The sequence below is a fragment of the Ruditapes philippinarum genome, unplaced genomic scaffold (assembly GCF_026571515.1).
Source record: "Ruditapes philippinarum isolate M1 unplaced genomic scaffold, ASM2657151v2 ctg4851_1_1_1_1, whole genome shotgun sequence".
NCBI lineage: Eukaryota > Metazoa > Mollusca > Bivalvia > Venerida > Veneridae > Ruditapes > Ruditapes philippinarum.
In genome coordinates, this window is record NW_026855052.1 from 1 (window position 1) to 63,388 (window position 63,388).

General features: G+C 31.2%; 3 protein-coding genes and 1 pseudogene across 3 annotated transcripts; 1 reads left to right on the forward strand and 3 right to left on the reverse strand.

Annotated features, from left to right (window-relative positions):
• Positions 1–20: 20 nt before the first annotated feature.
• Positions 21–3,911, reverse strand: LOC132741972 (carotenoid-cleaving dioxygenase, mitochondrial-like). Its single transcript, XM_060730248.1, has 5 exons — positions 3,809–3,911; positions 2,966–3,088; positions 1,831–1,966; positions 934–1,075; positions 21–177 (listed from the first exon to the last, which is right to left on the reverse strand). Exons 1-5 carry the CDS (start codon positions 3,870–3,872, stop codon positions 25–27), a joined length of 618 nt encoding a protein of 205 aa, XP_060586231.1. The 5' UTR covers positions 3,873–3,911; the 3' UTR covers positions 21–24.
• An 11,506-nt stretch (positions 3,912–15,417) lies between these two features.
• On the reverse strand, positions 15,418–23,844 carry LOC132741976 (retinoid isomerohydrolase-like; annotated as a pseudogene).
• Positions 23,845–42,615: 18,771 nt separating this feature from the next.
• Positions 42,616–58,551, forward strand: LOC132741975 (hemicentin-1-like). Its single transcript, XM_060730250.1, has 15 exons — positions 42,616–42,754; positions 43,165–43,500; positions 44,751–45,080; positions 45,922–46,209; positions 46,474–46,764; positions 46,992–47,282; positions 47,563–47,877; positions 48,540–48,818; positions 48,997–49,290; positions 49,492–49,794; positions 50,038–50,334; positions 52,836–52,965; positions 54,250–54,287; positions 54,646–54,827; positions 58,418–58,551. The coding sequence occupies exons 1-15, from the start codon at positions 42,703–42,705 to the stop codon at positions 58,481–58,483; spliced, it is 3,492 nt and encodes a 1,163-aa protein (XP_060586233.1). The 5' UTR covers positions 42,616–42,702; the 3' UTR covers positions 58,484–58,551.
• An 853-nt stretch (positions 58,552–59,404) lies between these two features.
• Positions 59,405–62,619, reverse strand: LOC132741973 (signal recognition particle receptor subunit beta-like). The gene is made up of 5 exons (XM_060730249.1): positions 62,605–62,619; positions 62,378–62,452; positions 61,680–61,762; positions 60,570–60,629; positions 59,405–59,540 (listed from the first exon to the last, which is right to left on the reverse strand). Exons 1-5 carry the CDS (start codon positions 62,617–62,619, stop codon positions 59,405–59,407), a joined length of 369 nt encoding a protein of 122 aa, XP_060586232.1.
• Between the last annotated feature and the right edge of the window lie 769 nt (positions 62,620–63,388).

Sequence of the window (63,388 nt, forward strand, 5' to 3'; positions counted from 1 at the left end):
ATAATAAGCGTGGTATTTGCTCGTTTAGCAAGACATACCTTTTTTAGGAGGAATTTTGATGATACAAATTTTGGGACCTCCTTTGAAACTGTTTCCGATATTGTGAATAGTTCCGTCTGCATCATAATGAGGATGAGCTGTAGCCGAGTGAACAGCTACATAGTCTCTTAGATTGACCTGTATAGATAATAATGATAAATAATACATACTTTGTTCCTTTTTTCCTTTTCTAAAATACTTTTAAAATGAAAAACAACATATTGTCCAATGGAAAAGAATGGACGGGTGGTGGGCATATATATGGTGTCTTCCTGTATCGATTCAGATTGGTTGTCAAAGATCAAAAGTTAAATGTCAAATTAACGGTTTGTTTGTAAAATTTTACAAATGACTGAAATAAAAAAGTGTAGGTAATATCAAAGCCTGACTTTTAAATTAAGCATTCGTTAACCTATTATTTGTTATCTAGTTTCAGGATCAATTTTAATGTTTATTTCCCGCTAAATCATCCTCTAAGCTCTCTTAAGGTTTCAGGATCAATTTTTAAATATTTTCTCTGAATAATTCTCTTAATAAGCCTTCTTAAGGTTTCAGGATCAAGTTCTAAAATATTTCTCCAATAAATTCTTTTAAGTTCTTTTAAATTCCATCCATTCTCTCATTCTACGGTTTCATGATTAATTTCATAACATTTTCTCTAACTTACTTCCTCTGTGATCTCTATTGTTTCAAGATCAGTATCAAAATTATTTTCTTTATCTTACTCTGTTTAGGGTCCGTAATGTTTCAGGTGGAAATACAAAACAATTTCCTTAGACCTAATCTCAAGTGTCTCTCTTATTTCATGACCTATTTCAAATCATTTTCTTGAGCTGTCATACTAAGGTTTTCTATGGTTTCAGGACCAATTTCAAGTATTTTTCTTCAACTTACTCTCTCTAGTGTCTCTAAGGTTTCAGGATCAACTTTCCTAATAAACTGTGTCTCTGTACTAGCATATAACTCATCTTTTAATGGATACAAATTAACATTTGTGTTGTCATTCCTCTCATCTACGACGAAATGACTCAAAAATCTGAAAGAAGCAGGTAAATAGGTCTGCTATTTATTATCTTTGAAAATATAATATCACATGGGGAAAACGCATTACTATATTTCTTATTCCGGTTCCTTTAAATAAAATTTGATAGGTGTTAAAACATCAGCTATGAGTGGCCATCGTCACAATCTGTTTGATAGGCTGACATTATATTAAGCAACATAACTGGAAACATACATGCAAAATTCTGCCTCAATTGGATACAACACTACAATACAATTTATTCCAGGTGCTCCTAACTTTTCTTGAAGCGGGCTGCGTTTCATAGAAAGTCCTTAGTGTATCCCAAGTCTTAGGACATAAAACCATCTTTAGGTCGTTTCAATAAATATTTCTATCTTCAGTCAAATACTGCTGACTATAGATAAATAGATTTACATGTGAACAGTTGAGAAAACAATGAAAGACCCTTTTATTCGTAATGTGTAAATATCCATCATCCATCATTTTATTTAGTCATAACATAGGAGTCATAAGTGAAGCGATTTTCTTTGAAACGCAAAATTGTCACATTTCTTTGGTATTAAGACTGATTTCAGACTTTTGGCTTTCTATGAAACGCAGCCCAGTATGACATAAAGTGGCCCTCTAAATTAGTTACTTATATTAAAGAAACCCTGGAGACAATTTTCCTCTGAGATTATTTGTAAATAGATCAAGCATGTCAGTGACTTTAATCACTTCATTTTACAAGGAAATCTTTAGTATTTAGAGAATATAAACAGCCATACCTTTGAAAGATATTTTTACATGGGTCAGGGACTGGTAGGGTACCGAATCCAGAGATAACGATTCTTTGTGCAGCAAGATTCTCGGTGTATGATTCACTTTTAAGGAAGCGATTTTGGTATGTTACCTTCTTGTTTTCTGTAACAAAGATTATAATAATCATCGCAAACATTGTGATAACATCGTTTCGTGAATAAAAAGTCTCAAGCATTTGCTTTATAACAAAGTATGAATTTCTTATATTCATAACAAAAAAGCAACGTTCATTATACACGTGTCGCAAAATTCAAATTACGCCGCATACGTGTTACTAAGGTTATAGAATAGCAGGCATGCAATTTTACTAAATATATGATTTCTCTAACTTATCTAATTAATTAAAAGTTTATTTCAATATATTATAAATTAAAGTTGAACCATTTTTATCTAAGCAAAAACCAAAAAAAATACGTTATTTTGGCTCATCCCTAGTAAATGGTTACATGACACACTATAAATATGTTGTAGTGTGTGTAAGAAATGCTACAATGATTTCATTATCTAACAGAAAGCTGACTACATCCTTATTGCTGGTACATGTTTAAACATCATTTTTTATGAAGCATTATGAACCGTAGTGGAAATCTCGTAAGCTCTGACTTATTCCTGATAGCTGAAATGACATTATCCCAAATTTTTAACACTACACATGATGGTACCGTGGCATTGGGATACATTTAGCATTAATTTTATAAGGCCATGCGATAGTACTAATTGTGACAAATCATAAAAATATGTCCAGGGGCCTCTCTTACTTTGACCAAAATGGACATAGGAAATCTTTTATTTACTGCGTGCGCACGCGATAGGTAAAACGCACGCATGCACAAGTCAAACATATTGCATAGCCACGTAATGGTTTTCACATCAATCGTGTGGCCACTCAATATTATTGCGTGACTGAGCATATACTATAACTATTGGGTGCACACTTAATATCTATTGCGTGGCCACTTATTCCCTTTCGCATGCGCAAGTAGTAAATAAAATATTTAAAAATTAAAATGTCTTCTTGGGTCACAGTAAGACGGGGCCCTAGGTATATGTATTTGATTTGTCAGGTAGTGTAACCTTGACATATTTAAGTTAAGTACAAACCTATATGGAACCTTGTGATCATTGCCAGGGGATCAAACCAATGATTGTACTTGTATTCTCCAACCTCGTACATTCCAGGTCCATTTCTGTACAGACTTCCGTTAACCCATTCTGGAATTTCTCCTGGTTAGATGAAATTTATGGTAAAAATTAACAGATTGTAATATATACAGGAAATGCTTTTATACTAGTAAAATTGTTATGCTTATTGCTAAAAGGAGCTCCACTGAGGTCAAATGGCCTAAAACATTAAATTTGAAGTTATTAATACATCAAGGGAATCACTTAAAAAAGGGAAAAATCCGCAAATGATTATAAGGCAATAAATTCAGAATTTATATGAATTGCGATATTGAATGCGATTTTTAGCCCAACTTGAGTGAAAAGCGTTTCAAAGCTTTTCATTTTTGGGTCATTTTGCGCAATAAAATGATAATTCTGGAGAAAAAAAGTGAGAGGAAATGATCTCAACATTTGCAAACAAATTATTGGTTCAGACCAACATCATATGGTACACAAATGTCGAAAAAATATTTACAGTCTCGTCATGCCAAAAACACCTCCGTAGAGACCTTTTAATTTTTAAAACATTGGGGATTTTGTATATATTTCAACTTCTTCTTAAATAACTCTGCACACTAAAGAGATACACCATAACCTTGTTATTAAAATTAATGCGTTACTGCAGTATAGAAAATACTTACCAATATAAGTAATTTAAAAGCGTTCAAAATTTCTACATTATATTGTAAATGTAATTTATCAAAAGTTTTTTTGAGTTTAACCGTTAATCTATTAAGATTATGTTTGCGTAACATTTACAAAGAAAACTTTCTCAAATACCTGTAATCTTTCCCTCAACAGGATTCTCGTGTTCTTCTTTGATTGTTTGAAAAAGCTTGTGCATATTCTGCTGATAAAAACAAGAGTGCTATGATAGTCAAAAATCACTCACCAGAGCCATGCATGAATGTCACTAATCACGATGTTCATATCTTTGTAAATAATAATTTATAAACACATCAAACATATCATATAAATAATTGTCAAGATAGCCATTTTATTTAAAAAGAAACACGAATGTCTGCCATTTCTGTTATTTTGACAATTGTGGCGTTCTATCTGGTTCGCGCTTTGTGTCTTAAATGAAATGAATTTGGATTTTGCTGGTGTAACCTAACTAACGGTGAAGGGTGTGGCTCTAAAAGATGTTTCTGCCCTACGGAAGAGAAGCCTTTCAACTATTGTCTTATTTTGTTCCTCGATGCGAAAAATTTTGTCCTAGGGAGAATATCTCTACGACGACAGACAGCTTGGGAAGACCTTCGTTGCGACTCTACAAAAGAAGCAAGTCTTACAGATGTCCTCTTCCCAGAAAAGAAGCAAGTCTTAGAAAGCTCCACTTCCCAGATAAGAAGCAAGTCTTAGAAAGTTCCGCTTCATAGGCGCACAGCAAGTCTAAGGAGCGCAGCATGTATAGGGAGCGCAGTAAATCTACGGAGCGTAACAAGTCTAAGGAGCGCAACAAGTCTAAGGAACTATTGGACTTGCTTCGCTCATTAGACTTGCTGCGCTCATTGAGTTTAATAGGTATTAATCTAATACTGCAGCAAGTCAAATAAGCACAGCAAGTCTAAGGAACGCAGCAAGTATATTATTGCAGCAAGTCTATTGAGCGCAGCAAGTCCAAGGATCGCAGCTATTCTTAAGCAATAGTCACAAATACTGCTCGAAATATCAAAAAAAAAAAAAAAAAAAAAAAAAAAAAAAAAAAAGACCCCCCCCAAAAAAAAAAAAAAAAAATGACACCAAAACTTGATTATAATGCATGTGTTATTTTACATTTTTTATATATATAGACTTCAAAAAACTATTATTTATTACATACATATAAATGTAAATTTTATTTACCGTGTTTTCACTGTAAAAAGTTATTTTTCACTGCAGTGAAACATATTTTCCGTATTTTCACTGGTGTCTTGTCGGACTTCTTTCTTCTTAATTTAGCCAATACACAAAATTAAAAGGGGATTCTTCCTATTCATAAGTTTAAAAAAGAGAAAAAGTATAATTATAATAAACAGAAAAAATAAGTTTTTTTTTCTATTAATACAGGATTTATTTTCATCTTGAGGAATGAAAATAATAATATTTCACTTGTGGCTTCCTCAACTCGTGAAATATTTATTTTCATACCACTCAATAAAAATAATATCCTGTATTTATAGAAGAAACTTGAATATCTTCTATATCTTTTATAAAAGAAATATATTCAGTTAAGTTTCAAGCAAAGCATATAAGTTTCCAAAATTGTTTTTAACAAATTGAATATAAAGGAAATCCTACGAAAAAAATGAAGCGGTTAGTTACGAGCTCCCGCTTAACGTAAATAGATTCCTCACAAATATGTGTATTATTAAAATACTGCCCGTAGGCCTGTGTTAAATTAACCATGTATTTTACAAATATAAACACAAGACTGACTCACGCTTACGCCTTTTTTGTACACATGGATATCATGTGTCCTTCCGAGATTCCAAACTGAGCTTTTATTAAATTTATGTATATATATTCAGACATGCAATTCTATGTCTCTAATATAATTAAAATAATATAAAAATTGATTACCTTTAATATATTAGAAGACTTTTAGTATCACTACGTGTTTAGTGACCTATACTACCCTTACAAAATAAAAAATAATGGCGTCCGGTCTCGCTCGCATGATTTTTTTATCAATGCGGAGTGAATACTACACTAGTAATTAAGGTTTTATATCTTCTACCATTGTGAAATATAAAACTTCTGTAAAAATAGACCCAACAGTTAATGTATCTTTACTTCATATGACCTGAAAAGGAGACGACAATATGTTTTTCAGTATGTGATATAAAATAACAAAATTTATTTAAGCTGTTATAAATAATACAGTTACAGTATTCTTTTCAATTTAAACAAAAGTTAAAGATTGAATTTGATTTTATCTGCATCTGGTCATCTGTGCATGTACTAAATGAAAAAAGTTTAACTGTTAAAACATGTCAGATTGACCTCATTTTATTTGTAGTATTTTGTTTATTATTTTAACCATGTCTTTTTTAACAAAAATGGAATTAAATGAAAGATAAAATGAAAAAATAAAAAACAAATATTTTAATACAAATTGTCACACAACTAGAATAACACCATTGGTCTGTTATGTCACATAATAATAAATCCCTTATTGAGCTTTGTTGTACATATTTTTTACATATTTTGGATGGTAGATTATATGATGACATTGTTGGTAATTATACATGTCTTACTTATGTTGGTTCCAATGTTTGTTTACATTTGTAACGTACTTCAATGTTGATAAGACCACCTTCCTTTAAGATCATAGTGAGGCTTTATGGAAATTCCGGGGGTCAAGTCAGACAAGAAGGTCTTTCAAATGATTTTAAGGGAGTTTCCAAATACAAATTGTGCAATTCACACAGAGATACATTTATTGAAAAATTGACCAACGCATTTAATTTAAACGCGAATAGTATCATAAATAGCATTGATATTAACATTTATTCGGTTAGTGAGATTTTAAATATATTGAATCTTCTGCAGAGAATATGAATGTTCACTATTAATGAACAAGGTAATAATACATGGTGGGACAAAATTGTAGCGAACTGAAACAAATTAAGTACGCTATGTTACGATAGACAATTGATTTACAAAATTTCAGAAATTATAAACAGTTTATAAAAACGTATTATATTAAAAAGCGCCTTTATCAGCATATTATAAGAAACGAGTTACTTAAATAAGTGTAGGTAAAATCCTAAAACGTTTGGGCAAATGTTGAAATCTAGTCAAAGTAAAGATGAAATTAAATCTCAAAATATAAAACCCGATACACAAAGATTTATTATGGAAGGATAATCTTCCAGGTTTGATTTAGATGAGTTTACCGACGAGCAAACTGCTATTTTGAATTCGGAGTTAACTACAGAACCATCAAATCATAGGGGTATATCGTTGATAAATTAATGTATAAAATATATCCTCATATATTATTTACGATAGGTTATGCACATGGGCCGAATAATTTAACTAACAAGAGGGCCAAGATGGCCATAGATCGCTCATCTGACCCATCGAACTCATCCAAACAATTACCTAGACAAGCATTCTCAGACCAAGTTTCATGGAACCTTGTGATCATTGCCAGGGGATCAAACCAATGATTATACTTGTATTCCCCAACCTCGTACATTCCTGGTCCATTCCTGTACAGACTTCCGTTAACCCATTCTGGAATCTCTCATTTTTAGATAAAAATTGTGATATCGAATTGGATTTCTTGTCAATTTTAAAACAACAGCTAAAAAGACTTTGAACATAATAAGGAACAGTCAACAACATGGAAGTATAAGATAAAGATGATCAATGTATTTTGTATCACGACACATAAATCACAATTTAAAATAGAGTGACATACATAGCATAAAAAGATATAACACTGCTGCCAAATAATAAAAAAACAAAAAACAAAATAAAAAAAAGATGGAAAGAAAGCATACAAAAAACTAAAATCTAATATCTATATAATTATGTCAAGAAAAATGTAATCTAAAACAATAAATAAACAAAATTGAAACACCAGCAAGCACATAATGGTAAACTATGCATGTAAAAATACATTGATATCAATTGACACAATTCAACACATTGTGACAACTTAAAACTACACAAGTGGTGTTACTAAACTGTAAAGGAAAGATAAGTTGTAATATAAGTTTTCATGTGGTATTATTATAAATTGTCGAGAGCAATACTGAAGTCTATGGGTGGTATTGAACGAGTTCTCAGCTATACAAACTATACATGCCGAGGCGCTGTCAACCAGTATTGTTCTCAACAATGTATAGTGACCTCACCTTTGGAGACACATTAAAAGAACTTTGAAAATTCAATGCAAGTTCAAAAATGACTTGATAAGAAATGAGGAAATCCTAAAATAAATACGAGGCAAGATGGAGTATGATATGCAATTGGTATAGTTTCGTTTACTCTGAAATTAAAAACGAGACTTAATAGGGTACGATATGCATTCGATATGGACTTTTTGGACTGAGGTTTCCTGTATGAAATCTTTTCACATGAATGAATTTAACATAGAAATATTTTTAAATGTAGGTCTACTGTACTGTTTCAGAGATATTATTTATTGGTCAATTGTTTTTAGCTCACCTGTCACACAGTGACATGGTGAGCTTTTGTGATCGCTTTTCGTCCGGCGTCCGTCCGTCCGTCGTCTGTCCGTCGTCCGTCCGTCCGTCCGTAAACTTTTACTTTAAACGAAATCTCCTCATAAACCGCTAAGACAACTTCACAGAAATGTTCCTTTGGTAGTCGTGAACTTTAAAAAATGTTCAAAGAATTTAATTCCAAGCAGAACTCTGGTTGCCATGGCAACAGAAAGAAAAAACTTAAAATATCCTCTTTTAAAAAACCGTAAGAGCTAGAGCGTAAATATTTGGCTCCGGTGGTCATTGATTTTCCTTATTTGTATATAGTAAAAACTTAAAAATCTTCTTTTAAAAAACCCAAATAGCTAGAGCTTAGCTATTAAGCATGAAACATCTTCTAGTGGGTGTCTACCAAGTTTGTTCAAATAGAAGCCCTTGGGTCAAAATTGGCCCCGCCCCAGGGGTCATTGTTTTTCCCTTTATGTATATAGTAAAAACTTAAAAATCTTCTTTTAAAAACCCCAAATAGCTAGAGCTTAGCTATTAAGCATGAAACATTTTCTAGTGGGTGTCTACGAAGTTCGTTCAAATAAAATCCCTGGGGTCAAAATTGGCCCCGCCCCAGGGGGTAATTGTTTTTCCCGTTATGTATATAATAAAAACTTTAAAAATCTTCTTTTAGAAAATCTTTAGAGCTAGAGCTAAGATATTTAGCATGAAACATCTTCTAATAGGTGTCTACCATTTTTGTTCAAATAAGGACCCTGGGGTTAAAATTGGCCCCGCCCAGGGGATCATTGATTTTTCCTTATATGTATATAGTAAAAACTTAAAAAATCTTCCGTTGAAAAACCCAAAGAGCTAGAATTTAGATATTAAGCATGAATTATCTTCTAGTGATTGTCTACCAAGTTTGTTCACATAAAAACCCTGGGGACAAAATAAGCCCGCCCAGAGGGGGGGGGGTCAATGTTTTTCCCTATATGTGTATAGTAAAAGCTTAAAAAATATTCTTAAAGCTAGAACTTAGATATTTATCATGAAACATCTTCAAATGGGTGTCTACCATGTTTGTTCAAATAAAAGCCCCTGGGTAAAAATTGGCCCCGTCCACGAGGGGCCTATATACAAGTTAGCGATTTCAGGGCCATCATGGCACTCTTGTTTAATATTTTATGAGTATTAATGTACGTGTTCATGTTTCTTTTTTTTCATGCATTTGTTCGAAACAGATACGTTACTATGATTTAATATTCGTTTTCACTTTGTGGAATACATTTAAATTGTAAAGTATATCCAAGCTAAACTGAATTAAAATATCAGTATTTTTATTGACTGAAACTGCTCTTATTTAAAAATAATGTATTTGGAATAAACGAATGAAAAGTATCAAAGTAACAATTTGCCAAGATCAATAATTCACCATTACATATAGCCTAATGTGTATGGTTAGTGGAGACTCGATGTTGTGAGGTTGATTCAGACCGTTGTGCTCTCAAACATAGGATAGCAATAAAAAAAGATGAACCTTTCCATACATATTAGAACAGCGTGAATTACATTGTTATGGATTTTTCAAAACATATTATTTCTGGCTTCCATAAATTTATATGTCGCTTCTTTGAATTTTGTCGTGGCTGACAGTACTATAAAACAGTTACTGAAGTCTCTGAAGCCATGAAAACAAAAAAGTAACATAACGTTTTATTTAATGTGCTATGTCAAATATTGTGACCTATGCATGTCATAAAGTAAATTCTTACATACCTGTAATCTTTCCCTCAACAGGATATTCGTGTTCTTCTTTGATTGTTTGAAAAAGCTTGTGCATATTTGGCTGGCACAACTATATTACTTTTCCACTTAGCTTAATTTGTAAAATACTTCAGTTATGGTAGGCTGAAAACAAAATTCATACAAGTTATCATAAAAAAATACAATGGTAAAATTTAGATTAAAATGTATAAATAGGTCTTTTTTGCCAACGACAACTTGTTCATATTGAAACTGAGCAGTAGCAAAATTATAATGTTTAACTTCTACCGCTTCCCTCCCTAAATGTTTAATAAGCTATGATTATGTCCACCTGGAAAGTACTCTTCAATCTCCGCGTCAGCCATTACGGGAGCAAAAAATGAATTCATGAATTTCAAGCTTTTTTGTCTTCCCAGGCTTCAAAGTTGTTCAGTAAAACTGAGCAATTGTGCCATTTCAACAAGTTGTTGGTAAACAATTTTGCTGTGGTTAAACTGTATCAATAACCAGAAGAAAAAAAGTACCTCTAGGAAAACTCACCACGTATTCCGCATAACGATTTAAAAGAGAAGGATACCACTAAAAGTCCAGTATTGGCAAAAACCTCGGCTAGCGTCTGTGTGAGCTAGGTGTTTAACCAATAGAATTCAGTATTGTACTGAACACTGTATAATAAACACATAATTATTCACACAAACAAAAAACAGAACATTGTTTTAAAAAATTAATCCTTCTTGTGTTATATTATGTTCCTGTCTCTATTTGATTTCAATTGATAGCTCTACATTTCAGTAATATAAAAGTGATGGGGCGGCATACGTCCCTGGAAAGTTAAATAGCTTTGATCAATACAACGTACGAAATATAACACTTCAGGACACGTAATCTTCATACATTTTTTGAAGAAACAAGAGATTAAATACCTAATTTCCGCTTAGAATTAAGTTTATCTCAAAATTTAAATACTCTAAATATGTATTGTTTAATGAACGTTTCATTTTTTTGATGTTTATTATTATGCTTAATATTCAATTCTGTGTATCTTGTTTGAATCCTAGGAGAACTTACTGAAACACAATTATGTTTTTATTTCAGAATGGCATAACACCATAGTAATACAAAAATGGTTTTATTTTCACTTTGCTTAGCCTGAGAAAATACAAAGTGCCGAAATTTCTCATCTATAGCATTTATACTCAAGTTTTTTTACTATATGTGCTAAGTTTTTCATAGTTAATTAATTCGTTTGGTTCTTTCCAATATTATCTTCATAAATGTAATCATTGTTTCACTAACTTTCTGAAGTATAAGTAATTAGCAATAAGTAGAAATGTTCGAATTGAAAATTTTAGAACTGATTTATAGTACTTGACAAGTCTATTTTATCACGTGTTAAATAAATTCTGATTGACTGTAATTTGCTGACCAATCAGATACAATACCATATGTATTATCTTATCACAGGTAGGTGATCAGTTAAGTAACCGTCTTGATGAGATTATGACACCTTTAGTATCCGATCGATACGTGCAGGTGATTGAGAAGCATGATAACATGGGCAGAATATTTGAATAAACAAACTTGGCACGGTGTAAGACCGAAACTGGAATCGTCAGATGCCGGTGCTTTGACTGAAGACGAGGGATATTGCCCTGCAAAGTAAGCAAGGACTACACGGAAGGGAACTAGAGTGTATGCGCCCTAGCACGAAATGTTATCTAGAAAGGCCCTTGGCTTGGTAACAACAGCCTTTGGCAGGCTACCTTTTATAATTACCATTTATAATTGACTTAGGTTACTGTACATTTAAGTGCCCATTGACCGCTATACAGTAAGCTACTCTCGTCTCAAAATTTATATTTTTAGCTAATACTCTGTTGAAATTGCACGGATGTAAATTCCTCACCACTTTGTGCTTCAAAATTAACACACGCTTTAATGGCATGACTGTTGACATACCCCATTCTATTAAATGTCGGACTCGGCAAACTGTCGCACTCGACGAGATGTCTTTCGGTGAAACGTCATGGAAACCTGAAGTCCGTACCCTAATAGCGAAAGATTCTTCTTCTGTCTGAACAAATAAGATGGATGAACCTTCATTCAACATATACTAACGGAACTGAATAAAACATATTTGACATTATTTTGACTATTTAATGACAAAACATATTTATTACAAAACAAAATAATTACCTTGACATTAATCCATTGAATGATAAAGAATGTTTAAAGTTGTAAAAAATCAAATTTCCAATTGCTTTTAAGTGTATGTATCATCTATCTATAAACACATCGCGAAATTATTCGGTTTCAATGAGTTATCTATATACGCACAGCGAAAACATCCTGTTTCAGTGAATTAACTTTAAATACGTATGTGCACAAACGAGTTTTTTGTTATGTATTTGTATAACTATGTTACTTACAAGTTTATAAAGTAATAAAAACAAATAAAATTCTGATTATTTTTGGCTTTTTTATTGTCTTATTATTATTTTATTTTATCCTACATAAAACAGCTAAATCAATTAGCATCATCTACATAGGTATCTATTTATCATCGCTGAAACAAACTCTCTCCATAATGTTAAGTCTTCTTCACATAAATCAAAGTGTTTTCATTACATTGTACAATAACAAGCTGTTGCATTTTTATGTTTAAATTTTATCCTATTTTTTGATCAATTCGATCCATTATTATAAAGTTTTTCTTATTGTGCATTATGTGTGTAAAAACATGTAATCCTTGCATTGCTTACACTAGCTATATATTGATAACGATCATTAATTTCGACAGAAAACAAAATTTTGAATATGGATGTTATGTAATATATTCTTTGTTTTTTGTTGTTGTTTTTTTTTTTGTTGTTGTTTTTATGTTTGATATTATTTCGGGGGTGGGTGGTGAGGTTAGGTGTTTTAATGTTGTTTGTTTTTATTTTTGATGCTGTTGTTGTTGTTGTTGTTGTTGCCTTTTTTGTACAATGTAACTTTTCAAGTATTTTCGAAGCTGCAGGGTGGAAACCATATTTAAAAAAGATGAACTTATTTATTGAAAAAATTTAATGTAGCATTTATAGAAAAAATATGTTCGTTGTTCTATTATTGTTGGCCATACCAAAATATAAAATGTAGAAATCGAAATTTATATATATAATAGCATGAAAGTTATGTCACCATTACATACAACCTAATGTGAATGTTTAGTGGAGATGTTGTGAGGCAGACCTTTGTGCCCTCAAACATACGATAGCAATAAAAAAAGATGAACCTTTTCATACATATTAGTACAGCGTGAATTACATGGAAACTGGTATCGTCAGAAGCACGAAATGTCGTCTTGAAAGGCCCTTGGCTTGGTAACTACAACCTTTGGCACGCTACCTCACCTTACTACCATTTATTATTGACTTAGGTTACTGTACATATAAGAACCCATTGACCGCTGTACAGTTAGCTTCTTTCGACTCAAAATTTATATATTTAGCTAATACTCTGTTGAAATTGCACGGATGTAAATTTATCACCACTTTGTGCTTCAAAATTAACACACTCTTTAATGGCATGACTGTTGACATACCCCATTCTATTAAATGTCGGACTCGGCAAACTGTCGCATTCGACGAGATGTCTTTCGGTGAAACGTCATGGACACCCGGAGTCCGTACTCTAATAGCGAAAGATTCTTCTCCTTACAAAACAAAATAGTTACCTTGACATTAATCCATTGAATGAGATAGAATGTTTATAGTTATAAAAAATCAAATTTCCAATAGTTTAAGTGTATGTATCATGTATCGCGAAATTATTACGTGTCAATGAGTTATCTAACTATCTATCTACGCACAATGAAAACATCCTGTTTCAGTTAATTAACATTAAATACATATGTGCACGAACGAGTTTTTTGTATGTATTTTGTATAACTATGTTACTTACAAGTTTACAAAGTAATCAAATTTCTGACTAGTTTTGGCTTTTTATTGTCTTATTATTTTATTTCATTCTTCATAAAAAAGCTATATCCAATTAGCATCATCTACATAGGTATCTATTTAACATCGCAGAAACAAAATCTCCATAATGTTGAGTCTTCTTCACATAAATCAACGTGTTTTCATTACATTGTACAATAGCAAGCTGTTGCATTTTTATGTTTAAATTTTATCCTATTTTTGATCAATATTATAAAGTTTTCTTCGGTAAAAAATGTAATCCTTGCATTGCTTACACTAGCTATATATTGATAACGATCATTAATTTCGACAGAAAAAAATGGAATTTGGATGTTATGAAATATATGCTTTGTTGTTTTTGTGTTGTCTTTGTTTGTTTGTTTTGTTTTATGTTTGATTTTTTTTTTTCGGGGGTCGGTGGTGAGGTTGAGTATTTTTATGTTGTTTGTTCTTATTTTTGATGCTGTTGTTGTTGTTGCCTTTTTCGTACAATGTAACTTTTCAAGTATGTTTGCTATATTTTGAAGCTGCGGGATGGAAACCATATTTAAAAAAATACTTTCATGCTGTCTAACATATCATTCATGTTGCCTTACTGATATCAAGTATAAAGCACTACTTTAAAATACTGTTAAATTACATTCTGTGTAAAATGAAACAGACCAGATTTTTTCATTGTAATTAGATTTAATATTGCACCATGAAATATTGATAATTTGTATAGAAATATATTATATTGCATAAAACCTATTTTATCTAACAAATCATCAGACTTTTTTTATTTTTGTTATAATCTTACAAATACACTCTTCACTCTTTATTCCCACAAATATCCAGTACATTTTCCATGGTTGGATAAACTTGAATTTAAACATTGATCAGTAACGTGTAGAAGTAAGATAAAAAAAAGTATAAGGAATAAAATTACTTCAACATAGTCCCTTATTTGTGAATATAATTTAAATGTGTACCAATATGAAAATTTGCCTACAAATATATCTGTATACTATTCACTGTAAATATTTAACAAATAACTTTTGCTGTAACTAAATCGTTATCAAAATCTATAGGTTTTTTTTTTTGCAAAATTTAGTTTATTTTTGTATTTCTACAATCTCAAATGACTTAGTGCAGAACCGAACCTTATTTATCACTTTTGATTAAAAATACGTAGACAGTGATCTCATATTTAGCATGAAAGCTTTATAAAATAATAATGTTACAAAAATTAAACATTGTGGCTTGGATATTAACATACATTAACTTTGTTTCTATTCCAAACACTTCATATACAAACATTAGTATATATGTATATACTTGGAAAAACTGTTATAATAACATTTTGTTAACTACCATCAGATATCAAAATCAAAAAGACAAGTCTTAACGCAGCTTTACTGAGATTAACTCCTGCACTAAGCAATCCGGAATTTCGTATACTATACTGATAAAAAAGGTGTAATTTTCGGTTTTTATTTCCAACAATAACACTAATGTTTGTCTTGAGACTTTACTGATTCGTTTTGAACAAGCCATGAAAATCTTTCGGAAATCGTGGTATATCAAATTCTGCCCTGGCAATTTCCTTCATAGATTTAGCATCAAGTACCAGTAAGAAGGCGTTCTTTCCTTTGTCATAATCTGAAGTGTTCACAGATGACAATACTACACCTGAAAAAGAATTTAAAAACGAGATTTGTCTTTATTCGAAATAAAGAAGTTTATACAAGTCATGTAGCATTAACTTTTGTACAGTGCCTGTTTTGCATTAGACAAAAAGTGAGGCACATTCAACTCAAAAATTTAATTAATTTACCTAAAATTAACTATCATTAACACAAAATCAATAGTGCCTCAAGTTTGTTCATTTGTTCAACCCACTGCTTAATATATATACATTCAATGCCAATAGCTTATGCATGAAATGTGCGGGTTTTGTTTTGCTGTTATCAATTTCAGTCGGCAATTAACAATTAGAGCATATAATAAAGTATAAAACTTTTGTTTTTCTTTCTGGTGCCCTTGTTATATGGCTTTCTGATAAAATATGTTACATATTGCCAATTTTGAAAAATTTCACTCAAAAAATAAATACTGATAATTGAAATTTCAAATATGAAGATAACAAAATCAAAGCTAACCGTCATCTTCATCTGAACCATTTGGATTAGGTACAAACACTGGCTCTGAGGGATAGCATTTGTCCTCACCCCATTCCTTGAATGTCTTAGTGTTGATGTCAATTTTCATTACCTATGATTTGAATTTCATGAGAAAAAATTATAACTATGGCATACTGATAAATTGTTTCAAGAGAGGTTTCTACAGCAATATCGTTATTTATTCAAAGAATGACAAATGATTAAAGATTTTGGCTATTAATGTCAAATGCTATCATTTAACTAATATTTGCTTAAGAATGGGTATTATTGCTAGATAAAGTAATTATACATGTTTAGTTATATCTGTCAAATGTTCTCTAAGTATTGCACAACTACAGTTTCCAGTTCGCTATAAAGTTTGATTTTCATAAGAGATTTACAAGTGAAGCTGAGGAGTGTTTTCATATGTATATCTTAATATCAGATGTTTCTAGCATAAAATGAATTTTAAAAGAAATCATACTTTTTGCCATTCTAGAAGGCAGCAAAATGAAGTACTTGTATATAAAATGTTGGTCAGTCTCGTGTACCTTTTGTTTGGAACTTGCAGATGAACTAGTAACATGTTAATAAGTCTAATGCCACTAATTCCACTATTGTTCTGAACATATCAAGGGGCCAATAACATATTTTCCTTTATATTTCCTTTACTACAATAATAAAATAAATACATTTAATAGGTTTCAAATGTTTAACTAAAAATACCATATTAAAAACAATGTATATAATCTATATAAATATATAATCTTTATATACAATGAGCCATACTTATTGACTTACTGTATTAAAATGTTTTCCTTTAGGATGCCAGCCTACCCCATACGTATATCTGTATTTTTTTCCATTGTAACGTTGATAGTTTATTTGTGGAAATTCCATACCTGGCATAAGAATGTGTAATATGAAGCATAACCTGCAATCCATTGTCTAATATAATGACTTACCTAGAATAATTATTTTTGTCAGCTTGTTTATACACTGTAAAAACTTTAGCATCAGGAGCTGACTGGTAATGAATTGCAACAATGCCTGTTAGATACTACAGACAACAAAGATATTAATATTTTAATAAAATAACATCCCTTTTTTGACTCAGTGTCTAAAATAGAGAAAATAAGAATCCATAAAGAAAGTCCAAAACATCAAAATTGAAAAAATTGCAGACTCGGTTTTTTATTGAGCCTGTTCATGGACAGAATTGTCAAAATAACTAAGAGAGATAGGGATTTATTGTTATATGGCACAGAGAATTATGGCTAAAGAGCAGAGGTTGTTTTTGGCTAAGAAGCAAAAGAACATAGATGATCATGGACAAACCCTCAAATTGTAGTGCAGAAAAATATGTATCAAATGAACATAGATGATTCATAAATTTGGCAGTATTTGATATATTACATAACTGTGCAATTTTTCCTTTTGTGTGTGCCTTTACTCTGTAAGAAACTCTTCAATGCTTAACTTTTTCATTAAATTATCTAAAAGTTATATTACGGAAAGCAAAGAGTTGGTTGCTTTTTATTCTCCTAACTCGTAGATTGTTTCTAGTGTTATGAAAATAATGGTGACATTTAATTAATTTATCAAAAGATAGACAACAACCTGTATTAACGAGTGCTTCCCATGTACAATATACGGTGTCGTCTGCTGTCATTTCCGCTGTTGCTGCAGCCTGTGTTATATCCACCAAGTTCTTGTTGCGTGGTGTCTGTATACAAAAATGTAGATATTTTAAAAATTATGTTAAGTCAATTAAATTGTTCTAATCAGAAAGATTTCAGTCTATTCAAGAATATAAATAAGGTTGTATTATATACAAGTTGGCCGTTGGAGAGTTAATTATACAAATTCTAATTCATTTATAATTTAACCATCTGGAGAGATAGTGATTAAGATGTATGCCTATCAACACATGAACGATCGGTTCAAACCTCTTCTTGTCATGACCATGTTTCCCTATTTGACACAAGTTAGTAAATACAGGAAGCCGATTCGAATGTGTTCTAATTTCAGTTCTAAAATGCTTTTCACAATCACAACTAAAATTATTTCACCTTTCCTTAAAGAGACAAAATCAATAGTTTTTATTGCCCACAACCTGCACGAAAGTTACTATATACGTAAATATCATACATCCAAGTTAAGAAATGATTTAGATAAAATTGGTCAAGAAAGTCAAAATTCGATTTTGCTGAGCCTTAAGAGATACAAATTATAATTTACCTAAAATCTGAAACATGTATTTTGCATTAAGTAATGTTGAAATACCTGTTGATTAACTTTTAAAGGTAAGATATATCTCCTAGGTTGAGGGTCTTCAAAGTTTCTCCATTTTTCCTCGCATTGTTCTGAGGATAGATCCTTGAGGTAGACATAGCTCAATGCTTCATTTGATCTTACAGCGCAGAGGTCAACAATTATGTGACCTTGAAAAAAAAGAATTACTCATCAATAAACCGCCTTCGAAATAAAAAGAATTATTTATGTATTCAAAACATTTGAAAAATAATTTATTTAAATACATTTTTCTATACCAGTCGACATATTTATGCATATTGTTTATACACAACCTTATTTTGTCATAATTACTTTAAATTTTATTACAATACTTCGCATGAACAACAAATAACCAAGTGGCCCAAGGAAATTTCTGTAAATATCAATTGGTATTTACCTGCAACGTTCAATTTTATAAAAAGAAGGGTGGGACAGTTTTTCATATTTTAGGCAAAATTTTATATCTATCCAACTTCACTATTAACAAAACTTTAAAACATCTTTTACCGAAATTTTTCTTAACAGACATAAAAAAACACAATTTACAATTTAAACAAAAAAACATAAAAAACACATCTCACCATTTTTTCAATGATTTTTAAAGAGGGAACACCATTAAGGTCACTTTATATTTTATTTTTGATGACTTCTACATTTCTTTTAAAAATGCAAACTTTCTAAAAAAAAACATAAATAAAAGGATTTATTGCCCCCATAAATTTTAAAAAGTTTAATTTAAAAAATAAAAAAACTTTTGCTAAAAAAAATTATTTGAAAAAATCAAAATTTAAAACTTTTTACTTGCTAGAATTTATAATAACTGTATACTTAAGTTTTAATTTTCAACTTACCCCCTCATTCAGTACTTTTAGAAATAACTTAAAAAAAAAATAGTTAACGTATGGTTTTGCACAGTGAATTTTAACATATCTTTCCATTATCGTAACCAGAAAATTCAAAACTAAAGGGCTTTTTTACAAACAACTTTCCATAGGGGAAAGGGAATTTTTCGGGTTTTCCTACAAAAAAGTTCCTGCCATGCTTTATTTAATAATTCCTGCACAAAAAAAAGGAAATTTTAAAAAAACTAGTTTTAACTTTTGATTCCCCAACCTTTCTTAAAAACTAAAAAATCCATTTTTTGTATCTAAATAATTAAATAAAAAAAACCTTAACTTTTTATTATAAAAACCCAAATTTGTACAATATAAGGAAAAACAAAACTTTTTGAGTGACAAAAAAATACTATTTTAATCCCGCTGAACAAAAAGATACGATCAATCTAAGTTTAAAAATAAAGATCCCAAATAGTGTAAAAATTATAAACCCTTTAAGTGGGGACCAGCCATAATTACTCAAGGCCCAACTCAATTTTCCGCATTATTTTTAGTAGATTCATGAACATTGGTTGTTCGACATACACGTAATAATTTCTGTCATACCAAAACTAGGATGTAGTTGATGTGACTTTGCCTGATGATTTGATGGCAGACATAACTTGACCTTGTGGGAATTCATCTGTTGGTTCTGTAGATGAAATAATAAGTAAATGTTATTACACATATTATTCATTACAATGACAAATTGATGAAGAAATAAGTTATTATAATATCATAAATAAACATAACAAAGTAATTTATATCAAAATACAGCATACGACACCAAACCGTTTAAATTTACAAATTTATCTTAAATCAAAAAATAGAATAACACATTGGGAAAACAAAACAAGAAATAAAATAATTATGCTCCATAAAATTATATATTCTACATCAAACTAATGTCTTTTTCATAAATTATCACATCTTTATTTCGAATAGCTATTCCGCAGAGAAGATGCATATTTTCTTTGAATTAAAGGCATATTATGCCTCGGAAATGAATGCATTTTCCATCTTTAAAAAAAGCAAACATGAGTTTTATTATGTTCTTAATGCATCACAGTATGGTACTATATCTGTTATAGGCTTTACATACATATATCCATATACTGCTTCATGCTGCATATTTATAAATAAATAGGTCATGTTAATGGTTTATGAGCAAATAGATGCTTATCATAATAAGAAAGTAGCGCTGAATGAGAAACGTTTCGTCATAAAAGTAGCAAAAAGTAAATAAATTAATATTTCGACTTCCATTTAAAATACTAGATCATAATAACTGTACTATTTGCCAAAGGATAACAGATACAAAAGTTGTCTCAAGTATTTGGCTAGTCAGTAACTTTTTGGAAACTATAACAGGACACCAAACAAGAGCTGTCGGTAGGACAGCATGCTCGACTATTCTTAGTGCTTGATAGTAAAAAAATGCTTGATAGAGTTACCTCCTCCTGTTTACAGGTTGGGGTCATGATGGTGAACAAGTGTGCAAAGTTTCAAAGCCATATGTCAATGGACTTTGAAAATATTTGAACTATTACAAAAACTTTAACGTAAATTCTAAGTCGAAAAAGGGGCATAATTCTGTCAAAATGCTTGATAGAGTTACCCCCTCCTGTTTACAGGTTGGGTCATGATGTTGAACAAGTGTGCAAAGTTTCAAAGCCATATCTCAATGGACTTTGAAAATATTTGAACTATTACAAAAAACTTTAACGTAAATTCTAAGTCGAAAAAGGGGCATAATTCTGTCAAAATGCTTAATAGAGTTACCTCCTGCTGTCTACAGGTTGGGGTCATGATGTTGAACAAGTGTGCAAAGTTTCAAAGCCATATGTCTATGGACTTTGAAAATTTGAACTATTACAAAAAAACTTTAACGTAAATTCTAAGTCGAAAAAGGGCATAATTCTGTCAAAATGCTTGATAGAGTTACCTCCTCCTGTCTACAGGTTGGGGTCATGATGGTGAACAAGTGTGCAAAGTTTCAAAGCCATATGTCAATGGACTTTGAAAATATTTGAACTATTACAAAAACTTTAACATAAGTGGTTACGCCGACGCCGACGCCGACGCCGACGCCGACGCTCGGGTGACTGCAATAGCTCTACTTATTCTTATCGAATAGTCGAGCTAAAAATAAAAAAAACTATTGAGAAATAAAGATGATTTTAACACAATCAACACTATTGTCAGGGATAAGCCTTTGCTAAATGTACCTTTTTTAGGAGGAATTTTGATGATACAAATTTTTGGACCTCCTTTAAAACAGTTTCCGATATTGTGAACTGTTCCATCTGCATCATAGTGAGGATGAGCACTTGCTGGGTAACCGCTTACATGTTGTAAAGATTAACCCTGTAATAAACGAATACAAGATTTTTATCATTTTTAAACAGTTATAAATACAACAATTCATTTAAAATAAATTTAACCAAATTCTTTTTCCCCTTTTTAAAATTTTTTTTTGATCAAAAATGGGCCTCCCTTTGTAAATTAACGTAACCATTTTGGGGTTTTCATTTAAAGGCTCGATTCTTGATTTTGGGTTTCAAAATTTAAATAAAATCTATTCACAATTTTGGGCCCGTCCAAAAAAATTCTCCAGTATTTAGATATTCATTGGGTGATTTTATATTCTAAAATTGGGGTTTAATAAACGATTCAAAATTCAGAATAATTTAATACAATTTAAAATTCCCTTTCAAAAAAAAACAAAAGACAAACCCCAATATTTTACAATTTAAAAAAAATGAATTTATAAAAAAGTTCTTCAAGTACAATTTTATAACAGATAATTTCAGTTTGGGTTTAGTTTTCCTTAAATTAAAACCCGGAAATAAAATCTTTTTAAAATGTATAACCCTTTTTTTTTGGCTAAAAAGCAAAAAATCAATTTTCCTATTGTATTAATTTTAAAAAACAAATTTAAATGTTTTTTTTAATTTACACTTTTCTTGTCTCTGGGGGTTTAGTAATTTAATTTTTTAAAAAATTTTTTCTAACCCTTTTTTTCTTTTTTTTTGGTTTTTTTAATAGCCAAAAACAGAAGAGGGATATTTTCCACTCTCCTGCTTTACGGTGAAGGAAAGCCTCAGGTCCACTAAAATTTTTTCAGGGGAAAAACGGGGATCTGAAGAAAAACCCCTGACTTCTGTAAGCTTTGCTGGATAGCCCTTTCCCCACATGAAAGAATCCAAACTTTCCCGGAGGAAAGAACCAACAGCGGTGAAGGGCATGTAGTTTGAAGAACTCGGTCATGGGCACCCCAAACCTGTTCTCTTTATGGCCTCCTTAAGTGTCAGGATCAAGTTTAAAACATTTTCTCTCGCCTGTCCTTCTCCCTAGGGTCTCGAGTATCCTCGGGATCAAATTTTAAAAAACATTTCTTAACTTACTCTCTCTAGTGTCTCTAAGGTTTCAGGATCAACTCTTCTTATAAAGTTTGTCTCTGGTACTAGCATACAACTCATCCTTTAATGGATAAAAATTGACATTCGTGTTGTCGTTCTTTTCATCTACTGTGAAATAACTCAAAAATCTGAAAAATCAAACAGTAAGAAATGCATATGTGTACATACAAATTATTATCAACTGGAACTGAAATGAATTTAGTGCTTTTATTAATAACACAACTGAAATTGATTTTTGTGTAACTTCTGGAAGACATGCCCCTCTGTGCATCTTAGGTGCAATACATACTTTTCTCAGCTTGTGGTATTGAAATTATCATATTTCACTCGTGGATACTGCCACTCAAGAAATATATATTTTCATACCACTCGATGAAAATAAATCCTGTATGTAGAAAAAACATATCCTCTACGTACAAAACTCTCGACTTCTGAATACTGAAGACAGACCAACCTTTGAAAGATATTTTGACAAGGTCTGGAACCGGAAGTGTGCCAAATCCATAAATAACAATCCTCTGGCAGCAACATTCCTTTTATAGGTCTCACTTTTTAGATAGCGGTTCTGGTAGGTTACTTTTCTTGTTTTCTGTTACATAAAATTAAAATATGATAAACTATTCATAAAGTAAATTGTTATAAAGCTTTTTATATAAGACATTTTGTTCATTTTTCTTACTTCGTTTCACTTTTTCTCATAAAGATTTTTTAATCCCTGCCTAGGGAGCATTCTCATTTGTTTATTTTTAACCATTAAAAATAAAAACTGACATAGTCTTGTACTACAGATATCCATGCAGCACTCAGAATACCAGTGGCTCGAAAAAGAAGCTACAAAATGATGTGGTGAAAACTTAATATTTTAAACAATATATGTAAAACATAATTTATATCTGAATCGCCTTTACTGTTACTTTAAGAAATTAACATTTATAAATCAAATGCCTGCACTTTCTTAGAAAAACTCAAGATGCACGACAGATGTTGATTATATTGCTCATTATGGGCATGCGCATAGGGTACTTTATATATATACTTAAGTTATGACTGTATTAGGTAACCCTTGAATATTTAAGTAAGTACAAACCTTATGTGGAAACCTTGTGAACATTGCCAGGGGATCAAACCCAATTTATACTTTATTCTCCAACCGCTCGTAAAATTCCGGTCCATTTCCTGTATCAGGACTTCCCCTTAACCCCATTCTGGGGAATCTCTCCCTTATTATCAGGAGACAATTTTTAATCATAAGATTGTTTACAGTGTAGTTAAACATTGATATGTCAATGATTGAAATCACAAATTTTCTTTTAAAAAAGGGACAATTTATTTATTTAATTTTTTTTAAAAAAAAAAAGGTTTTTATCTTTTAAAAAAAATTTTATAAAAACCCCTTTTCCTTTCAAAATAGTATACAATTCAATTCAACCCAAATTTCAAACAAATATTTTTATAATTTTTACCGGGAGCAAAATTACTTTTAAAAATTTCATTTAAAAATGTTAAAATAAATCATAAATTATTTTTTGTGAATTTTTTTGAATGGACTCAATTTTAAATTTTTTTTAAAAAATTTCGATTGGGCCAAAAAATTCCCAAAAAGTCTTCATCCCATCTAAAAAAATTTTTTTTTAAATTCGATGGGATGTGTGATGGAAAAAAATTAAAACTTAAAATACCTTAATTTTTCCCTTCCCCAGGTTTTTCTGCTCCCTTTCCTTTATTGTTTTAAACAAATTAGCTATTTTCCCCGAAAGAAAATACACTTTTTAATTTTTTTTCTTTGATCCCCTTTAAAATTTTTGTCTATCTCAAAAACAAACTTTAGTGAAAATTTTTTCCCGTTTTTAAATAATGGCCCTTAAAAGGGTTTAGACCAAATGACCTTTTGGTTTTATCAAGTTTTCTACATTTTTGAACCATTTTTTAAAAAATTAAACCCTTTACATATTTTCAAAATATCGATGTATATCAAATTATAAATCCGATTTTTTAAAACATGTAATTTTTTTGATATTTTGATATGTTTTAAATTTTTTATTGTTTTTTGTTAGGGGCCCCAAGGAAGTCTGATCGTTTTTTTTCTTAAATAAATCTTTTTTATTTTATTAAAATTTTTGATTTATTATTATAAACAAAAAAAGTTTTCAGAATTAGACTTATCGACTGCAACTAATCGTACATGCGTTGAGACATTGGGCTATTTTGTGTATGGACAATATCTCCCCTCTAGAAGCGAGATTCTGACCTTAAACACATTACTATCTCAGAATAGACTTTGTCCTACTATATTCGTACATGCGCTGAGACATTGGGCTGTTTTGTGTTTGGACAATATCTGTCGTCTAGAAGCGAGATTCTGACCCAAAACAAATTAGTATCTCAGAATAGACTTCAGACTTTGTCCCAGTAATCGTACATGCTTAGAGACATTGGGCTGTTTTGTGTATGGACAATATCTTCCGTCTAGAAGCGAGAGTCTGACCTAAAACAAAAACAAACATAATCTAGCTTTTGCACGTCAAAATATTTTGACTTAGAATAGTTTCATACAGTCCAATAAGTTCAAATTGTTTTAACTACCAGAGACCCTAAACTATTCCTTAGTCCTACTAACTATACTACACGTTGAGTTATTGGGCTATTTTGTGTATGGACAATTTCTCCCCCTTTAGAAGCGAGATTCTGACCCAGAACAGAATCTTGCTTTGGCACGTAAAATATTTTGACTAAGAATAATTTAAAACAGTCCAATAAGTTCAAATAATGTTGACAACTAAAGGCCTTGAATTATTTCTTTAGTTCAGTTAACTACATGTATACTACACGTTTAGATATTGCGCTGTTTTGCGTATGGTCAACATCTTCCCACTAGAAGCGAGATTCTGACATAGTACAAAAATAGCAGAATCTAGCTTCGTAGAATTAGCTGTGCATGACATGCACAGTCCGTACTTATTTTGAAAATTTCCTTAAAAGAATGTGTTTCTTTTTGCTACTGAAAGATGAGAAAATTCATTTAAGATATCTAGATATCTTAACTCACTTGATGTCCATGTAGTGTATATGAACATTATAATTTTATGCCTGTGTGATCAATTCTCAAAATCCCATGGTATACGACTTTCACGGTACTTAAATTTATTTCCATTTTAGTATAATAAGATTGTATTTTCTCCTTGATTTATCGTATAACAACGCAAATTACGTTAACGTATTATAACTGCTTGGTCGGCATGTTAAAAAGGTACAGTGTATTTAAAATACTAATGTATATTAAAGAGGAAAAGCAATTTACCTTTGATGTGTTAAAACCACTTACAGTGACTATATCTTATCCAAATCTGACCTTCACATCCTTTACAACAATAGGATTACACGGGGTCAAATAGTCAACTGTTATAAATGTCCACACAATTGATGAGAGACGTTCACTTGATACAGTTGACATGTGATACTATGGAACGCCATAGCTGCCTCATGTTGTTACATTTCGTTTTATTTTTCCCTAAAAGCGTCTTATTATGTATAATAGAAGTGTTGGCTTGCCAACGTTTTATGAGAACCTGTCTTAACGAAGTCTTATTAGGTCAAATATTTATTTTCTCTTGTCAAAACGTAGTGCTGACTTGTCTAATTACTGTCTTATTATTTCAAAACGTCATGTTATCATGTGCAAATTCGGTGTTAACATGCCGAATGGAAGTCTTAATATGTCTTACATGCACGCCATCTTTTCGAATTAAGATTTCAATATGTCTGAACACAGACTTGTTTAAATGTGGTGTTGAATTGTCTTGAAATTGTCTTATCATGTGAAACAGTAGTGTTATCTTGTCGGAAGTTGTTGTCATCTTGTCTAAATGTGATCCTGGTATGTAAGACACTGTGGTATTATGTTATACTGTCATTTTGTGTTGTCCAAATGGGGTATTGACTTGTCTAAACACCGTCACATTTTGTTAGACTGTCATGTCATTGTGTTTAAATTCGGTGTTATCTTGCTTAGAGAATGTCTTTTATTTCAGAATAGCATGCTGTCTTGTCCAAATGTGGTGGTAATTTGTCTAAAAATTGTCTTATTATGTCAAACAGTAGTGTTATCTTGTCAGAACTTGGTGTCAACTTGTCAAACTCATGTCTTGTTATGTCGGCTAGTAGTGATATCTTATTCAACCGTTATATTGACCTGACTGAGTGCTGTCCTGTTTAGTCAAACTGTTATGTTGCTTTGTATGAGGTGGTGTTATTCTGTCTTATTGTGCTAAAACAACATGCTTTCTTGTCTAGAACTGTTGTTATCCTGTCTAAAAATATACTTATTATGTGAAATACTAATGTTGACTTGCGAATAAATTTTGTTTGTTTGTATAAACGTTATTTTATTATGTCAAACAGTATTGTTGACTTGTCGAAAGATGGTATTGACATGTCTAAACACTGCCTTATTTCTCAGATCGCCATGCTATTTTATCCAAACTTTATGTTAACCGGCCTAAACACCGTCTTATTATGTGAAACAATGGTGGTATCTTTACAAATTATGGTTATGAACTGTTAAAACGCTATTTTAATTTGTCAAACTGTCATGCTATTGTGTCCAAATGCAGATTCAACTTGTCTATATTCGTTTTATTTTGTCAAATAGTCATATCATTTTGTCGAAACGTGGTGATGACTTGTCTAAAATTACTATCTTTTTGTCAAAGTGTCATTTTATTTTGTCAAGGTTCGGTGTTAATTTTATTAAACATTGTCCTTTTATGGCGAAATATCATTTTTCCTTTTTCAAATGTGGTGTTTACTTGTTGAAACACAGTATCATTATGTAGTACAGTGGCGTTAACTTGCCAGTTTATGACGTTAACATATCTAAATACCGTCTTATTATGTCAGATAATCGTGTTATCCTGTCCAGATGCGATGTTGTCAAAATTAAGTATCACGTGACCAGAGCCCGCGCGGAGCGTAAAAAAGGTAGAGCAAAAAAGATAACGGGACAGTTTAGCAAAATCTGACAGCGCTTTCTCAAGACAGAACTAAATTTGAACAAATTTATATATTATCAGACATAATAAGACTGTTTCTGTGATGTAAAAGAAAACATCACATTTCGACAATATAACATTTCTGTTTTACATTATAAGAAAAAGTTTAGACAAATCATTACCACCTTTCGACAAGAAACCGCAATTTTTTGACTTTATAAGAGTGAGTTTTAACCAGTCAAAACTGCTTTTTGACAAAATAGTTTACAGTTTATCATAATAAGGCATGATTTAGCCTAGTGAACACCCCATTTCGGCAAGATAATTCGAATATTTGATATAAAAAGACAATTCAGTAGTGTACGTTGGCAAATTAACACAGTTGTTTGACACAATAAGACAATGTTAAGGCATTAAAACACCGTATTTTGACAAAATAACATGGCAGTTTGATAAAATAAAGCTGTGCTTTTACAAGTCAACACCAAATAACGACAAGAAAACACTACTGTTTCAAATGATCAGACAGTCTTCTGACAAAACAGCTCCACAATTTGACCAAATAGCGCGACTAGTTGACATAATATTAAACATTTCAGACAAGCCAAAACGACATTTTGACATGATAACACTACTGTTTGAAAAAAATAAAACAATGTTAACAAAAGTCAACATCACATTTTAAAGAGATAAGACTACTGTTACGCATAATAAGGCAAGGTTTAGACAAGTCGACAAATTACAATGGCATTACAACGCTAATATTTGACATAATAAGACGCTTTCTGGGCAAGATAAAAAGAAATGTAATAGCATGAGACAGCTATGGCGTTCCATATGATACAGTATAGGTTACATTATAATCGGTGTGTTTATATTATCATAGCAAGGTGAGGATTTTCGTAGGTTGAACTAACGAAAATATATATCTACATGAGCGAGTTACTGTCAGAAATTGACCTGTTTGCCCATTAAAATCAATAGTAATATTCCGCATTTATAAACTGATATAGATACATTTAAATATAACGATTGTTTGGCAAAGATAATGTTTAAAACGCCCATATACTTGTATGAAAAAAAGTCATTACCCCCAGCAAACAATATTATAAAATTAGTATTTGGTAAGGAAAAACCTACTTTGTTAACATTTCGCCACCTTTATGACACATTTCTGCACGTTCATTTATTTTGCATAGTTATGTTTCGCTAATATCATAATACAATTTAATCAGCAATTCATTGTACATTGAACATTTGAAAATACGATAAGGCAGTATTCATGAGATTGGATAATCCTTACCATTCGAACCGTCCGGTAGTTATCAGTACATTTCATTAATGTATAATTTAAGTATGATGATGAATGTGCGTATTTTTACTGAGATATTAACAATGGCTTACATGCCGAAAGTCATTATTATCACAGCAACGAATCTCGCATCATATGTGTTGATAATCATACCTGTGAATGTGCATTATAATAATTACATTTGTATATGGAATAAAGCTATAAAATGTAATAGATATTAAGAATAGTAATGTAGCTTTTTTAAATTCATTTTTGGTCATATGAGAAAAGTAATTACCTTTCCATCAACGTTCTGGGGAAATGTGTGCTGCTTTTATTCATTTACTTTCAAAGGTGTCAAGTGCCGCGTGGCAGCTGTAAACAGAGTCGTGAAACATAAAACATCGTCGTGAACTGGTAAGGGCTCGAGCCCATGATCAATTGGTTGAGAGGCAATGTTTTTTTTCTATTGTTGTTTAAAAAAAAACTATCGCAGGTTTCATTGAAACATAATACTAAATATTTTATAACAATGTGATGCTAATATGGTTATATTGTCGTCATTGTTATTATTGTTATTTCCACTAATGGCGTAGACAAACACTTGTGTTTTCAGGTCGTGAAAGACCCAAATCAGGTTATTAACATAAACAATAAAACTGGGTGGTTAATATTCTGCCTTCATATAAACCATTGTTTTCTGCTGTTACATGTATAAGTTATAAAATAGGTGTTTATAAATGAATCTACTAGGTTATGTAACTTGCTAACATAGATTGTTCATATTGCTGTACTTTATATATATATAATCGTGTTTAAACGATTATCGATTTATGTTAACTCAATTATTCATTTAATTAAGAAAATAACGAGGATGTTCATTTAATTTATACAATTTATTTGCTTACATACTCAAACATTTACATTTTAAAGATTGGCAAAAACAGTACGCAAAATATCATATCATTATAATAATGTTTAGATTTTATGTGAATTCATGATAAATGTATGATAAATTCACTGTCGACAAAAATGGTTCAAGAATACATTTAATCAAGTGTTGCATGGTTTATTGTTTCTCTATTTTTAGTATTGATAGATTTCGATATTTTAACTTTTATTAAGCAAATGACCAACAATAAAAATCAAATTGAGCATAAACATATAGTATACATGTGTAAGACATTAAAGGCATCTGACACATTACCAAATCTAGCTAAAATAAAAAAACAAGACACGTGTGACCTCGCTTTACTATATGAAAGGCGGCTATTAATTTTTTTAGAAGCCACACATTACTATCCACATCATCTGAAAAATAAAATTACAAAACTTTAAAATATATTCATTTAAATTTATTTAAAAAAAACTTTTTTCCTATTTTCTTAAAGTAAACAAACGGATACAATTCAGTTGTTTTATGACAAGCAGGGTCTTCGAAATAGAAAGACCCTGTTACATTCCAATGCAACACCAATGCGTTTTGATCCATGTGAAAAAGTTCCCCTTTAGGTTTGCCTTTGCAAATTATTGATGACACGTGTTTATGAATGATTTAATTTTAGCCTGGTTCTACGATATTAAATCTCGTTAAAGTTGCACCGTCCATTATTCGACTGCAAATCAGCCGAGTCTTTGAGGATTTTGAATAAGATAAAAAGCATAATTTATTGCGGAATGAAACGATTAACTTTGCGACTCGTCAATAAAAACGAAGTTTATAAAAACATTCAATTCACATATACCAGCTTTACACTTATATGGAGATAAGAAATCATTGTCTTTCCATTTGAGCAAAATGCAACAAAACAAGAACTTTTTAATTGGCCCTGAATTGTAAAGCTGATGAACGTGAATGTTTCTACATGTATATACTTTTGTTTTTATTTACGAGTCGCAAAGTTAATCGTGTCATTCCGCAGTAAATAATGCGTCTTATTTCATGCTTTCCAGTGTTTTATTGTAATATATCAGATGATTATATTCTGATAAACCACTAGTGAAATTTATAAAATATAATTTTCACTGTAGCCGGACTATATCTGAATGCGGATGAACAGATAATCATAACTAGATGGAATAACAGGCAGAAATAAATGCCGTCATACGTAAATTTTGCTTCTTTAGGAAAAGAAAGTCCATGTCATCATACATCATGTTAGAAATTTAACAAAATTAGAGAAATTTAACGGAACTAGATTTCAAAACTGATGATGTGACGTCATGATATTATGACGTCACAAAGGAGATGCGAGACGTTACGCGGCAAAATCAGTAAAAAAATAGCTTAAAATCACTTAAAAAGCATAAAATAAAAAGAAAATTTATTTGTTTTACATATAAGATTGAAATATATTTCATTCGTGAACACCAGCTATTATATTTTCACTCGTGGCTACGCCACTCGTGAAAATATTGCATCTGGTGTTCACTCAATGAAATTATATTTCAATCTTACATGCAAAACAAACAAATATCCTCTATTTATTCAAACCATTAAAGGCTCGGCTGCTTTGCAGCTGAATAAGACTTCTGCAATGTTACGTACTGTATCCCCTCATTTACCTAGCCATGCAGTATCTATATATTACAAACTTATTTAGACGTTTGACCCAAACATGCAACAAATGATACACAAATGTTGAAAACATATTTTCATTTGTATCAAGTCAAAAACATGTTGTGATCTCTTTTATTATTTAAACGTTAACAGCACCTAAATTACTTATTATTAACTAAATTTTTCTTGTAAAAATTGTAAAACTTTTTCACCAGAGTTTGTTTCCGGTATGCCTGTTTTCATTCCCTATTAAAACCGGAAAAAGATACTGGGGGGAATATTATAAGGTTTTCAAAAATCCTTTTTTTTACATAAACACATGTCTTAATTATACAGTTTTATCGATCAATAATGGCCAGTCCTATTTTTAGAACATAAAAATAAAAGGGAGCTGCGCGAAAATCTTTAAAATCTCCTTTGATTGAATTTTAAATAACGAAAATGAAAAATAACCAGTGCCCTATTTTCCGAAAGGACAATGCAGTTAAATTATTTAAAAATTAAAAATATTTTAAAAAATAGAACGTTTTAACCTTTGAATTGTCTTTGTAATTTTTTTTAATTTTGCTTTTGTTTAAAATTTTTAAAAAACAAAAAAAAATAACCACGTGGGTCTATGGATCCGAAATGCAGTACTGTTATAACTATCTATCCTAATTTATCCAATTAACCAAATGCAGTTATAACTATTCCAAATTATAAATAGTAGGTCTATAAACATGGCAAGCTTTTTAGGTTGTTTATAATAAGACATTTTGTTGTTTTTCTTGATCAAAATGCCCAAACGACGTGCGGACGAAACTGAGAGACTGGCCAGTGCTGTAAACGAGAAAAGACGATAGCACAGAGGACAACTGGCTCGAATCCGAATCAGCGTCAAGAAGTTGTTCAAACTCATGACTTTTCCCCAACTTCAGGTGAAGTAAACTTTCAATCTAACATTATTTTGTTTACCAAAGTTTCTCACTATATTAAAGAGACAATACGGTGTAATAGTTATATAGAACTACAACATCTTTTTCCTAAAATTAAACCAGATTCTGCAGGAAAACAAAAAAAATCATTTTGAAAATGGAGAGCTGATCCTATATCTTTTCATATATTCCATACTTTAATTATCGCTGTACATATTCTAAAGCATCCTATCTGCTACAATATATGGTAAACATACGACAGGCAGCAACCAGGCATATTGGTTGAGCCGCCTACGACTCTTTAGACTGACAAAATGATGATGTTAGCCACGAAACCAATTCAATCGGTTGGTCTTTCGATTACCCCCCACCCCCCACCCCCCCATTCTCGAAAAGTATTTTCTTGTAATAATAAGGGCTTTTGCGTCTATACAAGTTCTTCTGCACATAAGTGTATAAAATAGTAAGCAGATACGACACTGAATATGCTTCTTCGATATTTAATAGAAGGCCTTATCGTTTTCAGTCCCAGCAACTCCCCCACTGTTCCTGTAACAAGGTTCTTCTCCTCGACCAGAATATTTAAGGGGCCTAGGTTCAACGTCAATTAATATAAGTTGACAGGCTACAATAAAAACGATGCTTGTTTTTTTGGTTTTTATTTAATCACTGGTTTAAATTAAATTATACTGATCCAAGAGCACCAATCCAGCAGATTTAAATAACAATTATATGAGGACAAACATTTGGCTGGATTGTCGGACCATACAAATAACCACTTATTTCCAATTTTCTAATTAATGCTGCTTGGCTCGTTCCAAAAGTCACGGGTGCCCAATTTGTTATTTTCACCAAGTAACAGCTTAAATGAATTTATCGAACCAGTCTATTAGCATGTCAAATATGCACAATTCGACGGAGCATCATTGGTTCAACGTATAGGAAAATATGTCTGATGCAAAACTGAAAAAATCAGCTTTTAACTTGTGTCCTTTTAAATAATATGGCCAGGTGACTTAAATCTGACTTACCTGGTACATTGTATTACCTGGTTTAAAAAAAAATAAATAAAAAATTGTTACCTCAGGGTTCCGCCTACCCCTGTTTCATTTTGAAAAAATTGTTTCTTTCTTAGATTGCCCTGTTTAAAAAATGATTTTTTTATGGCCAAACGTTAGTTTTGAATCCTGTTTAGATATTTAACGTATTCAAAAACGTATGTTTAGACCTTGGGGTATCTCGATCTGCGCATATCTATTATAAACTAATCGATTACTCGGGGTTTGAAATAATGCCGGAGAATCAAACCATTCATGTACCCGCATAAAAAGCTACAGACGAGCTTTTGCGGCTTATATCTTCAAAAATGTATATCTTTGAAGGAAATTCAGTCTAAAGCATGATTACTTAACTTTATCACAAAGGCTATTCCTATTGGCAGAGCTTTCTTGCGAAGATTTTTATGATTCTATAACTAAGATTAAAAAATAATTTTATTTTATGCATGTAAAGGGGAAATGCGCGAATGCGGGCCATGATCTGGCTCTTATTTTTTTACTGAAATCTAATGGACTCGCAATGTTTACAATGGTAAGAATTGGTCAAGAGAATACATTTATTGAACCCTACACCGATGCGTCCGGTAGCAGTTATTTTAGGTTGTGACTGCCACTTTAAATGTCAGTGGTGTGCCTTTAAGTGGCCAGCTCAATGGGAGGAGCTTATTTTTAAGGACATCAACATATCTTGAACTCGTGCTATTTTTCTAGCACTCCCAGGTGCTATTTTTTCTAAGCACTCCAGTTTATGGGGCAATGAAATGAAAAACAAAAAAGGTTATGTTTTCCGTCTTCCTAATAAAATATTCGTAATCAATATAACACTGCCATATTCTCAAACTTTTGAAGTATAATTGGCGTATTACCAGATAGCGGAATATAGCTTTCATGTCCTTGTAACAGTACGCTTATAAAGACTATAAATAGCTACACATCTGATATAACGTATGTCAATAAGCTTGCCGATATGGTTGAAAACATACACGCACGCACGCACGCACACACACAAAAGAAAAAATATTAAGGTTAAACGTATGCTTGAAGGGTCTAAAAAACGGACAAGAGGGTCTTAATGACAGTCAGCCTGTAACATAACATAAAAAAAAGTTAATTTCAGCTTTACAAAGTTTCTGTCGCTTTCTGTAGGAATACATGTTATTTGAAAGCTGCATTTTTCACTCGCGTATATATATTTTTGTAATAATATTTGTACTTCTAGAGTAAGTGAATCACTTGACGGAACAAGAGGTCATCAAATCATTTCCTGTCAACACATGACATTATATGGGTTCGAAAACATGAAACATTTGAAAACTGACCGAAAAGAGGTCAAGGGGCTTCTCTCGATATCGAAATTAATAATAATAATAATAATAAATATTAATAATGATAATAATAATAAACTGCTACAAGTTTTGTTATGATAATATTCACTCTTATCTGAACTATTGCCAACATAATGATCACCCCCTTTTTTCCATTTTGATGGGTCTCCTCTGACGTCTTACCAGTTCAATGTTGTTTTCAAAAAAACTGTTAAAATTCATTGGTCTGCATAACAACAGGATAGGATGAGCTTTAGGAATGTATAATGTAGGATGTCTTATAAATACTATCAAAACACATGGTAGGTGGAAGTCTGATACCTATAAGTCATATATATATTCGTTAATTTCAGACAATATTATGCAAAGTATCTCTATGGGTTTTCCTGAAGCCGAAGTCGGATCATTTAATCGCCTTTGTGGCCTGTAATTCTTTAAAATGACATAAATAAGTAGTTAATAATATTGAATTCTTCTCGCTAGTTCCTCTCTGTTTTGCATTTTAAGATGTCTTTGGTGCGAAATTATTTTTCCTGTTATCTAATGTGTCTTATAATAGTTGAGTCGCGGAGCTTAATTAGTCAAGTGATAGCAGTTACTTATTTTTTCTAAATTATAAAGATATTGTGAAGGATCTGCCAAATGCCAAATGATAAAGATAAAGTTGTGTGATGAAATGATAAAGATAATGATGAACTAATAAAGATAATGTAGAAATAATAAATACCAAATGATAAAGATAAAGTTGTGTGATGAAATGATAAAGATAATGATGAACTAATAAAAATAATGTAGAAGTAATAAATGCCAAAGGATAAAGATACAGTTGTATGATGAAATGATAAAGACAATGATGAATGTTTGATTAGAACATCAAGAATGTTTTGTGTTGTTACGATAATTATTTCAGATTAATGATTATTTGATAAAAGATAATGATGAAAATGATGGTGATGGTGATATTCATCAGAATGTTTGTGTTGTTTATGACAATGAGTTCAGAATTATAATGATAATACTATAAGATAATGATGATGATAACATCATAATGTTTGTGTTGTTATAAAAATGATTTCAGAATAATAATGATAATTTGTTAAGATAATGATGATATGATGATAACGACGAAATGAATGATAGTCGTCCTGTGATAGTTTGATAAATTATAATGATGAAATGATAATATGATTTAAGAATGATTATGGTAATTTGACAAAGATAATGATAATAATAATACCAGATCGATTCGAATGGTATACATATTTATGTATTATTTATGTCATAATTGGTGAGGTGATATTTGCTATAAGTCTAACAAACGCAATGTCAATTTATAATGTTTGTTATTGGTCGGCGATCCGCTTTTGCAACTTAAATGTAACATTTGCTATCACAGTAATAAAGGTAGACCGCTGGCGGATACCTTTACCTTAATATTGACGATTTAGCCTCCAAATTCCAAGTCTCTTTAAGGTATTGATAATTGGTTCCTTCTTTATACTGGTTCCTTCATTTTAAGCCGGTGTATATCAGAGACTGTGTTCAACACCAGACGGTGTTAGGAACACTATTGCTGGGAACATATGGGTGGTATGAAAATCGAGGATGTCGAACAAAGTATAGCCTACTTAACTTCCTTTAAGCAGAATGAACCCAAACCTGTATTCGTATTCATTGTGGAGGCAAGGATATAGGCCTTAAAACATCTGCGGCTATTATTGCGGATCTCAAAATAATCATAGATATTATCAGAAGTAAGTTTCCATATACAAAACTAATTTGGTCACATAATTTACCATGGCGATCATGGCGTTATATCACGCTGACCGAGCAAGAAAAACGTATAAAACAGCTCTATATAGTCACCTATGTAATAAATGGCGGGGTCACTACCTAAAATACCGGTATATTAACTCTAGCCCCAATGTTCTTTAGGTACGACGATACACACTTGTCTCCCAGTAGCTATAATATACAGTAGAATCCCTCCTTAAGACCACCCCGGAATTAAGACCACCCCGCTATTAAGACCATTTTTAAAAGAATGGAATTTTCTGTTCTTTATATCAATGGTTACATGATCCAGAATTAAGACCACCCCGCTTATCCACTTTTAAAACCACCAGATTCGGTCCTAATTCATTGTTTTATTCTTAATTTGACCTCACTATTTAGACCATTGATATTAAAGTCAGCACCTACCTAGATCTTAAATATGTTGTCATTGTCTGCTTGAATGCTCTTATGTATGACCTGATGCTAAATAATATTTCCGAGGCCATTTATTCATTCAGCCTATCTTCCCGATGTGATTTAGTGACGTAAAGACAGATTTGTCACTTTTATCAGTATTGGTTGTTAGTTATTCCTAAACAATTTATATATAAATCAGGTTTCTAATATTAACTTCTAGAGTTTTCAACGTGGCTGGGTTTAGTCGTTATGTTAAACCGCTTTGGCGGAAGGTACTCTCATTCTTCGAGTCCCTTTTTGGCTGAAATTTAACATAACGTTTTTTCTATTTGCGACCGTTGTCGGAGCAAATATGATGTGTATTCAAAGTTCCTAAATTACTTTTATACCCAGTCATGATGGAAATTATTCGCCAAAAGAAATAAAAAAGTTATTACAAAAAAAATGTTGCATTTTCTTCTTGTATAAGACTGATTTGCGATGTATAATGGCCTCTCGGGTTCGAACCAGCAACCTTCGTCCAGAACACTCGATCTTTATTATGCATTCATTGGAAAATAATATCAAGGTTTAATCATTCAAGATTAAACTCTTTTGTTTTACATGAATGACACATGTCTTAATCTATCGATCAGTTTTACTGCGTATCAATACGCATGCTCAGTCTGAGAGCTATATTTAGAACACTATATATAAGGAGCTGCGAGAGCCCGCTGCTTCCTTTTCGTTCTGGAACTCTATGAGAAAGGTAGCTGCTGATCATATTTTAAAATTTTTGTTAAAATCTTAATCTAGGTTTTTAAATTCCCGCCCTCCGCAACCCTTTTTTCTGCTGTGCCTGTTTTACATTTCAGGAGTCAGCTATCACAACGCTTCGTCATGATTGGGACACATGTTTTATGCTGGGCGACGGAGTACCTAAATAACAGTCAATTGCTAATCGAATAGACATTAGTCAATTGCTTGATGCAACCGTTGTCGGTGCTCTTGCAACACTATGATATGATTCAAAGGACATCAAAAATGTTTGTGTAATTATCGGACATACATAACACGTGAAACCGTTGTCGGTGCATTTTAATTATGTTAATTCTGCAAAATTTCATATTTGACTACTCCTCTCAGCTGAAATTTAACATAACGTTTTTTCTATTTGCGACCGTTGTCGGAGTAAATATGATGTGTATTTAAAGTTCCTAAATTGCTTTTATACCCAGTTATGATGGAAATTATTCGCCAAAAGAAATAAAAAAGTTATTACAAAAAATGTATTTTCTTCTTGTATAAGACTGATTTGCGATGTATAATGGCCTCTCGGGTTCGAACTAGCAACCTTCGTCCAGAAAACTCTTTATTATGCATTCATTGGAAAATAAACATGTATTATACGTTACAAAGTTAAAGATGTCACTGGACCGAAATTCACCGCCCTGGTCTATATCAAACATTATGCTCAATTATATAACACAGTTATCTATAACAAGATGCAGTGCGTAATAAGTGTCAACAACAATAATGTAGGAAGTAAATAAAGAACAAACGCGTATTTCAGCAAACATATTAATGACACCTGAAGCATAATAAAATGTAGAAGGTATTCCGATTCATATGAATTATGTGTCAACTTCTTTTGTTATGAATCATTGATAAGACAAAAAAATCACATAGGGCATCGGGTGCTTTAAATTTATGTAATTTATAGTTTCATCACCTTCAACACTATCGCTATAGGTTTATAATGTACATGTATATGTAAATATTGTTTACACAAAACGTCCTAATCAGGAAGTTATGGTTAAGTATTTTTTTATATATATATACACATTGACTGTGATTTTATAAACTAGGATACCTTTATCGTAAGTAGCTCTTTACTGATACATTTAAAATTAAACGACACCTATTCAATTTTGCCTAGTGAAATATTTAAATAAAGAAGCAAATTGTCTTATACTTTAAAAAAGGCATGTTTTTCTGCAACTATTTGACGTTATATATATATTAACTCACCTGTTTACAATGTTTGCTCTGTTTCCGAAGTCGCTCAGGAAGTAATTCAATTTGCATGGAATGTTCCTTAAATGAAGCCTTTTAAAATAGTTAAATTAATGCTACTCTTAGCTGAACTCTGAATGCTATTTCAACCAAAGGTTCAATCTTCAAATGTTCCTTGTAGAAATATTTTGGTACATATCGTTCATCGTTAGTTTTCTACTTTGATAAAATCATATCCTTGGAATTAGATTGGTCGTGGAAGAATTAAATCTACAGGGAGACTCCGGCTGAACTTAAAAGGAATGAAGAGTATATGAGTAAAGTATACTTAAAGGAGTACATGTATTCCCCTTGGTGGTAGTGATCACTTTTCTTGATATTGACATTTTTGTCCGACGGGACTGCGCAAAAAAAGAAAGAGAAACGTTAAGAATAAATACTTAAAGTTCCTACTCATGTTTGTCCTACGCGTGCTACTTTGAGAATTACTTATCGGAATATCCTTTTAGTTTTTAAGAGATAACTGTCAATAAATAATATTTGAGAAGGGCTCCTTGGTGAAAATACTTATAGGCATATTCCTCTTAGCTTTTAAAAGATAATCTTTTTCTTTTCTCATAACGGTTAATTAATCAGTTTTTAGAAGGGCTTTTTTGACGAACAACTAACTTTCAATGATTCGATAAAGCATTGAAGTACGGTGGCACAGAGGTGGCATATGTGTGTTTTAACCATCCCGTGCGCACGAGATATCATGTTGCACGCACGAGTACTAAGTCGTGCGCACGATTTGCTTAGTCGTGCACTCCAGATAATTATATTTACATTTGATCTCATTTATTAAATCTTTTTTTAGGTTATGCGATTTCTTTTTTACCAATTAGAAATATGAAACTTATATCATCGCTTACTTCATAAATATCTTAGAATTTATTAAATCCACATTTAATAATTATGTTACCATTAAGCCAACAAGATAGACCTTAGGGGAGGTCCCTAGATAATTTTGGTATAACTTTTGGTCCAACACTTTTGTATGTACATTATATTTATGATTAAGATAATGGTGTTAGATTGTGTAAAGCTATCATACAAAATATACATACTAAAAAAAAAAACAAAAAAAACTTGGGGGCATAAAAAGGGTCATAACTTAGTCAAAATTAATGTCTGATTTATTTGCCGAGGATAGTGACCTCGTAACATGATACACGACATAGTATTCCGTGCGCACCACTTAATTATCTCGAGTGCACGACTTAGTATCTCGTGCTCACCATTTAATTATCTCGTGCGTATGATTTGGCAACTCGTGCGCACGACATTGTATTTCGTCCACACGTGTTAAATAAAAGCAAACACATGTCAATTCTGTGCCACCGTATTCAAGTTTTGGATGGTCATATGTTTAGATGATATTTATTTTCAATGTAAAGGGTCACTTGGATATGTGTATTGACAAATACAAATCTAAAATGATCATTTTTTCAGAGAGTTTCTTAAACAAACAATGTTATTTACCATCTCTCAATCGTTTAGGATATATAGATAGATTAATAAACAAACAAGGTTTTGTTAATAGAATAATATATACCATCTGTTATTAAATTTTTACTTAGCTATAGTTTTTAATAAATGGTGGTAATGATAATAATGAAGATATTAAATTAATAAACATGGTACATTTACTCTAAACTTATGGTCACTCAAAACAGGTTATATCTTTAAAATCGTTTAAACGCCTTTCAATTTTGGGTCAGTTTAGATTATTACAAATTATTATTAAGGAAAAACGGATTCAGTAAATGATCTGAAATTTGGCGCTTAAGTTGTTAGTCAGAATTTTTATCAAATAGTACACGATACTCACCTCTCGAAATAAAGTATTTCCAGTTCCTTCATTTCACTACACTTTAATGAAGTCCCTTTCAACAGAATATACAGCAGAAATTAGTAGTAAACAAACATATTACATTATGTTTTTGTATTTGCTTATCTGTTAAACGACATAATTTTATCATCATTTATTTCCAAATGATTTTAATGAGAGAGTTTCTAAAAAAAAAAGCTTCTAGCTTTTTACTCGATCCTTTTTGCATTTTATGGTAATACATTGTGTATATATATTTGACTGATATAAAATATTGTTTAAACCAAATTATTTTATTTTAGACAGTTAATAAATGTCGTTTTCAAGATGGGACATGCACATCTTTTATGAACGATTCTTTAATCATAAATGTTTACAAAATAGATTATTTCATAATTCTGACAAATACATATTTGTTAAACTATTGATACAGAATAAATAATCATCATACTTAATAAATTGTATCTTATGCGTACTTTCATTTAGATAAAAAAAATAACGATTTCTTTCGTTAATTTCAATATCTTACTAGCAAACAATTTCCTTTACATTAAAATTAGCTTGCTTCATTCTTGTTTTTTTTTAACTTTTAAAAATACAATTCACGAATTTTACCCTTTCGGAAGGATCAAAATGTAAGAAAAAAAAAACTTTTTTTCAAATTTGTGTCAATTCTTTGAACTGTTTGAAAAAATCTTTTGACCCAATGAATGAACTCATCTTTTGAAGCCAGCTTGTTTATTTTCGACTTGAAAACAGAAAACATTCAATCGTATGTAAATTTGAAAAATAAACAGCTAAATTGATAGATCAAAGCAGGTCACATGATATTAGGATTGTACGACTGTTTGCTTTATATTGCGACCTTAGTCTTGGAAAAACACATAACACCGGGACGTAGCCATCTTAAAAAGGCAGCATGATTATCATAATTTACATAGATGTACACTGGACGATGCTACATACCAATTGTCTTAGTTTTGAATCAACTCGTTTCTCATAAATTATTGTCTTTTAAAAATGATGTATGACCAAAGCATTCATAGAAACAGGATTATGTATCTATTACATTTGTAAATATTTGCTGTGAATTTAATTTGTATTAACATTAACTTCCGCAGTTTGTACAGAAAATCACAAAGACGAATAAGAAATATTCACAAATAAAGTCTAAAGCAAAGACCTTTATAAAGACTTTCTCAAAATTAAATGGTCGATGGTAAATTTGTTAGATAATGAACACATAAAAATGTATCTAATTTAAGAATATTTGGTTAATGCATGTATGTACGACGTATGCGTGCGTGCGCGCTCATGTGTGTGTCCTTTAGTCGTTTGACACTGCTTATTTTCCTTACTGTTATTTATTAAGATTTAATCCGAGTAATCTTAAAAAAATGTAAAATTTCGTAATGGGATACATCAAACAAGAGGTATTTCAAAAACATATATCATCCCGTTCTTGACCTAGTTTATCGTTTAGTGTTATATCTAGTCAATATTGCGCTACCGTAAGTCATAATTGTTTGAAGTATTGTTTTGTATTTAAACAGTGTAATTAAGGTCTTAACCATAACATATGTGAACGTCCGTGTAGCTTTCTTTTACCTTGCAAACCTGTTTGAACTTTTGGTTATGATTATCTTAACCTTTTTATGAACATAAAATAACGTAATAATAAGAACTATGCGGGTATTTCTTTTGTTGTCGTTTCCAAGATGTTTAGTCACCCACTATCTCATTGTCTTATTTCAAGTTCCCATGAACAGTTTTGGTATTATGCTCAGAATAAATTTAATACAACGGTTCGACCGATCACACATAAAAGAATCTTGCAATTATAATTTGTCAGGAAAAGGGATCTCACAATGCACACCCAACGACGTTTTGTGCTGTTCATATTTACAATCTCTAACACTGGTAAGTCATTTGTTTTTCGACAAGGCTAAATCATTATATTAATTTGTATAACCAGTTTTTTTATATTTGACATTTGTGAAAACTTCTGAATATATTAGTACTTAGTCTAATAAAGTCTAATAAAGTGGAATGTTTAGTTGTATTATAATGTGATATAATATCAGTTTACATTTAAAATCAATTCAACTTCATTCATGTCAAGCAAAATTGAAATCTTTATCATTATAATTTGCTTGAAATAAAATTAAAGTTTATTCTAATTTAACCCAATACACCAAACAATGCAATGCTTCTTGGTTTGCTAACATAGATAAGGTAATTCTATTTTAACAGTGGGATATTTAATTAATGCCTTGATCACCACTTTAAATTTTATAACAAATAATCTTTGTAGTATGTACGTTACACAGGTGTATGGACGAACATAATTCAGCTGACCCCGGCTCAGCTAAATGTCATTGAAAATTCCAGTTCTATACTTACATGTTCAAAAACAAATGCAGTGCTTATAGAGTCGCGTTGGGAAAACTCTCAGATTACTGGAGTCGCAAACGTATATAACCTAAACAATCGATGTATCACAACGAGGTTTCTGAATGACAGTGACTTATTTAGCGGTGTATGTAGCAGTAATGGAACTTATGCTGTGATTCTTAAAAGAATAGACCGTAGTCAACATGGCGCTGAATGGATATGTTCGGAGACTTTTAATCAAAGAAGTAATAAAGTCGTAATTCAAGTATCAGGTAATGATTAATATATGTAAATATCACAAAAATATTTATTTATTATTTAACATGTCACTGATTATTCTTCACCTTAATTCAACAGCTGCGGTATGCTACTATGTGAACAATTCGGTCATTTGAACGATTCAATTATTATGAAAAGTCTGAATTTCGAAGATATATAGCAGAAAAGTAAATAGTCGTACCAAATGTATTCTAATGACCGTTTTAGATAGATTTAATTGACACTTATGGTTCAAACATATTTATTTAAGCTCGATTGCGAAACAAGTTCTTGCAACTTATATTAATCACTTTCGAGTCCGCTTCCATGAACCAACCAGTACTGGTGCCATATGGATAAACATGGTCGTGACCCGAGTAGGGCTCGAACCCATGATCTCTGGGTTGAGAAGCAGACACCTTAACCACTAGGCCACCGCTCCCCTTTGACACTTATGATGTACAGGCATATTAACATTGCGTGCTAAAAGAATTGTTACTGTTTTTCTTATTGTCAATTCTAACAGTTGTTAATTGTTATTTCAAATATTATTTCAAGTAATGAATATTTGTCTTTAATTTGTCTTTTAGAAATTATTGATGTTAAAAACTGAATCGAAAAATACATTGTAATGCATCATCTATGATATTTCCATAGGCAAGAAAGGTATTCAATCATTATTTCAAGCTTTCAAAAGTTACCTATGAACTTTCGGCATTTGTACCATGTTATATTTCTATGTATATCATAAATATCCAAAACATCAAGTCCATAATCTTCGTCTTGCGTTATTATAATTTTACGAGTCCAAACAATCTGTATCAAATCCATATTTTACTCTTTTCTGTACATATCATTATAAATTTATCAGTGCAGTAATGTACCGGACTGTATTCATTCTATAATTTTAATATACATGTAATATAATACAATTACACTGTTGACTTTGAGCATTTCCTTTAATTCAAAGAGTCTTTTCTTAGATATGGTTTGTGTGAAATAAGAAGACAATGTTCTAATTGTTGAATACAATAATGATTATATATGACTCGTACATACATATAACAATCTTATAGTATTGAATGACTAGTTTATTTTAAAAATAAAATCTGAAAAATAACGAAAATAAATGGTATTATATCTATTTCTAAAGATAAAATCCAGGCAGTTGAATTTCAAACTATGATCAGTATCAAAACAACTTTTTATAATCTGTATTTGTATACATAACTGTTAATGCCAGTAATAAAAAAATATGTTTTAGTTCCTGCGACAAATGTGATATTGAATCATACAAGTGACGGATATATGAAGGAAAATATTACAGAAAAAATCACATGCAAAACTTCGGCATCTCGACCGGCTCCAAGAATACAATGGTATCTTCGTAATAGTAAAATCGAAGTTGTAGATAATCTGACACTTTTCTCTTCTACAACCTACGTTGGTGCAAAATATGATCTTATGGCTGCTGAGAGTATACTGGAATTTAGGCCAAATAGAACTGTAAATAATCTACGTCTGTACTGTGAAGTGTGGACAGGAATGAATAATGCTGATATAACAAGCAGAGAAGTCTTTTTAAATATTTCATGTAAGTTCACTCACACTCAATGAGTGATCTGAAATAACAGTTGTTTCAGTGTTTTACAAAAGTTTGATTTAACTTGGTACATGAAAGTCAATCAAAGCATTTTTCTAATTGTAAAGCATCTTACTGTGGAAAGATTTTAAGTTGTTCAAGTTCCAATAAATCCGAATACTTTTAACCGGATAAACTAAATGTTTTTGCTTTTATTTCTGAATCTGACCACATCATATTTTTGTCATGTAACGTTGTGCCCAATTTATGCATCAACAATCAAACACAAGGAGGTCAAAACAAATGTTTACCTAACCTTTTCATAGAAAGTATAGAAGCAAATTTCAGTCATGAACTTTATGGAAATTAACGAGAGATCAAAATGCTTAATTACCGACTGCTTGATTAAAAATAATATTAAGTATACATTACAACAAGAAAATGACATTCTAGAGATAATATACTTAAATTTTTGTTTGATTACATCATAGCATTACACAAATAAACAATACTTAAAATCCTGATTCGAACCTGTTTCTGGATTGCCAGTCGAGTGTGCTGACCACTACACACCAGCGGGCTTAACATCATTTATTTAATTTTTGTTTTAAATACTTTCTTCAGTCAATAATTCGTGATATTTTATTTAAAGTCATATCCGTCTTTAAAGGGCAAAATCAAATAAGACAGAAATTATTGTTTAACCTTTTATAATTAATAAGTAATAAGCTATCATCTTCATCAATTACTTTATTATAATAATAAACTGAGGAATTTGAGAGACTCGTTCTTAAAATTAAGGTTTAGATTTCCTTAAAATATAACATCAATTATCGCCTACGGTCTTTTTCAGATCCCCCGACACAATATCCTATGATACATGACTTTGACATTAGTAAAGCTTTGCGTGTCATTGAGTCAGACACGGGTATGTTTATTTGTTCAGTGACCGGTGGAAACCCTCTTCCTTCGTTGGACTGGGACTGTTTCGGCAGTAAAGACACAACATCAAGTACTCAAGATAAGACTGTAACAAGCACAGTAAAATGGATGGCTGTACGGAATTATAGTGTATGTTCTTGCATGTCACATCAAATGAACAACTGGAGAAGAACAACTCCTATCGATATTGATGTACAATGTAAGTTAAATAATTCACCTTCTTTTGAAAACATTTTATTTCAAGCAAACACATCAATAATTATAAATTTGAAGAGAGTTTTTTAATATTAAAATGTGATATTGATATCGTATGTTGGGAAAATGTGAGTTTCAACAGAAAAAAGAGTCCTTAGTTTATTACAATTAGAATAAATTTGTAAAAATTGTTATATACATCACAAATTGAAATGCAATGTAATCATTATTAGTCTGATTAACTATTCATCAATTATATCTCTTTTAGATCCTCCGAGCAAACCTTATTTAAGGATCAAACAAACAACAGTATTTGGTAATGTTAGTGTTATTAAAAACAACACATTACTTATGGAATGCAATAGCAACAGTAATCCTTTACCTAACTACACATGGACTGGCCCAGGCATGTCTAAGAAAGGTGATACGTTAGTAATTGTAAGCGTCCAAAAAAGTGATCAGGGTTATTATGAATGCAAGGCGTCGAATAGAATGACCAGAACGAATAATTCTTACAAAGACGGGAGACATTCATCATCAGTCAATCTAATAATACTGTGTAAGTAAAACGCTATGATGACAGTGAAAATTATTAGCTTAAACGTTTATGTTTGTTAACAAAAGATATCATGATAACTAAAGTTGAATTTTTTTCATCACATTTATCAAGTTTATCGTTAATTGTTATATAAATTTTGTTTTATTTACATATTTTAATTTCATACCTCGTTCAAAAAATATGGTAAATGTAAATATGTAAAATGTAAATTTATTTGCTCTTTTCAGATCCTGCAAGCGATCCAAAGTTTAGATTCGAAAACTCTAGTGGACAGCTCATTCAATCAAATATAGTTTACGTAGTAAGAAATGATACGTTTTCCATTTACTGCGATGTCAATGGAAATCCTGACCCAAACATCATATGGGATGATAACAAAAACAATCCGAGTTTGAGTATATCTAACATCCAATTGGACAAAAATAGTACATGCAGAGCAACAAATGTAATGAAAGAAACTGCAAGTCAAAATGAAATAAATTCGAAATCGGAAGCATCTCTTTCAATTATTGTCTTTTGTAAGTTTGGTGTATAGTTTCCTTGCTAAAATATACACATACAATGTAGTTAAAGTTTTTATAGTATAAAAAATATAATTCTTTCAGTTTTGCACATACAAGCATACTTAAGTGTTAGTTAATTTTATTCATTTTGTTTGCCATTTGATTGAATATATTTGCCATTTCTATAGTTATAATAATCAAATGCGGTTTAACATTTACACACACTACTAGCAAAAAAAATCAAAATATTTAATTGCAGTGATAATAAATCTCATTACGTTTCATTTAATTCAAGATCCTCCAAGTCTTCCTACAATACACGTCTCAAACTATACTGGTGACAATGTTCAAGTTCAAAACGAAATTGTCAGTATTATTGAATCAGAAACAATCAATGTGACATGTTTTTCGAAAAGTAAACCATTACCAACTTATAAATGGATAAATGAGCAATCCTTTAAAACACAGTCTACAAACATTTTGAAATTTTTGAATATCAGTCGACACGAAAGTGGGACATATGTTTGCAACGTTGAAAATATTATGGAGAGATCAATTGGCAGAATTCAAGTAGGGAAAAGTAACTCAAAAATAATTTTAAACATATTATGTAAGTATATAATTCAGTACTTTATCTTATTATCAAACACTTAAAATTAAAGGGTAGAAAATATTTTACGGGATATTTTATCTCGAACATTTTCTAAATTTAGATAATCAAATATAGTTATGTTGATAATATCTTTTGATTTCTTCACATCGGTATAGCTGCATTTCGCATATATGACATTTTGTAGAAAAATCATTAAAGCAACATTTATCATTGCATATGATATTTTTCCTTACTGAATTGCCCACAACTTATTTCTTTTTATTTGTACTTTCATTTCACTATTACCCATTTTCAGTAGTTTTTGTTCATAGTCTAAAAGAAAATATTTTTCAATAATTTAAACGTAAGCCATAAAAATTCAGTGGCTGTTTTTTTAATCACTTGTTGGTATTGATATGATCTACGCCTTGGATATATTCTCAAACACAAAGTTCAACGACTCATTCCGAGAATGATAATTTCATACGTTTAAAAATGCTGTGTTATAATATAATAAAACTACGTTACCTTGAACATGGTGTTCTCATCGTTAACATCGTATTTATATTAAAGGACACTTTATATTGTTGATCTTTTGTATTGTTTCGGTATTTCACAATAAATCTTCTAATTTCTCTAATTAAATAGTTTGTTTAAAAACTATAATTTGTTATTTACAGATCCAGCTATTGTGAATGCTATATATGATATTAGTGTTGTTGAAGGATCGTCCTTTGAAATATTATGTCCGATAGTATATGGAAATCCTTCAAACTCTACAATTGCATGGTCCAGATTTAATGACAAAAATCGATGGAACAACATACAGCTATCTTTCAAGAACGTTTCAAGAGAAGACGATGGAAACTACACCTGTAGTGTAATAACTGAAATGCATCCTACAATCGGTAGTTCTTCAGAAATTGAAAGAAGAAAATATTTTCATCTAAATGTTTTCTGTAAGATATTTACATGCCTTTTAAAATGACAAATGATCCATATGTGATAATGTGATAATCTTTAGAAGTTTACAATAAATATATTTTTCATTCATAACTAAGTTTTCTAAAATAGACAAATATATTTAGACCGGGTTATTTTTCTGTCATGTTTTTAGAATCTCCTTATTTATTTCAGTTCCATCAGAAATAAAGCAATTTACGATATCCACGGTAGGCTCAGGTCGAACCTTTGTAGTAAACGAAAATCAAAACCTACCGTTTGAATGCTTTGCTGAAGCCAATCCTACATCAGATTTAAAAATAATGTCACCAATGGGTGATTACATTATTGAAGTATCACAGTCAAATATTGCTCGTCATATATTACGTAATGCATCATTTCAAGATGCCGGAGAATATATTTGTAGCGGAAGAAACAACTACACACGAGGCACACCATCACAGAAAAAGCTTATTCTAATCGTTAAAAGTAAGTATTCGAATGCTATTTAATCAATGCAAGTTTAAATCCCTGACAATAGTATATAATAGTGAAACTTACACTGTTATTATGAGAATTTAATATACCTGTACATAGAATTTATATAAAAAGTCTAAATGCATTGAACGTAAAATTTCATTACTAATATAAACATTAACGTCAAATGTGAAATATATTTCCTATCTGCAGGTCGACCAAGACCATCCTCTGGCGACACAAGTGCTATGAAAGTGGCAACAGTTCTGAACGTTGATGTAACACTACTATTTAAAGCTTGGAATTATCTTGATGAACCAAACAAAACAATGTTCAGTTGGTTCAAGGAAAATGTTTCCATTCCTAATAATGACAATAAATACACGGTACATTCAAATGATTTACAAACAAATATTACTATAAGGAACACAACTCAACAAGATTTAGGGTTTTATAAAGTAAATGTTGAAAATTCAGCTGGAGTGTATACTCACTATTATGAACTGAAAGCCACAGGTAAGTACAGTTATGTTGTTTTTGGTGTATTATAAGTATTTGAATAAATCTTGTTGAAATATTAATATACTTAAAATATAACAGTTAGTACCGTGAAAATATTACACTGGTTGTATTCAATGAACTTTTCACACTTGCATGCATGGTATATTGCAATTTAAAAAATTGCACTTTCAAACTATGTTTGAAGGTAAATCTGGAAATTTACTGGTTTATGAGTTTTTTTTTAATATGAATTTACAGATAAACCAGAGAGACCAAGGGACTTTCGTGTAATAAACGACTCAGTTACAGATACATCGGTAACATTAGCATGGAGTCCTGGTTTTAATGGAGGATTTCAACAAACATTTGTAATAATCTACAAAATGATGCAAGAACATGTATGGTTGAACAAATCAATAAAAGATAACGGTGATATCTTTATGATTTATACTTTAAATGACCTTTCCAGTCTGCAAGTGTATGCAATTGAAATGTTTGCAAAGAACATGGAAGGAAATTCATTTCACACAGAACGTCTTCATTTTAAAACTAAAGGTAATTAAGCATATTATGTATCTACTTTAAACACTTAGAGAAAGTACAGTAATATTTTAACAATCTTGTTATGTCATCTTACAAGTAAAGTCGAAATATGTTGAGATTGGGTCTAGAAATTACCTTAAACATATTCAAAAAAGAGTAAACGCATGCAAAATGATATACTGATCTCTGTAATGTATTGTCGTGTATAAAAGATGAGACGATTTACAAATAATATACATTTGAAACTATGTGGTAGAGAGTTGATGGCGCAAGTCATATCGTCATTTCGACGCGCACTAAATACCATGAAATTACCACATGAAGGCTATTATTTAATTAGTCCCCTACCGGTTTACCGGAGGGGACTTTAGGTTTACCCTCCGTCCGTCTGTCCGTCTGTCCGTCCGTCCGTCTGTCCGTCCGTCCACAAAACTGGATCCCGCGATAACGCAAAAAGTACTGAAAATATTTTAATGAAACTTGATATATGGATAGATGGCAGTATGGAGATTATGCACGTCTTTTTCTTTTCTTCCTATATGGAAAATTCTGGTTGCTATGGCAACAAATAGACTGAAAATATGGCAAATTTTACACATAACCAGGATCCCGCGATAACGCAAAAAGTACTGAAAATATTTTTATGAAACTTGATATATGGATAGATGGCAGTATGGAGATTATGCACGTCTTTTTCTTTTCTTCCTATGTTGAAAATTCTGGTTGCTATGGCAACAAATAGATTGAAAATATGGCAAATTTTACACATAACCTGGATCCAGTGATAACACAAAAAGTACTGAAAATATGTTTATGAAACTCGACATATGGGTAGATGGCAGTATGGAAATTATGCACATCCTTTTCTTATCTTCCTATGTTGAAAATTCTGGTTGCTATGGCAACAAATAGACTGAATTTCAAGATTTCTGATTCTAGTTTTTAAGTTTTTTCACTATAAGTTCTTTATTTCTTAAGGTATTTTCTTCAAACTTTAAATATAAGTTGCTTGTCATCAACCACATCATATGTGACAAGGTTCACAACTCTAGCACAAAATTTATCAGAATTACCTCCCTTGAACTTAAAATTTTCATGAAAAAAACATTGTTTTTTTTTTATTAACTTCTTTTTCTTAATGTATCTACTTCAAACTTCATATAAATGTTTCTTATTATCACTCAACATTTGTGAGTGTTCAATACTCTAGCAAGACTATTTCCAGAATTATGCCCCTTTTGAACTTAGACTTTTTTTTGAGAAATTGGTAATTTTTACTCCAACTTCTTCAATCATGATAGGATTTTAAAAATGTTATATTTTGATAACAGGGATGTTTAAAAAATAACTTTAGAGTGTCCTTCAGTCCGTCTGTCTGTACATAAAAACTGTTTCCTGTGATCACTTTTAAAGAACTTTTTCAACAAATTTACTTAAAATAGGAACCTAAGTGAATGGCCAATGGCCCTTCAGAATGTTGCTTGGGCTCTTACCGGTAGGGGACTTATGGATTGCTTGCAATACTATGATAATTGCTTGTTCATTATGTCATTGAATACTTGCAGTAGTTGAAATCATGTCAAAAATGTTTATATACAATGCAATTATGTCAATATTTATGTGATTTAGAAGCAATTTTCAATATGTATGTTTCTTTCTAGTAAATCACTTGGCTTTGTGAATCATTCCTCCCGAAACCACTTGTTAATTAAACTTTTTTTTAAGAAAACGTAGGCGCTATTTTGGTAAATTGTTTATATATTGTTTTTTTCCTGTTGCTTAAATATCATTTTATTATACTTTTTGATGAACAAGCAAGAATCCTTAAAATCGTTAACTATTTCTTTGCAATCAGTTCTACAAATTATCAAATGTTCGTCGAAAATAAGACCACGTTTTGTCGATGAAAAAAGTCAAAATTATGACGTGCGCCATCATTACCATAATTTAAGTAATGGAAAGTTTTACGTAAAACTTGCCATATTCGATAGTAAATACGTGTGTACGCTAAGCTGCCTATATTGTGTTGCATTTTCTGTAACCTGTACACTGTACACTGCATATACATGTATATGCATATGATGTATTATGGTAAAATATTGAACATTATCGTTTAGAGGTTCGAAATTAATAGCTTCGCATTTGAACAACGCACTGTTCTTCCCCATAATGGATTTTTTTTGCATTTGATACTTTCAATTAAATCACAAACACTTACTCAGGCTATTAACGACTATGAACAAAACCATTTCTTTCCCTTTAGCTTGGATTTTCGAGTGGTCGTTAACAGTTATCGTAAGGATGCATTATATTTTCGAAACCCGAAGATCTGACAAGTCAATTAGTATTTATTAACTTTTATTAAATCATGTGACTATTACTTTAGTTTGACTAATTTAATGTTTAGATGATGCTATAATGACGATAAACATCGTACATAATTTATTTTGCATAGTTATATTAATATAATTATCTAAGATATCGTAAAACAATATACAATCATTCAATTTAAGCAAGCCATAAGAAGACGAAGGAAGCCATGCAATCTTCAAACACTGGGGCATTTGTTGGTGTTGGTGTCGGTGCATCTGTTATTACACTCGCAGTTGTTGCTGTGTCCTTTTTCGGATACAAACGATTCAAGTATTTGACGTTATATTTTTCTGATAAAACAATACACATCTTTGAATTATAGTTTGATATATAACATTCATAGAAAAATAATTTGTGAAAAAAATATCAAATCATCATTTTTTTATTAAGAAAGAGTCCTTTCAGTCAAAATCAGCAATTCTTTGTACAAAGGCCATTTGAAGGCATCACATATATATACATAAGGCTGTATCGATGAGATTAAATTAGCTTAACCATCTAAAAATCTGGAAACAAAGTAATCCCTCGGAAGCATTAATCACAACAAAATTACAAGAGAATTACAGACTCGGTTTGATTGAATCTGTACATGAGGGATAATTAATAGTGCAACATCCTTCACGCCCCGTAGCACCGGTTTGAGCGGTAGTAAATTCTCAACTGCTTGTATTTGTCTTCATTGTTATTAAGCCACGTTGTTCGGTAGTTATCAGTATATTTCAATTAATGATCAATGTATAATGTCAGTTTATTAATGAAATGCGTATTCTTACTGAGATATTAATAACAGCCTGCTTATCAAAAGTCATTATTATCACAGCAACGAATCTTGCATTATTAAGGTGATAATCATACCTGTAAATATGCATTATGTAGGGAATAAAGCTATAAAATGTAATGAATATTAAGAATAATAATTCATTTAAAGGTCATATTCGTGCTTTATACATTTGTTATGAACCAAATACTTGAATGCTTTTTATAATCCAATTTTTGTCATATTAGAAAAGCAATTACCTTTCCCCACCATTCATGAATCAATTTTCAGGGGACTTGGTGACTGTTCTTATTAATATATGTTCAATCGTATAGACGCTTCGGAGTAAATTCAATATATTATTAATTTTACTTTATCAACTAAAAAAACATACTAATTATTATATGAGTCTGTCCAAGTAATAGATGGCTTTTGACCTATTAGATCAGTTTTGATCTTTGTCAGTTTGCTTTGCAGATTTACATTTTTTCTAGTTAATTTAGTTTAAATATATATATTTTTTTTGACATTTGATATATTAATCACTTTTGATTCCGCTTCATGGAACTAACCAGTACTGGTGTTATAATTATGAAGACCCGTAAGGGTTCGAATCCATGATCAGTGGCTTAAGTGGCAGTGGTTTTTACTATTGTTGACAGTTCAACAGTTTAAAAAACTATCGAAGGTTTCATTGAAACATAATATTGAATATCTTATAACAATGTGATGTATATATGGTTAAATTGTCTTCATTGCTATTTTTGTTATTTCGATACAAAAACTTGTGTTTTCAGGAATATAAAATCTTCAAGTCATGGAAGTCCCAAACCAGGTAAATAACATTAAACAATTAAAGTGGGTGGTTGATTTTCTGCCTGCATATAAAAACAGTTTTCTGCTGCTTCATGTATAAGTTATAAAAAAGGTGTTTAGGAATTAATCAACTAAGTTACATCTTGCTAACATATATTGTTCAAGCTGTTATACATTGTACTTTAAATATATATATATTGTGTAAAATCTTATTTAAATAATTATCGGTTTACGTTAACTTTCTATTATTCACTATACCAAAAAAAATGACGAGGTTGTTTATTTAATTTACACAATTTATTTACTTACATTCTCAAACATTAAAAAAACACAGTTGATTTACGATTACTTTATTATAAATATGATCGTTGATTTAGGTGTTACTGCCGGAAGCCATGCCTCATCAACATACATGGATTTGGAAACAAGCAGGAGAGATATTAATGATTATGATGATTTCAATGTACAATATGAACATTTGAACACTTCAAGCCGGGAGCCAAATACATACATGGAGTTACACAATACAACTGTCCCCATTACTGAAACTTCCGACTACGTAAATATAAGAATATGAACTTTCAATTTAAATGGATTTATTATATGTTACTATATTTCATTTTGTTAAACAGAGAGTTTTGGCATAAATTGTTTGCAAAAATTAATGCAATTTTTATGCTTAAATTTTATTAGAATACATAATAAATGTAAATCAAATTCACGGTTAAAGAACTCATTGTATAGTACTGTGCAACTGACACTGAAACAAATAATTCAAAAGTAACACCCAGTTTGAGAGGTATAAAATTATTATAGAAATGATTAAATTTAATATTTGGATATCATATAATAATGTTTATATCACTTAAAATATATATTATATTGAAATCAATATTGCTTATAATGGCAAAAGGGTTCAATATAACAAAGATTAGCAGAGAATATATAAATAGATATAAATAAATGATTAAGATAAGTATAATTTAATGGCAAATTCAAAAAGAAAAAGAAACACGTAGGTGGATGTGTTGGATTTTTTTTTTGTAAAATGAAAGTTTCCATGGTAACTGTATATATCAAAACAGCCAGACTTTCTTAAAAAATCAAAACACTGCTTAATACACACAACAAGCATGATTGTATGCATAAATGATATTATATTTCAATTATGTATGAAATAAAAAATAATCTGAATCTGTTCAAAGTTTTTCATATTTCTTAACAAAAAAATGAGGAAAATAAACATGAATTATGTATATAAATGAAGATATCAAAAGATATTCTTACAAAGAATTTTCTATATTTTCATATATAAGGTAAAATTTCATAGTAAATTCAAAAAGAATAAGAAAAATATGTATTGACAGGTTAGAGTTTTTGTAAAAACGGGCAGTTTCTATGATAACCCCATCTGCCAAAATGACCTCTGTTTTTTCTTAAGAAATAACAGTATTATATCAAAATGCATTGGTATATAATTATTTTTTATGTTATATGAAGAAAATGGTACTACAAGTCTCCCATATTATTTCTTCACTCAAACGACATACGAGAGAACAATAAGTAAGTATTCCGCAAAATATAAATAAAGATTGGAACTTTTCTGTAATAGATTTTTAACACTTTGATATTTGACGACATTTTCCTTCGTAGCAACTCTTGAATATATTAAATGAATTTGACACAACGTAATTAAACTGCCTACTTCAATCTATATCAAGGGGAAAAAATATGGTTCATCTACTTGTAATAAATTAACCATGGAAGCTTGAATTGACCCCCATCCCCTATATATATAACATTCCATATATTTGTGTTGAAACAAGTAACTGCACGTTTAAAACAGGTTTATCACGTCATAATCTTGATATACCTCCATTATTGTAATCCGAAAAGAAGCAATTACTGGTTACTTAATACAGCATATATACTTGAAGTTCATATAATTATCAATGAGGAATCGCTTAGCGACAAATTTTATTATATTCGCGTAACTACATAAACTGATTCAATACACTTTTCAAATTCGAGCATGGGCTGCATGTAGAATGTTTCTGTTCTTTTTATTTCCTGCGACATGGTATAAAGATAGCTTCCTTATGGCTGCCAGATTAAAAATTTATTTTTACTAGATTGTAAAGAGGATGTTTAAAGGTAATTTTCTTGCAGTCGTGTTTGCTTATTTGTTCTAATTCTATTTTCTGTTTAAAATATTTGTCATGGTTGAATTTCTTTTAGTTCACAATTCCCTAGTTATTTATCAAAGATGCATTCCTAATGGCTGCCAGATTGAAAATTAACTTTCTAATTGGTGTATTAAAGGTAATGTTCTAACAGCCGTGTTTGCTTTTTCATTTTAATTTTATTTTCTGTAAGAAATATTTTGTCCGTTTATTACCATACTGCTCGTTTTGGTCATATATTGCACTGATCTGGCGTAAGTAATGCACATTTTCCTTTGTAAATAAAATGTTGCTGCGTTACAGTTACACACAATGTAATTGTTTAAATTGTTTGTCATATAAATGTGTGTAAAGTGTGATGATACGTGATATTTCACTCTCTCAATTTTACTGTTTTCCTGCAAAACAGTTGTGACAAAGTGTATCTAAATAGCAGGCTGAAATTATTATTTGACAAAAAAAAAATTTAGACAGCAAAAAAGGAAAGCAAGTGCTTAACCAGACAGCCATTTGAACCCGTGCTCACAAAGCATAAAGTATAATACACCGAATCATCACACGATAGGATTAAATAATAGTATTGACTAGGGGAATTTGTTATGAATAAAAACTTTAACTTGGGACAATATCCTGGACTTGGATTTACAAACATTGGGACCACAACTCTAAGTGCGTCACTAAACCCATATTCAATCTTGAGCTAAAAATCATCAAAATAACCTTTCTGACTAATTACGGACCAAAACAGTAGCCACTAGAATGTTAACAAGATTTTTCTATTTTTTGCTCATGTGACCTATTTTTCAACCGAAATGACCTATGTTCGAGCTCGTTCAAGCAATTACTTGCACAAATATCTTGACCAAGTTTGATGCCATTTGATGCAAAAATGTGATCACTAAAGTTTTAACGACGGAAGACGGACATTCAACGATCCCAAAAGCCAGCTCAGATGAGCTTATAAAAAAAACAAGCCAGCCAAACCGTGTGATGCTCCCATTATAGGTTTTGGACACAGAGTAGTTTCTTGTTGATATCTCTTGTACTTTCAGAGTTATGTCCCGGACAAAGGTCAGTGTAAAAATGAACTCTAAAATTAGACAAGACAGAGTTAGTTTTTTTTGCGCTGCACTTCTACTCAATGAGATCTATCTATCTTCAAAATTTCTTGTTGATACCTCTTGTAGTTTCAGAGTTATGTCCTACACAACAAAAGCAGACGGATGTGTGGACAAAGCGCATATAAACCAAGGTGAACAACTAAAATTTGTATCAAAAGCTTTTATTTAAGAAATCAAGTTATTGATAACCAATTTAATGACTTTATAAATGGCAACATGAACTATAGTGTTTATGTTCTTAAAAAGAGATGACCACTTTAAAATGACATGCTTTAAATGATGGTAAAAATTAAAAAAAATATGTTATTAAAACATCACTGATTCAAGGTTTTATAACATTATCTCAAAAAGGTTCCATAAAACATTGACATGTCAACCAAAATGCAAAATATTAAATGTCATGAACACAATAAATCTAGTTTCCTTCTTGTTTCATGCCAATTGGTTCAACTAATTTTAATACATATTAAGATACATGTATATAACAATTACCTGACACTTACATTGTACAACTTCTTTAATTCTCACGACTAGATTTTACATATTACATCCATTACCTAAACTGACTCAACAACCATTTTTTAATTTACATACAAATAACAAAATCCAATACCTAAATGCTACTCATTATCAAAAAATATATCAATTCCAACAAAACATCTTAAACAAGATAATATTTGCTACTCCATTTATATATTTTTCACTTTAAATGTTTCAAAACAGTTTGTTAAAATCACGATTCCATACAAAGTTTCTGTGCTGGTAAGATCTAATAGTTAATATTTCCATCATCCACAAAATTGTTTTCAACCAAAAACTACCAAACAATACATTTTATTATTCAGGCTACACGCACCAGCCATTTTTCCACCTGTTCTAGGTCAGGTTCAGATTCAGAATTCTTCCCTTGAGCGCTACATTCAACGAAGTCCACCTGCATGGGTTTAAGATCAGCAAATGTAAAATCTCTGTCCCTCTTTCCGAGATATGTGTTATTGTTTCCTGCTGATGTGTCTTGTAACGCGGCTGATTTAGTAACCCGCAAAGTGTTGCTGTAAGTTTAGAAAAATAAAGATTATCTGATACAATTGTGCAATTTTATTGTACATGTGTCACGGTTCAGAACTGTTCACTATTAAGGAAAATGAAAATGTGTAAGCGGCCAGACAGCTCAGTTTGTAGAGCCCTGAAATGATACTCTGAGGTATTTGAGTACCCGTCAGGCTTAACGTTTTTCTCACCAAGCCATACATGTTTTCTATAAAATCATATAAATGTAAAGAGCATAATCTTTAACTTTGTTAATTTCACTTTGTTTTTAGATATTTTTCATCACTGAAAAAAAGTCATTAATTTCTTTACCTTCAAATGTTCAATTTCTGTATTTAAAATCATCAAAAGGTGCAACTTACTTTTTTATACCTTTAAACTTAATGTTGATTCAGCAGTGAAATTTAAATTTCAAGGAACTCAACAACCAAATATAGAAATACTCACCAAACATTTGATTATTTAATGAAGTACCACAAAACAAATCACTCACCATTTTTAAAGGGACTCCACTGAGGTTTTTAGGCATGATGGGACTGTATAGTTTTGCAAGATTTGCAAACCTTTTGATATCATATTGGGAAAAGAATTAAATTGTTAGTGTATTATTTCATTATCCATTCCAGATTTTTCCACATTCACAAATTTAGTACTTCACATGATCTATATAAAATTTCAAATTTTATATTATAAGTTTTTTTTTACCTCAGTGGAGTTCCTTTAATAATAATTTCATATTTGTCTACATATAAACTGGGTATATTATATCAATCAAGCTGTACTTACATTTCTTTCTCCAATTGACTTTGAATGACCTTTGCCCCTTTAGAAAAGGTTAAGTCTTGTTTATTACACACAATGAGTACTGGTGGACATATACTTGAGATTTTGCTGTCACTTAATACTGTGTAAAGGTACCTAGAATATAATTTAAAATCATGATATGATAACATGTCAAACATAATAAATTATTGACATATATTTAGGCCACCTTTAAAATTATTTTTGTTTTCCCTTCAGTGACCCATGACAGATTGGGTAGAGTAGGTACATGTAGGAAGAATTTTTTTTATCCCAAATATGTTTTTTGCTATCTAAAATTACATGGAATTCAAAACTAATTTTGAATGCTTAGCATCTGCTTCAAAATTAGAACCATAATTTTATTAAACATATATCCCGGTTTCAGGCGGTTTGTATTCCTACAATTCGTAAACATGAGACATATATAAAGATGTTATTCTATATCATTGACAGACTCTGCTTCTATGTTTAGTAAAGAAAATATCTTTTTATGCTAGGCAATGAATTTGCCAGTGATTTTTGTGGGTAGGAAGTGGGAGGGGAAACAAACATGACCTTAAAGTGTAATAAAAGTGAAACAATTACAGAAATACTGGATATAATATTAAATACTATACAATTAAACATCTACTTACAACTACTTAGGAGACAAAGATTTCCCTGTTGGTTAGAGGTGTTGCTCTTGCAAGGTGAAAATTATTGTGAAGTCTTATTTTGTGAAGAATTGTTATTGCTATTGTAAAAAGGTTTTTTCTCTGCAGTGAGTTGCTCTACAAGGCACAAGACGGCACCTGAGTAGAAAAACCAACCTTCCACAGGTGAAAACAGTGAAACATATGTAGTTTGTTTGTTTATTTCTTTCATTTTACACCTTTTCCCAACAGTATTTCAGTCATATAGGCGGGTAGTTTCCTAACCATCTTTGGAGAGTTACACCAGTACTAGACTACCTTCCTCTGCACTAAACTACCAAAGCATCTCCTGGGGATTGAACCCACGCCAGAGAGGTAACTGGATTAGAAGTCATTGACTCTAACCCCTCGACCACGGAGGCAGTCAAATGGCTTAAGAGTTCAATGGTTAAATGATAGTTAAGAATAGTTTCAGAGCTTGATAGGTAAACGAAATTAAAAAATATCTTACTCTGCTATATCCTTGATGTCTTTCTGAACACTAGAGCTATCCACAACAAACATGATAGCCCTGAAAATAATTAATAATAATGCATAAATTATAAACCATTCTAAGGCATTTCTTTATAAACTATACAATTCTAAAAAGGATCAGAGAAACTGTGTATTACAAACTTGTACGCCTACAAAAAAATAAATGTCACAAAATTACCTTTATTACAACAGAATGTCAGTTATTCATAAAGTACATGTGACCTGTCACAGTCATAATCATTCTAGTTATATATGCAATTCAAATGACATATTATACATTATAGTTATTGTTTTTTGTTAAAATATTTCATATGACATAACTGCAACTTTTAACTACCTGGTTTATACCATTTAACATACTTAAATGGTATACTCAAGGGCCATAACTCATAAGAAGCCGTCCATTTAGCTCAATAGGTAGAGCCTTGGACTGGAATCGGGCAATCCGGGTTTGATTCCGGGACGGCGCAGGTCACTTTTGCTGTGATTGATCATGAAATCCTTTCTACGGTCATTCGCACTGTACCTAAGCTCTGGCATGTACAGCATTTTCAGTACCTTGCAAAAATGAAGGCAACTAGTACTGTTTAACTGCTTGACAGCTTGCCCAGGAATGATGTGGTGGTTGAACTGTGCTCTGGTGAATTCAATGTGGCTTACTGTAGTTATCCAGAGTGAAAACTACCAACACCACCAAATAACTCATGAGAATAATGTAATAATATTATATCTAAGATTATTTTGGTTGGGTTTATGGTGCACAAACACAGTATAGGTCATACATCGACTTTCCAGCTTAACTGATAGAAGAAGACCTCAGGTGCATCTCTATTCATTTTTTCAGGCACAAACTGGCACGCGAGTAGAACCGCTGTCATTCTGTAAGCTAGATGGAACCAAAAAACAAGTATATAGAATATGTGCATTTTGACAAGATACTATTGGTAGCTAAAATATTTTTTATTTAATATTGAAATCTCTTGAACTTTGAGTGGACAGTCCGACTGTTCTATATTCAAAACGGGGCATTACACCAAACACAGAAGGTTTAAGAGTTAATAATGTAACTGAATTTCTGATATTTTACCTTGTCAGATCTTTGTGTGTTTCCATCATTTGAAGTCGCACTCTTTCATGGCCAGGTAGATCAATTATCCTTAAAGTTTTACCCTGAAATATGTAATTAAATCAGTAAGATCAACAAAATGTTGATAATCCCTTACATTTTAATTAACTCTGAGGTCTGCCAGTCTGACAGCATGATCTGGTATTCTCAGTTTTTCTGATAGGTAAACAAGTTTTCTTGAAGGGATTAAAAGAATCTGTAATTCTGTAAAAAAATCCATGCCAGCCTTAGTTAAGTAAAATATTTGAAATTATGTACAATTTGATGAATAAAATTAGTGTTTTTAAGTACATTAAGGGGTGGGGTGGTGGGGGGATAGGGGCGGTGGGAGCGGATTGACTATGAAACAAGATCTATCACACGAAATAGATTCTTTACTGTCTGACTTTTTATAAACAAAAACATATTTGAAATCAAAATTCATGGATGAATCAAGAATCTTGGTGCATGTTTTAGTCTGAAATGCAGCAAGATGGGAATTCAAAGACTTCTTCCACCATGTTAACAATGTAATCATAAGAAATTTTATTTATTTAAGTCATTTAATATAGCAGGCCCCTAGGGAAAAAGTAAGGTCTTCATAATTGGCTAATAAAAATAAATGGTCTATTATACATTATCTTCTTTTCTTTTTAAAAAAAAAAGTACATATACTTTACCGTATCTGGGATAGTGTATGTTCCAGAATTTGCTGATATAGATGTAAATGTAGCTTTGTATTTCCTATAAACCAGCTGAAATAATAAAGTATTAATAATTGATTACATCAATTGATTATTCTGATAAGTAACAAAATGACTGGCTGTACATAAATAGCTAAACTCTCTGACATAAGAACAAAACAATCAATGCTCATAGCCCTTTCCCTCATACAGTATGCATTTACCTTGAGCGTCCTCATTTTGAAAACATGTTTGCAATCAAATTTAGAGACCCTTGCATGTGGTAATACATGTAGATAGAGGTGTCCAAAATCACTTCTATGAGCAGGGTGACCGTGTCCGTTTGACCCTTGAAATGACGCTTTGACACTTCAAATTTCCAAGACCTGATTTGACCCTCAGGATTTTAACTGCAGCGTCAAATTTTGTTAAAATTATGGGTATTTGCCCTTGTAGTTGGTAAAACTGGTCAAAACTGGTCAAAATGACCCTTAGGATTTCATGGCTAGTGAACAACCTGATAAGGGAAAGGTTTACAATCAACTTTTAATCAATACACTTAAACAATCTGTGCTTTTAAATGTATGACCATGAGGCAAATTTTATACAGGTCGAAGAACTGTTTCTTTGCAATTACCCAATGCTCAGCATAATTATTTTTATATTTTAAAAAAATGTAAAAACATAATCGTGAATATTTACAAATGATTATTAATAACATTTAGTCATTCCTGAAACAGTTTTGTAAGACAAATGAGACAAAATTGAGCCGCATCATGACAAAACCAACAAAGTGGGTTTGCGACCAGCATGGATCCAGACCAGCCTGCGCATCCACGCAGCCTGATAAGGATCCATGCTGTTTGCTGTCAGTTTCTCTACTTGTAATAGGGTTTGTAAGCGAACAGCATGGATCCTGATCAGACTGCGCGGATGTGCAAGCTGGTCTGGATACATGCTGGTTGCAAACGCATTACGTTGGTTTTGTTGTGACGCGGCTTAAATTTT

Coding starts and splice junctions, on each gene's coding strand:
- LOC132741973 (XM_060730249.1), bottom strand. Junction 61,763..62,377: donor CATACACTATCCCAGATACG/GTAAAGTATATG, acceptor TACATATTTCAG/GGTAAAACTTTAAGGATAAT. Junction 59,541..60,569: donor GACATCAAGGATATAGCAGA/GTAAGATATTTT, acceptor ATTATATTCTAG/GTACCTTTACACAGTATTAA.
- LOC132741972 (XM_060730248.1), bottom strand. CDS start 3,872: ATGCACAAGCTTTTTCAAACAATCAAAGAAGAACACGAGAATCCTGTT. Junction 1,076..1,830: donor TGTAAAAATATCTTTCAAAG/GTATGGCTGTTT, acceptor TGCTTCTTTCAG/ATTTTTGAGTCATTTCGTCG. Junction 178..933: donor CCTTAGAGACACTAGAGAGA/GTAAGTTGAAGA, acceptor TTATCTATACAG/GTCAATCTAAGAGACTATGT.
- LOC132741975 (XM_060730250.1), top strand. CDS start 42,703: ATGCACACCCAACGACGTTTTGTGCTGTTCATATTTACAATCTCTAAC. Junction 49,795..50,037: donor TTATGAACTGAAAGCCACAG/GTAAGTACAGTT, acceptor ATGAATTTACAG/ATAAACCAGAGAGACCAAGG. Junction 52,966..54,249: donor TTCGGATACAAACGATTCAA/GTATTTGACGTT, acceptor TTGTGTTTTCAG/GAATATAAAATCTTCAAGTC.